The sequence below is a fragment of the Notamacropus eugenii genome, chromosome 1 (genome assembly GCF_028372415.1).
Source record: "Notamacropus eugenii isolate mMacEug1 chromosome 1, mMacEug1.pri_v2, whole genome shotgun sequence".
NCBI classification, from domain to species: domain Eukaryota; kingdom Metazoa; phylum Chordata; class Mammalia; order Diprotodontia; family Macropodidae; genus Notamacropus; species Notamacropus eugenii.
This window is the reverse complement of record NC_092872.1, coordinates 364,482,753-364,554,841: the sequence shown is the minus strand read 5'-3', so window position 1 is coordinate 364,554,841 and position 72,089 is coordinate 364,482,753. Positions and strand designations below refer to the sequence as shown.

Here is a 72,089-nt window from a genome sequence, read left to right as displayed (position 1 = left end):
TGTGTGCGCGCGCGCACGCGCGATGGAGTAATGGTGATGGAATGATGGTGGTGGTAGAGGGAAAGTGGAAAAAACAATGTGTATAGTACTTTTGATAATGGATGATAATGTAAAAGTTATCAGTTCAGTCTTCTTCTGCAAGAAATTCCTCAGCAAAGGTTTTCAAAAGGGTAGCAGATGAAGCAATGATCGATAAAACCAGAGGAAATCACTAGTAAGCTCCTCCATCCAGCCCAGCGATGAATAATAAGGTGTCTAGAAGCCTAGGCTGGGGGTCAGAGGGAAGGCGAAGCAGTTGCCAGTTGTTAATAGATCACAGCACAAGAAAATGGAGACAAGGCCTACATTTAAAACATCCTGGGACTCCCTGAGAGCCTTGAGGCTAGTATAGTCTCTACCTGGAGTGGGGAACCTATGGCTTCAAGGCCACATGTGGCCCTCCAGGTCCTCAAGTGTGGCACTTTGACTGAATCCAAACTTCACAGAACAAATCCTTTTATTAAGGGAATTTAGAGTCTCTCTCTACTATCCTGTGGGAGTCACAGATGACACAGCCAGCTCTGAATGGGACAGAGATGTGGCAAAGACACCCAGGTAGCCAGTGTGAGAAACTCCAATGCTTTCCAGAGGAAGGAGGAAATAACAGAAACCAAAATGATGATTCCTGAGGTCCCTGTGATTTCTATATAGCTGCAGCAGATAAGAAAGCCCAGTTGGTGACTGAAGACAAGAGCAAGAGCAGTGCCTATATTGGCCACTCAGAGACTGAGAGGCAGAACCCAGGGATGGATATACAAGGTAGGAACTGGTCCAAGGTTTGAGACTTTCTCAGGTCAGTGATCTGGAAGAGGTAAATTGAGATCAGAAACTTGACACCCCATTTGGAACTGAGACAAGGCAATAAGAAGATTGCAGAGGGGATAAGACCACCTCATCCAAGAATTTGAGAGAGAATAAGAATGTATGTGTAGAACCCATATAAGATTGCATGCCATCTCGAGGAGGGAGGTTGGAGGGAGGAGGAGAAAATCTAAGACTTATGGAAGTGATTGTAGAAAACTGAAAACAAATAAATTACATAAATAAATAAAAACTGAAAAAAAAAAAAGAATTTGAGAGCGAGTAGAATCTCTCCTTGGCATCAAATACTAATATAGAAACTAAGTCTGGAGATATAAACAAACACACTCAATTTACTCATTTCCATTACCTACTCCTCCACCTTACTTCAGTCACCCATAAAGATGATTAGACCCTTTGTCTTGTCATCATTCAGAAATGAACCAATTCACATTAAAAAACTCTTCAGTTCTCTCATCTGATCACAATTTTTTTTTTGTCATCCTGTGTCTTTCTTTGCCTTGCAGCCCCTAAATCATGTTCCTCTCCCTCACTGTGACCTTCAATTCTTTGACCCCTCAGTTCCCTCTCAGATAATCACCTTTGCACTAGCTACACTCTCCTCCTTTCTCCATTGTGGGCCCTTGTTGAACCATTTCAACTCTACACTGTACTCTTCTCTTAAGTCTCTTGCCCCCTTATCATACTACCAACCTTGCCCTGTTAAGCCTCAATCTTGGTTTACTCCCACCATCCACTGTCTTTTGTCCTACTCAAGTGATCCTGAACAAAGCTGAATAGGTCCACTATGAATTTATGTAACATAATCTCAAGTGGGTCCTTGTTGCTGCAAGGAAACCCCTTTACAACTCCCTGATCAACTCACTATCAGACTAACCATAACAGTGTTTCCAAAACTTTTCACCCCTGCTCAACCCCCACCCCCATCCCCACCCCCACCATGGATCCCTATCCCTAATCTTTCAACTGAGAACTTTGTTTCATATTTTATTGAAATAATTGAGACCATTCACTGAGAGCTCCCTCTTCACCTCAGCTCATACCACCCAAATATCTTCTGTCCCGATTTCATCAACCTCCATCTCACATAAGGAGGTGACCCTTCTCCTTGCCAAGACAAAACCCTCTACATGCACCAGTGATTTCTTTCCATCCCCTCTTCTCCAGCAGTATGCCTTCCTCTTTTGTTCCTACCCTCTCCCCTATCTTCATTCAATCTTTCACTATCTGAGCTATTCTGCTGTTGCCTGTATATGTGGCCTATTGTCCATGCCTCCTTCATTCTCAAAAAAACCTCACCGATCCATCTATCCCTGCTAGTTTTTGCCCTATAACTCTCTTGCCTTTTGTGTCTAATATTTTTTTTAAGAAGACAATCTATATAGGCACCTTTAATTCCTTTCCTCTCTTTTCTTAGCATTCTATATTATGGCTTCCAACCTCATCACTCAACGGAAAGTGTTCTTTCTAAAGTTAATAATGATCTGTTAATTGCCAAATCTAATGGTATTTCCTTAGTCTTTAAGCTTCTTGACCTCTCTGAATCCATTGATACTGTTATCATCCTGTCCTCCTTGATACTCTCATCTCTCTAGGTTTTCAAGATGTTACTCTCTCCTGGTTTTCTTCCTACTATCTTTCCATTCTTTTTCAGCCTCTTTTGCTGAAACTTCATTCCTATCCCCTAAACATGAGCATCCTCTCACTGGGAACCCTCTTCTCTTCTCTCCATATACTTTTTCTAGGTATACCTTACTAGGGGAAGAGGAGATCAAGAGAGGGAACTCATAAATAATAAAATAATTTCAAACTCACAAAATAAAAAAGCTCTCATAAGAAAAAAGTCAAGGAACATAGAACAATATACTTTAGCGGGAAAACGTTAACATCAAGTGTCACTAATAAATCTATAATATCCAAGATATATTGGAAATTTCAACAGATAAAAAGGACCAAGAGCTGTTATCCGGTGGATAAATGTTTAAAAGACATGAACAATCAGCTTCCTTTTTTTCTGAAAGCATTGTTATCTTCTTGTTTTTTGTTTTTGTTTTTTTTGTATCACCTCCTTCCCTCATAGCAGAAAGGAGATCTCTGTACTGATAGTTTTAAAATTGTTTTTGTTTATCACACAAGAGGGTTCAGTCTTGAGAGTGGTTTTGCGGGTAAGTGTAGAGAGTGAGTATTTTCAGAAATGATTGTTATGTACAAATAAAATAATATAATCAAACATTTTTTAAATTATTACTGAATCTTTTAAATATAGATCATCAATCATATGAATTGTCTGATGAGATGAACTTAGAGGTAAGCCTTTGTTTGGAATTTTGTATATTCTTATGAAGGCTATAGATATAGAAAGTTATAGATATAGATGAAATATAGCTATACATGTAGACATGTTCCTTAGGACTGGATGAGATCTGTAATAAGATCATAGATGTAGAGCTAGAAGGGACTTCAGAGATTAGCTAACCAATCTCCTCATCTTATTGATGAGGAAACTGAGTCCCAGAGAAGTTAAGTGGCTTGTCTCTGGGTAGGAAGTAACAGATGTAGGATTTTAATCTAGCTCCTCTTGCTCCAAATTCACACTCTTTCCACTGCACCATCTTGGCTCACTAATATGACTAGGTCAGTGGTGAGAGAAAGAAAAGAAGCTCTACTCATCGGTTATGTTTTGGGCCCTCTTGGCTTAGAGAGAATGTCAATGGTAATTGTTTCTCTTTTGAATGGCAACCCTGAGGGTCTTCCACTGCCAGCTTGATTTTTTTCCTTTTTGTCTAATTAAAGGGAATATCCCTTGACTCACTTGTTAAAAAGGCTTATTCACTCAATGGGTGTTAGTTACCTCACTCTAAGTGAGTACCTGAAAAAGCCTTAGCTTTAAAGGGCCAGGATCTCCCATTGCAAACTGGATTATCTCCAGTCATCCTGTTGAATATCTGATTACTGGATCCAGATGGCTCTGGAGGAGAAAGTGATGCTGGTGACCTCGCACAGCCCTCCCTCACTCAAATCAAAGTCAACTGCAAGTCATGGCCTCATTTACCTGATTTCATGGTCCTCTTCAAAAAGAAGAGCAAACACAAGTCAGGAGTAGGGAATCTGTGGCCTCAAGGGGACATGTGACTTTCTAGGTCCTTGGGTTCAACCTTTTGACTGTCTAAGTTTTATAGAACAAATCTTTTTATTAAGGGGATTTGTTCTGTGAAGTTTGGATTTGGTCAAGAGGTCCCACCTGAGGATTGAGAGGGCCACATGTGCCTTAAGGCCACAGATTTGCCACCCCTGATAAGTCAGATGAAATTGGTTTAGCCAATGGAGAGTCTCTCTTTCTCTCTCTCTACCTGCCTCTCTGTCTCATTTGAGTCAAGTAATGGATCAGCAGGAATACTTATTAACAGTTCAAATTGTCTGTTTTATTGGGCAAAGTAAATTTGTAAGAACCAAGTCCCTTTTCTTTCCAATTCAGTCACACCTGAAGTCTTAGCAGTCTTTACATCTGGGAAACACAGCAGCAGGGATAGGATTCAGTGTTTACCAACTGACAAATGCTTTCATTTACAGGCTACATTAATGTCACCAAGAAAAGTTATTGCTGATACTCAGTAAGCAGCCTGAGGCAGGACAAACACAATGCCCAAGTTGGGGATTAATTATCAAAGCCTCAATAGATTTGAAAGGGCAAGTTTTACCAGTCATAGAAAAGGAATTAGGTACTGCTTTGCTGGTATCATGTAAACAAAGGAACTACAGTGTAAATTTCAGTAATCCCAAATCTTAAAAATGGAAGCAATCACTTCTATTGAGACCTCCACACTCCCCTGAATCAGTGCAGATTCTTATAGAGGATCATGTGCACTCCCCTCATTTTATAGAAGATGAAATGGAAACCTAGAAGGAGTGGAACCAGGGCTCAAACCTACAGAGTTCATCTGGGTCAGTTGACTTAAATTCATCGGAGACAACTAGATGTTGTTTTATTATTTCCTTTTTTATTCTGGGTATCAACTCCATCAGTCACTTTTGTTTGGTCATTTCCAAGGTTATTTTTCATACCAGAGAAAATAAATCCAAAATAAGAGCTTTTTTTTTTTTCCCTATTGTCTGTGTTCATTATCCTATCTACGCCAACAAACAAAGTGGCCTAGTCCTTTTTTGGGGGGGTAGGGAAGATTCTGCTTTTTTTGGAACTACAGTTTTAAACTCACTTCCCGCCCCACCCATTTTTTTTGTCCTTCATTTCCCCCTCAGCCTCCACTCATTCTGAACTTTGACATTTGCTAACAATATTTTTACAGGATTGTGACATGCTCTTATATTAATTTCCTGATATATGGTCTTGCTTGTATCTTCTGTATACTTCTTTAAAAATCTAAGTCAGTTGATGAATTCCCTATGCAATCAGATCAATTTCTTCAGGCAATCCTACTTTTTCTTCCCATTGGACTAATTTCCCTTTGTGCCTTTGGAATTTCATTATTTCTCATACCTCCTGGGTTGACATCCCCTGAAATATTTTATTACATATGATCTTATTTATTCTTCTTCTGAACCTTTGGAAATCTTTCTCCCCCACCCAAATCTAGGATGCATGTCAGACTATCTCCAGTTGTCCTCTCCTTATCTGTCACAATATCTAGAAGAGAATAGTCACTTTTCCCCATCCTCACTGGTTCCTATAATTTGCAACCTAGCAAACAGGTCTTCCCCATTAATGAGAATCAGATTGAGAACAGAATTTCACCTTGTTGATTTGTCCATATTTTAAATTTTTACAAAGATAAGTCAAGAAGTTATTACCTGCTCTGCATTTGGCAGAAAGAAGAAGAGATCTTTAGAAGATGCCTGGATAACTGAAATTTCCTGACCATCAGTACTTTATTACTCCTCTGAGTTAAACTTGTAATATAGTTCTCCATTTCTTCATTTATTTCCTCTTTCTAAGTGGTCGGTAGTATGCTTAGATTATAGGACCATTTTTGTTTCTCTCTCCATTGACTTTCACCCAAATGCTCTCCATCATGCTTCCAACCTTCTTTCTTGTGGTTCCTGTATTTCTTCCAACTGCCTATCGGACATTTTAAACTAGATATCCTTAGGCATCTCAAATTTAATATGTAGAAAAAAAAATCATTATCTTTTCCCCCAGAACCCAATCCCCTTCAGCACTTCCTTATTGCTATTAAGGGCACCCTCAAGGTCACCCAAGTCTCCAACCCTGATGACACTTCAATTCACTCTGACTTACCCCATATATTCAAGTAGTTGCCAAATCTTATTTCTATCTCCACAAAATTTCTCACCTATGTATTCTTTTTTTCTACTCCTACAACTAATCCCCTGCTCCCTTCCCCTTGGTTCAGGCCCCCATCACCTCTCACTTAACCTATAACAGCAGTCTCCTCTTGGTCTCCCTGCTTTAAGTGTCTCCCCACTGCAATTCACCTTCCATACAGCAGTCAAAGTGATTTGTCTAAAATGCAAATCTAACCATGCCACTCCCCTACTTGAAACACTCCAGTGGCTCCTTATTATCTCATTGATCAAATGAAAACTCTTCTGTTTGGCATTTAAAATCCAGATTGTAGCAAGTTACCTGACTCTGCCTGCTCACTCATAGACTCTGTGAGTACTAAGAACTCATTGGCCTTATTGGTCACCCTGATAAAGTATTTATAGCAATGAAAGTGAATAGAATAAATTTAATTCATCAAGCATTTATTAAGTGCCTACTATATGCCACTGCTTTATATATTAAGGACTTCATGCTATCACATTCTATCAGAGACTGTCAAGGGATGTTAAGAGTTGTAGAAAGTGGCAGGAGAGCCATGTCTTCCATGGCAGCCAAGGGAGGTCATTTGGTACAGGTGGCTCTAATTTTTTTGATGTTCTCAAGAAACTGGTATTTACAATCTAGTCTGGGGACGTTTGAGGTTTTCACAGGATCTCTCAATACTAAACTTCAAAATTTAAACACCAGAAAGCCAGATCCCAGAACCAGAAAGCAAAATTCATCATGGTGACCAAGAAGTTAATAAACATGATCACACCACGGGACAAAGGCATTCTCAAACCTCGCCTCCCTCAGCCAGGGCCTTCTCACTATCAACTGTCACACTGTGTCAGTTGGCCTTTGTTCTATCCCCTCTGACCTGACCCCACTCACTCACTTCCTCCCAGTTCTGCTCCACCCTTCCTGTTCTGCCTCTTCAGCAAGCTCCTCCCATCACATGTGACTTTAAGCTTCCAGGTGATTTAATCAGATCATATGGGCCTATTAATTAATGAGAAAGATCTTTAAATTACTATTACATTCGACCACAAGATCTTTCATATTCATTACATAGGTTGGTGGGGCAACTAGTATTGCAAGCACCTCATCATTCCCCCTCAACAAATGGGGCCCAAAATCTTGGGGTAAGGGGTGAAGGTCTCTTCTTTCACAACTACTTCCTGTTCGGATTGGCTGTAGAGCTGTCCCTGCCCCAAGAGGTCCTATTTGAGAGATTAGTTCTTTAGCTGGCATCTGGAGTTTGGTCAGCTTCAGGTCCACAGATGACATATCACCGTCATGGATAGGAAGTGACATCCAGCTTAAGTGATCAGACATCTGCAGGTGGTGGGTACTAAACCTATAGGAAACAAATCTAAAAAACAAGTTTAACAGATGAAAAACCAAAAAGCAAGCAAACAAACAAACAAAAACAAGGAAATAATAACCAGAAGCAGGGTAGATAGAGGGTCAGCTGTGGTTCTGGAGTCCACAAACCCACTATCACAGCCTCATTCACTGTAGAATATATGAATTAAGGGTACAATTTGGTAATCATCCTCTCCTGAATAAGCAACAGTTAGAGTATTATCTTTCCCAAGTGAGATAATTTCTGCAGCCTTTGGAATGTCACCTGACTTCTGTTTCACCCATACTTTAGCTCCCAATTTTATTCTATCAATGGAACCCAATCCTTCAGTTCCTCTGTTAGTTATTTCAGAAGGAGGGTCAGTTTTCATAAGTGGTCTTGTTTCACAAGGAATAATAATCACCTGAATTATTCTATCATTTTTAAAAAACTGTATGGGTGCATCACTTGATAATTAGAATTTTTCACTCCAACCAGTACATGTGTACCTTGAGCTGCTAATCCTGATCTGAGCTGGGTTTTGGCCAACTTTCTATTCTCCCTGAAGGTGTGACAAATTTGGATACAAGGGTTTCTGCAGGATCTGCAGGGGCAGTTCTTATTTCTCTATTTTGCTTAGTATCAAGTCCCTTTTTTCAGTACATTCTGTGTACTGAGAAAGCCATCTACACTTCTAAAATCTACTGCTGATCTCAACAGAGCACTAACCAATTCTCTCCTTGTCAATTTATTTTGATTTTGAATCTGCTGGCTTCTTCTCTCTCTAGCAATGTTGTCTTTTCCCCAGTCTCCTAACCCACCTAACTGTGAAATCTTGTCCAGCACCTCTGAAAGAAAGTGCCCTGCTTCCCCAATTACTAGAGTCAAAATCAAGTACTTCTAAGTAAGAGGGACGATCTTCACTATTATGTTCGTATGGTAAACTGCAAAGAGAGTGTCATAGTATGCATCTGCTTATCCAGTCATTAGGGCAATCTTCATTACCTCTTCCTTTAACTTTCTTATACAGTTCCTAAGTGAATACCAGTCTGTCTCCATCTCCACTAGGCCACATAGAGTCAATAGGATACTGCCTACTGCAGCCTACTCCAGCCAAAGCTAACAGATTAGTTGTATTGTTACCTCCTTGGGTATTGTAAGCTCTAAAAGTCTGCTGTACAAAAGGATTCTGACTAATACCTATAAATTTCAGGTAGTCGATGGGATCTATAGTTATTCCTCCAGCTCCATCATCACTGATTCTCACCATCTAAGATATTAATGTTTCTCCCATCTTTTGGGTGAACAGACTCAAAATTTCTGTGACCTCCTGCTGAGTAAAATCCTCAATTATTTCCCTAAACAGAGTTACCTCCTTGGTTCTGCTGTTTCCACCTCACTGTTGGGTGTGCTTCTGACTGAGAAACTTCTCCCTCTAAAATTATTTCACTTCCTTTGTCACTGTGGCAACTAGGCTGGGTCTGTAAAAGGTCAGATGTGCATTTCTTTTGTCAGCCTTCAGCTTCTTCTGAGCTAAACGAACAGCTTTCCTTCTACCTGAGACCCCACCAGACTGCTCTTGTATTCTTTTTCCATCTGAATTTTTTCCTTAAGCAGCTCATCTCTGTTTCTACACATAATACAGTAAGCTGTTAGTAAAATCCAGCCTCTCCTACTTACTCCTGCCAATTCCATCCCTGGTCTTATTGGTATTCCTTGCAAACACCTTTCCAAATCTCCAGGTTCCCCCTCCTGTAATCTTGCTTCCCAGTTTTCACAGTCTAGTGCTTTTAGCCCACTCCCTTGCTAGTGAGGAATACAGTAAATCCTCCCATTCTGGGATAGTAATGTCTTCCTCTAAATCATTTCTGCCTCCAAACAGAGATTTTATACCTTGTGATCCTGTTCGTGATGCCAAATGTATTGCCAAGGCAATATTTGCAGCACTGGTGGTGACTATGAATATGCCAGTATAGTCCTCAATTGCAAAATATAAAAGACTCTCCATATAGAAGGCAAAAGAAAAACATTTATCTAGACACCAGAAAGCCAAATCCCAGAACCAGAAAGCAAAATCTGTCATGGTGACCAAGAAGTTAATAAGAATGATCACAGCAGGGGTCAAAGTCATTCTTAAACCTCCCCTTCCTCAGCCAGGGCCTTCTCACTGTCAACTGTCACACTGTGTCAGTTGATCTATACCAGTTGGCCTGTGCTCTTTCCCCTCTAACCTGATCCCACTCATTTATTTCCTCCCAATTCTGGTCCACCCTTCCTGTTCTGTCTCTTCAGCAAGCTCCTCCCACCACATGTGACTTAGGCTTCCAGGTGATTTAAGCAGATCATATGGGTCTATTAATTAGTGAGAAAGATTAATTAATGAGAAATATTTAAATTACTATTGCATGTGTATGTGCGTATGTATGTATGTATATATGTGTATACACATACACACATTTTATCTATGTCTATATCCATCTGCATATGTATATTTTATTTCTATATATATATATATATATATATATATATATATATATATATATATATAGAGAGAGAGAGAGAGAGAGAGAGAGAGAGAGAGAGAGAGAGAGAGAGAGAGAGATTTGATCCTTGTGAAATAAGACAATGCCTCAGTATCCCAGCCTTCTAGCTATTTTTTGAGCAAGGTACCCACCTTCCACAGGAAACCTTTCCCAATTCCCTTTTATTCCAACTCTTTTTTTCTTGTTTATTTTCAATTTATGCAGTATATATCTGGTTTATACTTAGTTGTTTGCGTGTTCTCTCTCTTATTCAGCTAGGAACTCACTTGAAAGCAGGGACTATCCTTTGTTTTTCTTTGGATCTGCAACATTTAGCAGATGCTTGGCACACAGTAGGTGCTCCATTGACTGTTTATCTGAATTTGACAGATAAAGAAACTGAGGTTCAGAGATAGTAGATGAGTTGCCATTATTAAATGGTTAATTAGAGACTCAGTCACTTTTAAATTATTTTCTAGTTTTATGCCTTTTCTTTTACATTATTCTGGATGTCTCTATAGGTCTTGGACCCATTGGTTCATAGAATTTAGAGTTGGAAGAAACTTTAGATATCATTTAATCTACTTCTCTCAGAGTACAAATAGAAAAGCTAAGGGGCAGAGAGGGAAAATAACATGCCCAGGGTCACACAGATCTGGGATTTGAATCAAAGTCTTTTCATAACCTAACTGTAAGGGCTTTCATTTTAGAAATGAACTTTATGATGGCCCCTGCTTAATGATGCTGGTGAATCCTACCTCCTGTTTTCTGTCTCTACTACTGATCATGCTCATAGAAAAGAGGAAGCAGAGACTGAAATGTCTGCAAAGACTCCTTCTTTGGAGTCCTCCATTAGCTTTGGCTCATGTTCTATTGACAACACAAATTTATTTCCATGAAGAAATGCCCCTCACCACAAAGAACCCGAACCAGTTACAATAAGCATTTCTGCATTTCCCTCCATTTTAGGTGACTGTTGATATGAAGGACACCACTGTTTAGTCTGGGTCATTGCTGAATATGGAACAGAGAGCACAGTCCAAGGAATGTTTGCAGAATTGAACTTGTTTTGCACAGTATTCTCTAGCAGGACAAACACCAACAGAAAGAGCTGTGTAATACTGTTGATGTCCAAAAGTTCTTTTGAAGCCACTATAAATAGTCATTTCTATTGCAAAAATGTTGATTTATGTTACCACTATGTTTCATTGGAATGAAACCAGTCATTCATAGTTAAGAGTCTAAATATGAAAAAAAAATAAACAAAAACCCGATTCTAACAGCAAATACTATGAAATAGTCATAATTTGCACAGAAATCTTTTGCAATGCTCCTAGATAAAGGATTGCATCTGCCCTGTGTTTTGTACAAATTCTGCTACAAAGTGGAGTCATAGAATTCCATAGCAATAAGACTCTATAACTAGGAGGCAGCTAGGTGGTATTACAGATAGAGTGCTAGAGCTTGGAGTCAGACTGAGTTCAAATTCAGTCTCAGACACTTGCTGTGTGTATGACCTTGGGCAAGCCACTTAACTGCTATCTGCCTCAATTTCCTCATCTGTAAAAAATAGGGGTAATAACAGTACATTTCTCCTATGGTTGTTGTGAGGATAAAGTGAGATAATATTGTTAAAGTGCTTTGCAAATGTTAAAGCGCTATATAAACATGATTATTGCTATTATTAACATAATGCTAGAACACAGAAGAGCCTGAAGAGAGCTTATGGATCACCTAATCAAATTCTCCAAACTATGGCCCAGAGAAGGGAAGGGACTAGAGTGTTGATACTCACTGATGTAGTAGTGATTTTCATCATGGTTTTAAATGATTCACCATAACCTGGAGTAGACATTCAGGGGTGGACTAGAGTAAAATGAGGCACCATGATCCAATGGAAAGATTACATTTAGATTGAGAAAAAACTTTTGATCTTCTTGTGGGAAAGTAAGTCACTTTCCCTCTCTGGGCTTCAGTTTCTTCATCTTTAAAAAGAAGAGCTTATATTGGCAATATGTAAGCTCTCTTTTTATCACAAACTGCTATAATATCATGAAAAATGTAATGGGAGGTGAGATTAGGAGACAGTAGAAAAAATCCTAGGATGGGAGAAGAAGTGGAAAAACAAGAAGTTGAAGGCGGGGGTTAATTCTTTAAAACTGTAAAATGTGATTCTTTCAGAAGGAAGGGGAAGGGAGGGCAGAAAAAAGAAAGGATCTAGTAAACAATGTAATCATAGAGCCAGAAGAAACCTTCAAGATAATTTCTGAACACGGAATCCTATACTGCTAGGCTTGCAAGTGACCTTAGAATATAGAATGTAGGTGTTATAAAGACCTTAAATATCACTTACCCCCAACTTCATTTTAAATGAAAAAATTCCATGGCAAGGGACATGAAACATAATTATTTTTTATTCTACATAGGACTTGGTCCCAACTAAGACCTTAGTAAACACTAGCTTTATTGACTTGAATCATGTTCCCTCTAGACTAGAGGTTTTCAATCTTTCACTCTTCTAATGGACCACTTTTGAAGAGATGACACAGTGGGAAAGGACTTGGCTGAATGACCAGTCCCAGGAATAATACCAGCTTTTGTGATATGCTTTCCAGTTTAGGTGATCATGTCTTTCCTGGAAAGAATACCTACATTGAGAAGCAGAGCATGTCCCTGGAACTATGATCTCAAAGTGACATTTATTTATGACATCGCAGTAGTTGGATTAGATTTGTCCTTTCCTTAATGGGCACAATGAAGAGTAGTGAGTAGAAATTACAGAGGTAGAATTTAGTTGAATGCAAAAGAAAAAAAAACAACAGAATACCTAATAAATAATGCTTTCTAAAGGGTAAATTTACAATAGGATGGGCATTTACATGTAACAATGGGCAAAGAAGACCAGTGTCACTGGACTTCAGAGTACATGAAGTGGAGTAAAATTTAGGAAGACTGGAAAGGTGGGAAGGGGTCAGATCCTCAAGGGCCAAACAATGGATTTTATATTTGAATCTGGAATAATGGGAAGTCACTGGAGTTTATTGAATGGAGTTGACGGTGGTCATACGAGATGACCCACTCATGGCCTCCCCCCTTAACGCAGTTCACACACCATGCAAAAGCAGGACCTTCTAGATTTCCTTTTCCAACTAAAGTGAGTAAACAAAATTACTTCCATACTGTAAACAAACTCTAAAGGGCCTTAGTAAAGTTATGCAGATATTTAAATGTGGCATTTAATTCCCACAGTGAGTTTTGGACTCATAAATTGTCATTAATGACTGTACTGCATGCTTAGTAATCACCTGGCTATTTTATCTCCTTTGTCTTTCCACCTAGACAATGATTGTCTCTTATAAAATACAATTCCTATTTCTTTTCTTTGTCTTTGTTTTAGTCTGAAGGATTTTCAGCCATTTTTTTTCTGTTTCAATTTTTTGTCCTCTTCTGAAACTGAAAGTACTAAAATCATATTTATTAAATAAAGCATTGTTTCTACACTGCTAACATTGCCTTATCTAACCCAAGTACATTTCTTTAGCTATCTATATTCTCCTGATAATTTAATGTTTGGGAACACTTTGAGGCATCAGAAGTAAAATATATACAAAATTCAATACAACACATTAACTTTACTGAAATGTATATTGACATTTCAAATTCATTAGTTTGACTGGGTACAGACTAGGTAGGGAGAGATGAGAAATGAGAGTAGGATACTGGATTAGAGCCAGATTTTGGACATGGATTTATGTGCTAAGCTGAGGAGTTTATATTTTATACTCATGGCAGGAGAGAGCTAGAGGTACTGAAGGTTTCTGAGCAGGTGAGTACTATGGATCCATTTTTTAAAGATTATTTTGGCAGCTATAGCTAGAATCAGGGCAACCAATGGATTGTAAGGAAGGGAACAAGTGTTTATTAAACCCCTACTACGTGCCAGACACTGTGCTCAGCACTTTACAAATGTTATCTCATTTGATCTTCACAATAACCCATATTGTTATGATCCCCATTTTACAGTTGAGGAAACTAAAGAAGACAGCGATTAAATGACTTTCACAGGATTGCACGGCTGGTGTCTGAGGTTAAATTTGAATTCAGGTCTTCTAGGCCCAGGGCCCTACCCACTTTGCCTCCTATTGACCACTGTGAGAAGAGATGAGGGACAAGAAAATGTGATGAGGGATGGTAATGAGGTTATAAGCATGGGGGTGGTGGTGGGGGACTATTGCCCTCTACAAGAGAGTTGTTTTAAAAGGGAAAGGTGGTGGTGGAGGAAGGAGTTTAATTTTTGACATGTAAAATTTGAGATTCCAAAAGAAAGCCCATCAAGCAGTTAGAGATTCAAGTTCAGCAGAGAGATTTAGGACTTTACATGCATAACTTTCCCCTCAGACACTTGACACTCAGTAGCTGTGTGACCTTGGGCAAGTCACTTAACCCCAATTGCCTCATCCTGGGACATCTCCAGTCATCCTGATGAATATCTGGTCACTGGATTCAGATGGGTCTGGAGGAGAAGTGAGGCTGGTGACCTGCACAGCCTTCCCTCACTCAGAACAAAGTCAAGGGCAAGTCATGTCGTTATTTCTCTGATGGCATGGTCTTCTTCAGCAATGAAGGACAAACACACACATGTATTTAAGGAAGACTGTTATGTTAACAGCTGAGTGGAGGATGAATTGGAGTGGGGGAGAGGCTTGGGTTAAGGAGAACAACAGGAGGCTATTACAGTTGTTCAGGGATAAGGTGATGATGGCTTGCACCCAACAACAGCCGAGTCAGAGAAGAGGAGATATATAGGAGGAATGTTGGGACTTGACCACAGACTGGCTATGTAAGGTGAGTGCTAGTGAGTAGCTGAGGGTGACATCAAGTTTGTGAACCCGCATAACTGAGAGTAGGATGGTGACCTTGACAGTGATAAGGAAATTGAAATAAATGAAGTGATTTGCGAAAGTTCACAGTTAATTAGTATTAGCATTCAAGTGTTCCAGGTTTAAATTCAGTGATCTTTTGGCTATACTCTGCCACTTCCTTATGTACACAAATGTATCTCCTAAATGTGTATATAAGCATGCAGTGTAATATATACACATCCACATATGTATACAAATACATATGTGCAGGATCCACAAAAAAAGATGGAGTGAAACACTTTTCCAGCCCAAGATAGCTTAGAAGGGTGGCAGGGTGAGAGAGGAGGACAATTCAGCACAGGTCACACCAGCACAGACTGGACCCCAGAAAACTAGGAGCAGGCCTCAGGGTGACTGAATCAGTGACAACAGCTGCTGCTTCCAGAGCTCTTGGCCCATAGAGGGTGAGAGAGTCGCAAAACTGGTCAGGAGATGGCAAGGCTCCCTCTGCTAGCACTGGAGGCTTTGCCCATACTTGGATCTGGATTGTAGTGTTGGGTCTCAGCCCCAGGGTGAGAAGGAGCTCTTGCACACCAGAGCTTGTGGCTGCAGGGGAGTGGGGACTCAGGTCATAGTTTCAGGGTGGAAAAAAGAGCTTGTAATCCCTAAAAGACCAGTGCGCAGTACAGGAGAGTAGTAAACACACCTTTCCGTAAGATCATGTTGCTTTTGAAAAACTGAAAACTTCCTGGTCCCCAGAATTGCCTCTAAGACAGCTGCACAAAATCCTGAAGCTTGGGAATGTGTCCCCTCCACCAGACGCAGAGCCCTACTTTAGCACAGAGTTAAAAGTCAACAAATAGGCTCGAAAATGAACAAACAGACTGGATTAAGAACTCTATCGATGCAATAGTCAACCATGTCTCTAATGGATTTATGATGAAATATGTTACCCATGTACTGACAAAGAGGTAATGGACACACAGTTCAGAAAGAGATAAACATTTTTTGACATGACTGCTTAATAGATTTAATTAACTTGTCTGTATTTACTTATTACAAGAGTTTTTTTTTTTCTTCTGTTTCCCAAAGATTTAAATCAGGGAGAGAGTGAGACAAAAAAGTATTAGCAATAGGAATGCTCTCTTACCCCCCTTCCCCCTTCCATCTGAAAATCATAATTGCATCTTTAAGGAAATTTTTAAGAAACTTAGTTCATAAGAAGGCACACATGAGCAGCATAGTTTGGAAAGTAATATGCAAAATTTATTATATATTTAATGTATTATATTTTTATATATTATGATATATGTATTGGTATATATAATATATAGATTAGAGCACATTATTGTTTTCTATTATTTAGTCATTTCAGTCATGTATGATTCTTCATGACCCCATTTGGAATTTTCTTGGTAAAGATACTGTAGTGGTTTGTCATTTCCTTCTCTAACTCATTTTACAGATAAGGAAACTGAGGTAAACAGGGTTAAGTGACTTGCCCAGGGTCACATGGCTAGTAAGTGTCTGAGACCAGATTCGAACTCAGGAAGATGTCTTCCTAACTTCAGGCACAGTACACTATCCACTGCACCACCTAGCTGTCCCTTACTTTTAATATGTGTAAGCGTATGTTGTACATTTTAGATATTATACACTTCATAGTAAAAAAAAAAAGTGGTATGAAGTAGAAATTTATGGTTTCATATAGAATCCTCTTGGGGTTTTCCTATGTGTATTTATTCATTAATCAAATTCAGAGTAAAAAATGTATAAAACTATCTTACTGCTAATCTGACTGACTGTTAATGGGAAACATATCATGTAGAGTTTTGAACTACAGTGCGTGGAGACGTAGACCCACAGAATTAATGTAAGTAGCAGCTGCCCTCTGTGGGACCCAACATGGAAGTGAGTACATGTTTTGGTCCAAAGGAAATACTGCATTTACATTTACTTGAAATCTACCTGTCAGTACCTTCCACCTATCTGTTCCAATTCTGCCTTCTGACATGAGAATAATTTTAAATTTCTCTCACAGAGCATCTCTTCCAATATTTGGAGACACAAATCATGTTCTAGGTTAAATATTCACAGTTCTTCCAGATGATCCACATTTGGCACTATCTTCACTCCCTTCCTTATCCTAGTTGTTGTCCTCTGGATATAACCCAATTGATCAAAGTTCTGACTGAATTCTGGTGCCTAGAAAGGGCTATTGTATTCTAGATATGATATGATCAGAGCGAAGGATAGTGGAGCTAATTCTACCTTTGTCTTGGATACTGTATCTGCTGTCAGTACGTGGGGTGTTAGACTTAGATTCAGGAGACCTGAGTTCAAGTTCTGCTTCAGACAGTTACTAGCTGTGTGGCCCTGGACAAATCACTTTCCCTGTGTCTGTCTCACTTGCTTCATCAATAAAATGTAAAAATAATAATAGTACCTACTTCCCAGGGTTGCTGGGAGGATCAAATGAGATGACATGTAAAGAAAGTACTCTGCATACTTTAAAACCTATATAATACCAGCTAGCATTTAAATAGTGATTGAAAATTTGCAAGAGTAACTCAGTGTAGTAGAGAGAGTCATGGATTTACCAGGGGACAGAGGGCCTGAGCTTGAATGCCATCTGTAACTCAGACAAGTCATTTCCCCTCTCTTGCTCTCAGTTTCTTCATCTGTAAAACAAAAGAACTGGAGAAGATGATTTCCCATGTTCCTTGTGAATCTGACTTTCTATGACTTTTTAGGATTTTAACTCTGTTATCTAATAAATTGTTAAGCTTGAAAAAAAATGTATTACCAACAAAACCCAGTACCTTTAAGAATCAAACAATTATCAGAAGCATAATTTACATAATTTTCCGTAGAGTTACCCTATTGAGGCTGAAACAGTCTCTAATTTATTAACAATCCTGAATTTGCAGCTAATCTGACCAAGATAACAAAGATAAATAAGTTTCTTCATTTTCTGATTTCCTATGAGGATTAGGTAACTAATAGATTTTTGCCTCCCTGTGTTCCCATTGCTCTCTTACTAAATTCTTCCTTCAAATGAGATCAAATGTGGGAAAATGTATTATGAAACACATGGTTTAAATACATGACCTTAATTTCTATGTGGGGAATAGGAAGATAAATGGGAAAATCAAGTTACTGGAAATTGTCACTTGGCCAATGTCAGCACAAAAGTAGTCCCTGTGTTGTTCCACTTTCAGCTTACGAAACTGGGGGAGGAGCTCTTTCTAGTGGCAAATAAGAGTGAAATTTAACAGTGAGCAAAGTGAGCAGCTCAGTTTACTTTGGGAGTGAGTGGTAAGTAATGTTTTTCTCTTCCAATGCTCTCTGCTCTGTTAATAAATCTCTTTGCTCTTTGATATTTGGGCTAATAGAATCAGAGAGTATAAAAGTTGAAAGTGACCTTAGTCCAACTCATGCATTTTACAGATGAAGAAACTGAGGTCAATAGTTGGAAAATGACTTGCTTAAATTTGCACAGATTTAAGGAGCAGAATCATGATTTAAATTCAAGGTCCTTTGATTGACTTTCTACACCTCAGGAATTCATTCAACGAGAAACCTCTCTTCCCATTTTAGCTCTGCTGGTAACTAGAAGGAAGCCACCATGGCAGAAGAATAGGTTAATTTTCTATCTGTGTGACTCCGTGCCTCAGTTTTCTCATCTATAAAATGTGCATATTAGTAGTTGTTTTGAGAAAAATGCTTTGTAAACCATACAGTGATATGGAAATAGGAGTAAGTATAATGATCTAAGGGCCTACCCAGCCCTAGTGATTTTGGTTCTGGCATTCTATACCCCAAGGTCTTGTCTAATTCTGACATTCTTTGGTTTACAATGCTTTCAAGTTCTGTCTGTATTTAGTTTTCTAACATTCTATATTCTAAAATTCCTTCCGATTCTGACTTCTTTGGTGTCTACGATTTACTGAGGGCTAAGCCTATAACAAGGTAACCTGATTTTGTAAGCACAGGATGGAAAAATGATTTTCAATAATTTGACCTTTTTTTTTCCTAAATTACACTGGTTCCCTACTGATGAGTTTTTTTGAAGGAGTGGGGAACTGAATCATCTTTGTGATTTAAATAGGACAATACATTTTAAAATATACAAGTTCCTTTAGAATTTTCATTGTCAATAGACTGGAGGTGAAGACAAGGTTTTCTCTCAGTTCCTTATTGCAGGTGCCTTACGTTAAAGATGACGTAAGGATAACTACTTTGCTGATATTTGAGAAACAAAACTGCTATACTTTTACTTTTTTGTCCCAAGAAACTAGCACAGTACCTAACACACAATAGGCCCTTAATCCAGGTATGCTATGAGTTTGGGAGAACCAATTGTTAAATTTTCAATATGAGCATTTACCTCCTGGAAATCTGCTCAAGCTACAAATCAGGGTTTGCTTTATTGTTTTGTCGATTGTCAAAAATAAAAGTGAGAGAGAAAATGGTAATAATGGAGATTAGATTTAAAAGTATGTCATGAGCACAAGTTTTGTTTTCTGGGAGAGCTGGCTGTTAAAAACATCAGCACACTCTTGTACTAAATTGATGTTTGATGATATATTACCTGATTGACTATAAAGCACTGAGTTCCTTATAGCAGGTGCTATTGTATTATCTGGATACTAGAACTTCTTGGTTCTCATTGGAAATGATCAGTTTCTTGGGAACAAATGAATCAAAGGCGTGTGCCCAGGAGGAGGGGTGTGTAAAAGAAACAACAAGGAATCAGAAGACCTGGGTTTTAATCCTTGTTTTTGCCTTAGCTCACTGTGTGACCTTGGGTAAATCCTTTCTCTCTATGCCTCTGTTTTCTCAACTGTTAAGTGAAAGGAAGGGTTTAGATCATATCTAAGAACTCTTTATCCCTTTCAGGAAACTAGATAATTCAGTAGATAGAGCACTGGGCCTAGAGTCAGGAAGACCTGAGTTAAAATTCAGTATCAGACATTTATGAGCTGTGTGACCTTGGGCAAGTCACTTAACTTCTGTTGTCTTAATCCACTGGAGAAGGGAATGCTCAAGTATTTTTGTCAAGAAAATTCAAAGAGTCAGACATGACTGAATAATAACAATAAGGTTCCTTTCAGCATTAAAGTAGAATTAAAGATTAAATTAGATTAAAGATCCTAGAAAGTCCTAGGTCTAAGTGATCTCAATCAAGTCATAACTTTCCTGACACCAGGTTCCTCCTTATCTGTAACTTAAGAAGATGAGATGACCTTAGTTCTAAGATCCCCCCTGGCTCTATCCAATCTTTCATGTATTTTTAGGAATAAGTCATGATTTGAAATGTCCCATCATTGTCCTAAGACAGCCTATCAATCCTAAGGAATAATTTATCAATTCCTTTGAGCCCGCCAAGGCTTTTGGTCTTTGAATAACCTTGATTTCAATGCAAATATCCCAGTGGGGAAAGGTCATGCACCAAGCCAACCTTCAGTTATCAATTAATATCTTAGTAGGTATTAGTACTAATGAGATACTATATAGGGAGGGAGTTTCAGGTGTATGGGGAAATGAGAGGATTGTAAGGAGAGCAAGGAAGGAGGAAAAGGAATTCATGGGGAAGGACCAAAGACAACTTCACAATTTTTTTTCTATAGCTATCTCTGACTCTGAGAGTAAATCAAGGACTGATAATAGCAAGAGTTCCTTCTCCAGCTCATTTTACAGATGAGGAAACTGAGGCAAACAGAGTTAAGCCCAGAGTCATAGAGCTAGTTAGTGTCTGAGGCCAGATTTGAACTCAGGAAGATGAGTCTTCCAGACTCCATGCTCAACAATCTATCCCAGGGGTGGGAAACCTGAAGCCTTGAGGCCACATGCAGCCCTCTAGGTCCTCAAGTGTGGTCCTTTGACTCCAAATTTGACAAACTAGAGGGCCACATGTGGCCTTGAGGCCGCAGGTTCCCCATTTCTGATCTATCCACTGCACCACATAGCTGCAAAAGTCCAGTTCTGCTTACCATTTAGCATGCAGTAACTTCAGTGTTCCTTCCTTTCCACAGATTAAAGGTTGGAAGAATGCAGCCTGCCTATATTCTAGGGCTGCTTCTGATTGTATTCTGTATTACTGGGCTGTGTTACCCCAACCCAGAGGAAGTTCAGACTCATGACCAGATCCTGGAGGGGCAACCTGGTAGTATGAATTCAAAATTTTCTGCAGTATACACTGACTTTGCATTAGTTCTATACAAGACATTTGTTTCAGAAAACAGTGAGGAGAATGTCCTTTTCTCTCCTGCAAGTGTATCAACTGCCCTTGCTTTCCTGTCTCTGGGAGCCAGAGGAACCAGCCAGACTCAGATTGTAGAGGGCCTGAGATTCAATTTAACAGAAACCCCAGAGGCTGAAATCCACAGAGGCTTTCAGCAGCTCATCCGCTCCCTCAATCTTCCAAACAACACGTTCCAACTAAGCACAGGCAATGCTTTGTTTGTTGACCAAAGTTTGGAATTGCTAGAGAAGTTCCAGAAAGACAGCAAGTTTCTATACTCAGCAGAAGTTTTCCCTGCTAACTTCCAGAACTCTGATTTGGCAACACAGCAGATCAACGATTATGTAAAGACGAAAACCCAAGGGAAAATCACGAATTTGTTTGACAAACTTGAAAAAGACACATTAATGATTCTTTTGAATTACATATACTTTAAAGGTAAGAATTGTGAGTTCATCTGGATGGTTTATTCTCAAGGGAAAAAAATGTATAAGACTGTTGGGCCCATGACCTCACATTTTTTCTCATAGACAAGCCTTCAAAGTTTGTTCCACTGGAGTCTCCTATTGGCTTTTTGCTTGTGCTACCTTTCCTCTTGTCCTAAGGGCCTCATGATCAAAACTACTAGATTTAGATGTATTGGACCTGGGTTTGAATCTCTCAGTGTCTCTAGACTAGTTACTTTCCCCATTGAACCTGGGTTTTTGTTTTTGTAAAGTAAGGAAGTCGAATTTCATAAGCTCTCAGATTTGTGATCAATTTGAAAAAAAAAATAAAGGGGATTTAGTCTTCTCTCCACTTTTGCTTTCTGCTTTGGCAATTAGCATACAGTGATTCTTGCAGATTCTTATTCTGTTTTTTTTGTTGTTATTGTAACCATGGAATCATAGAATATTAAAGCTGGAAAAGAGCTCAGAGATTGATCATCTACATAGGATCAGTAAGGTAAAGTGGCTTGTCCAAGGTGATACATTAAATAAGTGCCAGAGCTGAGACTCAAACCTTCTTCTAGTGCTTACTACTCCAGGGTATATGTAGGTCAGTTGGTCAGCAAGGGTTCATTAAATATTTATTTTGTGCCAGGCATTGTGTTAAGCAATGAAGATACAAAGGAAGTTCAAAACAGTCCTTGTCCTCAAGGAACTTAGTTTGGAATGGAGGAAATAGCATGAAAAAAATCACCTATGTGCATAAAAGATTTATACAGAATAAATGAAAAATGAGCTGAGAAATCCATTAGTAGCTGGGAGAACTGAAAAAGGCTTTCTGCAGAAGGTGGGATTTGAGCTGAGTCTTGGAAGAAGCTAGGGAAACTAAAAGAAAGAGGTGACGGGTGAGAGGATTCCATTCATGGGGGATGCCCAGTGCAAAGATGTAGAAATGGGCAATGAGATGTTAAAGAAGAGACAGCAAGAAGACCAGTAGAGATGCACTGTGGGATGCAGAAAGTAGAGTAAATTGTAAGACGACTGCAAAGGAAGGAAGGGACCAGATTGTGAGAAACTTTACACACCAAACATAGGGCTTTAGATTTGATCCTAGGTGTAACATTCTAGGGACGAAACACAGAAGGGTCATGAGAACAAAGAGGATGTTTGTAAAGTGTGTTAGCTCCGGTCTTTGATATGAACATAAGAGGAATTGGTCTTTCTTGGTTCCCTCTTCCTTGATGGACTGAATACCACTCCAGACTTCCAGGGACATGAGGCATACGCAAAATGTTTGAAGTCATCTTCCTCAACCTTAAGCCTCTGTGTCTGAGTCTACAGAAATCTTTATGTCCCTGCGCAGGAATTCCCTCACTATCCAGTTTTAAAAGTTTCCCCCTCTTTACTTTAGGCTTCCTATACACCCTGAAGCTATGCATGGCTGCAGTACCTTGAAATTCTCTCTTCTCAAAGACAACTTAGTTGCTTAGGACAACTAGTTCTGTCCCGTAGGTGAAATTTTGGCTTCTCTACCTATTACCATAGGATGAAATCAGAATAACCTTCTCTGTGGAGCCACATGGCCAAAACCCATGAAGCCTGGACCGCAATGGTCACCTTCAATTAGTCAATGGTGCTTCCAGCAAAAGACCCTGTAGACTTTCCAATTCAAAATCCCTGCCATTAAGTTCCTGTTCCTCTGGTTGGTAGCTCCCTGGAAACACTGAGATGATTGACCACTGATGCTTCAGTTTTACTTACTTTCCTGGAAATAGTTATAACTTGCAATTATGTTTAAGTATTCCATACATTTTCTCACTGTTGTCCTATATCATAAATCCCACGTATGGATTTGGGATCTAGGATGTGGCAATTCCTCCTTGGTATAGATCACAACCCACCCACACTTCTTGATTCTATGCAGTTCTTGTTCCTATCTTTCCACGGACTTTCCATAAGGGAAACAACTTATGGGCTAATGGTTTTTTCAATGGCTATGTCGTGGTTATTAGAGCAGTACTTGATTTTTCTCTCCAGTAATCCTCCCTCTTGCAACTTGGCAACCTCACTTCCTTTTCTGGTAGTGCATATACTCATTCATGTATTTATGCCTTCTTTCAGGTACAAATCCTGCTGCAGCTTACTGATGTCTACCATTTGGGTCATCTGAAATAGTGATTTTTTGGAATCATGATTGTTCATTATTTCCATATGTTATCATCCATAGGATATAAGTGGGACTTCAGAGATGGGTGTTTAGGCCAAAGAATGGCTTTGGATCATTGGAAATATGGAAAAATTTCCTGAATGTGATCCAATAATATCTCCTATTCAATCCTGTTTCCACCTTTTTGTCCATCTATAGAATCTGCTCAAGGTGTATGTATAGATCTATGAATAGTATTATCCCCATTTTCTCTTGCAGCCAAAGATTTAAGTGACCCATTTATTATCACATTCATACTCAGATCTCCTTACACGAAATCCAACAGTCTTTCTTTATAACATACCTCTGATCTTTAATGATTCCTCGTCGAGGTTTTCTAGAATCTGGATTCATAAAAGATAAATATTTTAACATTCAGTAAATACGGCCAATTCCTCACCAATAAAGGGTAGGGTCCAGCACCACAGGCTATTTGTGTATTGGCTTAGCCAAATATATGATTATGCAAACCACTTGTAAGGCCAGTGTGCTTTCTTCAGTTAGTTGTTAGAATCTGGGGATGGAAAAAATGGACCACACCCAGATAGGAAGAATTGTTTTCTTTTTCTCAATTTAACAAATTATAGCTTGAGTTTCCTAGTTTAGTTGAATCCCAAGATTGCTCATGGTATAGCTAGAACAGCATCCATCAGCATTTCTTAAGCATCTGCTCTGTCCTAGGAACTGTAGGTGCTAGTGTAAAAAGAGAAATAGTTCCTGTACTCAAAGAACTTATAGTCAGTTGAAGAAGATAGCATGGACACATATCTTGTTGGACATGAGAATCTGGAAAACAGCTCATTTTCATCAGTCGAGACCCACAGAATGTTAGAGTTATCAAGGGCTTCAGAGTCATAGAACTGTAACATATCCAAGCTAGAAGGAGCGTTAGAATCATAGGATGTTGAATGTTAGAATTTAGAGCCTATTTTTACAGCAGGAAAGAATATTGCAATCTTTCCATTCCATTATATTCTTATAATCATAGAAAATGAAATGTTAGTAATAGAAGAGATCAATCTATCCAAAAGCATTTATCAATGTCATTTATTGTACGAAACCCAAGGAGATTAAATTCTTTCAGGAAATAAAATGAATTCAGAGAAATGAATGAATAGATTAATATGTGTATATATGTATATATATGCAAAATAAATACAAGATAATTTAGAAGGTAATGCTGGCAACTAGAGGGATCAGAAAATTCCCCATGCAGAAGGCAATACTTGAATTGAGTTTTTAGAAGAAATTAGAGATCTCTCTTGACTTCAAATTGTGCCTACATTTTCAGGTTAGTTTTACACTACCCTAGCTTTTCTCTTCTCTTCCTCTTTTCTCAGAGAGTACTTGCCCCGACTCTCCTTCTTTTCATCCAAATTTCCTTCCCTGCTTGGCCCAGCTGCCAGCTTTCATTGTTCTGTCATTATTTCTCCTTTAACCTCGCTGTGGAGGTCTATGTGTTTATTTCATAAACTTTCTGCTGCCACCAATCTGCTACTTTAACGGTTTGGGCTGCACAGTATGGACTGGTTGGAAAAGGCCTTCCCAAAAGAGACAAGACAGGATGTAGGATTTAGGAGACTTATGTCAGCATCCCTGATTCACCGTGTGGTTCTAAGCCTTTCATTTGTCTTTTCCCTGTCTTAATTTCCTCATCTGTAAAATGAGGATAATAACTGTCCATGAAAGGTGATCATTCTTTTATAGTTTTGAATTGTGCATCTTCTCCATTGTGTATCATGTATCCCTAGGATTGCTAATGCATCACAAGTGAAAGAGTATGCTTTCTGACTCCCTTGATATGACCAGTCCAGTTCAACATTTATCTCTACTCTAATTATTAATCTCTAGACGATTCCCCAATGTTGTTATGGGATTCACGTATAAAGTCTTAGGTGTAAAAACTAAATGCCATTTCCATAGTATTTGTTGGGTCCCCACAGCCAGACAGTCAGCCTCCAAACACACTTGTGCATTCCCTGCTTTCCCCATGACAACTATAACACTATTTCCCCCGATGTGCTGAAGTTCTAGGAATTATGGGTGAAAGAACTGCAGAAGTAGTATCTATTTTTTGTTGATCTGATTCATTATGTAGGTATGTAATGTAGATAGGGAAATGTGTTTCTTGGCTCAGTTCCAATGCTTAAAACTTATATCAACCCAGACAGTAAAGGCAGCTTGAGAATGAGGGAGAGATTATACACAGAGAGACTCATATTACTACTAACTATTGTTGTATGTTATATATTACACATAATATTAAATATTAGACTAATACTCCATATAACATTTAAAGTCCTTCACAATCTGTTCCTTTTCACCTTTCCAGTCTTTTTACATTTGACTTCCCTCCATGCACTCTAAAATTCTGCTAATCTGACCTGGTTAGTGTTCCTTACCCAGGATATGCCCTTGGCTTGTTCCCCATGCCTGTAATACTCTCCTTTCTGGCCTCTTACCTCCTGGCTTCTCTGATTCTTCAAATCCTATCTTCTCCAAGAGACCTCTCCCAGCTGCTTGTGACTTCCCTTCTGAAGTTACCATCCATCTACTTACATAGTCAGGCACATTGTACTTTGTCACTGACTGTGATGTCATTTTGTCCTTTTCAAGTAAAAGGATAATGAGTGACCAGCTTGTATGTACTTAGCTATTCCCATGTTGTTCCCCATGTTAGAATGTGGTCTTTGAGGACAGGGACTGTTCTTGCCTTTCCTTTTAACTCCAATACTTGACACAATACTTGGCAGGAAGAGCTTAAATGATTCTTGACTGATTAGTGATAATAATAGTTTCCACATTACAGTAAACTTTATGGATTTAAAAGGAACTTAAAGCACATTATTTTATGTGATCCTTACAACAGTCTTGTGAGATAAGTGGTGGCTGACATTGAATGTGTAAAGAAGATAGGAATTATTCTCATTTTATAGATAAGGGAATTGGGACATTGGAAAGGTCTAATTCGTGGTCAAGAATGACATCACAAGTCTCATAACTCTCAGTTCATAGTTTTTCTCTTTTGGGAAGGTATCTACCAATCAGCCTATACCAAACCATTAAAGTACCAGATTGGTGACAGCAGAAAGTAGAGCATATAGAAAGAGAAAGAGACTGATGGTGGCACTAGGCTTCCAAAATCATTTCAAATTTCTCAGGGCTTGATCACAAATTTTTTGGGTTGACTTAGTCAGGAGTAACTAATCTCTGTGATTGTTGACTCATGCTACCCAAGCTCATATGAGAAAGAATGAGTTAGATGGGAAGACCAAGACATTAATTTACTGTGGGAGGTAGAATTGGCCTATGAACCAGAGTAATCTGGTTCTCATTATCTACCCAGGCTACTCCCTTCTTTCTGGGAAGATCCCAACTAGAAACCAAAATTACAGTTTGCAGTTGCTTCTATAGGTTAGCCTCCTTGATGAGGCCCACCAATGGTGTCTCTAGTCCTTCTAAAAGTAGAGTGACCAATGAACCCTGAACTCACCCCCTGAACCTGTCGATCTATCTCTGTCTCAATAGACAAGGCAGGCTCACTTTCTTGCTGATCTATTACATTTTGTATGCTATAATGATTATGGAAAAAATTAAAAATCTCTTAAAAATGTGTTATTGATCTTCTTTTTAAAAAATTACTGATTCTTCCCAATGACTCTCTTGCCATCAATAGAATCTTCTTTGTAAAAAGAAGTTAAGCAAAGAAAATGAATACATTGTCCGTGACTAGTAGAATATGCCTTGTACCATGTCTACATGCTGCCAGGCCCTTGAAGAGAGCAGGGAAGCCTGCTTTGCTGTCAGTGTTCTGATGCCATGATTGGTTATGCATTGACCAGATTTCAAAATATCAGTCCACTAAGGTCATCCTGCATCCCTTGGATGATCTCCTTCTTTCGGTAGTATTGTTGCTGTGGGGTCTGGCTACATGGCCAGCAGTTGTTCTGACATGAAGAAGGTTGCTTTGGCAGAATTGCCCCAGCCACCAAGCCAGCCTATCCTAGCAGGCTGCTTCAGATTAGCCCATCATAAAGGATCCTGCAAACACTGTGTCCACAGAATTGCCAAAGACTCTAGTTGTGGTTAAACCTTGTTTTGGCTATAAGGTGATGTCAGGGACAGTGTTGGTGGTAGACAAGACATTTTCAAGGACTGAGGGAGGAAAGTAGCTAACATTTATAGAGTAGTATGAATCTATTAGCTTTACTGATACTACCAAATGACTGTCCTAAAGAGGAAGAATAGGGGCGGTGAGGTAGTGCAGTGAATAGAGCACCAGCCTTGAAGTCAGAAGGACCTGAGTTCAAATATGGCCTCAGACACTTGACACTTACTAACTGTCTGACCTTGGGCAAGTCACTTAACCCCAATTGCCTTGTTTTCTCCTCTCCAAAAACAAAAAAGAGGCAGGATGTGGATGATCATTCCTGCATTACAGAAGAAACTGAAGCCTACTAAGGAGAAATGACTTGCTCCGTCACATGGTTACGAAGTGGTGGTTTATGGACTGAGATCCAGGTCCTCTTACTAATGATCTTCCATTTTACCTCACTGCTCTCCAAAACTATACTACACCAAGATGGAGGTGGTGATAAATAGAGATCCACACTGAACTTGGGAGCACCAGGCCAATTGGAGAATTGAAAAATTGGAAGGAGGCTTAGATTTCTTTGAGTTCATGAAGTATGGCTTTTCTATGCAACATTCAGAACAAGTAATCAACAAGTATCTGCTTAAATATTGCTTATGATAGTGAACTTAATACCTACCAAAGTAGCTCATTCCACTATTCTATGTCTGATCATAGACATAGAAAGATTTTATTTTTGTTGTTACTTCAAACTAAAATCAAGTTTTATAACTTCTATCCAGTGCCTTCTATCTAGCTCTGGTCTCTGGTTACTTAACTTCTTTCTTCCTCAATTTCCTCAATTATAAAATGAGGATAATATTAGCTCCTACCTCACATAGTTTTTGTAAGAATTAAATGACTGAATATTTGTAAAGTACCTAGTACAGTTTCATAGTAGGTGCTTAATAAATGCTTGTTCTCTTATTCTCCTTATCTTAGATCCACTTATTTTTCCAGGTTCAATTCCAGTTCTGACTCTCATGTTCTTCCTATAGTCTCACTCCCTGTTCCTTTCTCTGCACTTGTCAGTTTCATTCATTTGACTGACCTGTAATTGAACTGATCTCTGACAAAATGGACCAAGTTTTGTAAAATGAGGTGGTTGGGCTAGATGGCTTCTGAGCTCCAAATCTATGCTCATTTGCTTCAGTGTTTCCACATTCTACAGAAGGGCAAAATGGCCAAAGGGAAAGAGCATAGGGTTTCTCAACAGAGAATTGAAGTTTAAACCCTAGATCTGCATTTGAATGCCTTGTTGAGCTTGGAAAAGTCATTTAGCCTCTTTGAGACTCATCTTCCTCATCAATAAAAGGATGGTGCTATTCTAGAGTAATTCTGGGCTCCTTTGCTCACTAAATCTGTGATCCCGTGATCCTTTGGTTCAGGATTTTTTCTTTGTCTTTTTTTTCTTTTTCTTTGGCTAAATTTCCTCTGTCTCATGCCAACAAGAACTGTGGGAACAGGAAAATGATTCAATGAGGAAAAGGGTGGGAGTGGTTTAAGTGCTTTTTTGTTCAGGATCTTAGTATTTTTTTTTTTAAAAAGAGGTTGTGAGTGTACAATTTAGAGCAAGGATTCTTAACCTAGAGTCAAAGGGTTCTTGGAGAGATTTCAGGGATTTCATAAAATTGGATGAAAAAATACACATCATTTTCATTAACTTCAAACAGAATTTTAGCATTTTCTTAAATTATAAATATAGACAACAAAACATTATTCGGGCTTCACGGGGCTTTTGCCAAAAGGATCCATCTCTCTCTCTCTCTCTCTCACACACACACACACACACACACACACACACACACACACACACACACAAGAGGTTAAGAGCCCTTGGTTTAGAAGTATCCAGTTCAGCTTGCCCTATCTGTAGATACTACTATAAAATGCCTCTTATGTATAATATTTTCCTATGTCTTTTCTTCCCTCTATTAAGCTAAGTGGCAAACACCATTTAAATCACATGACACTTCAAATGATCAGTTTTTTGTGAGTAAAGACAAGGTTGTTGAAGTTCCCATGATGAACCAAGATACATTTTACACCCGTGTTTTCCAAGACAAGGAGCTTTTCTGCACAGTTGTAGAACTGAAGTATATTGGCAATGCTACAGCACTTTTCATTCTTCCTGATGAAAAGAAAATGAAGAAAGTTGAAGATGCTCTTAGCCCAGAAGTACTAAAAAAGTGGGAAAATTCACTTCAAGAAAGGTAATTATCCACTGTTGATAATCTCTAGGGTAGCAGCATTCAGTTTTAGCATTACTCGTTCTATATTTTAACCTGTGTTCTAATGTTCTTTCCATCCCTAACGACTCTATTATTTTCTGACATCATCCATTACTGTAAATACTACAACAGCTCTTAGTAAAATCTTAAGAATAAATAAATCTACGTGCTTTTTCTGTTTGTTTGCTTTTGTGCCTCTTCTATTCCCAGGGTCTAATTATTTGCTAATGACCCCAGTTAAGGCATTAATCAAAAACTGACATATAACTTCCCAATTCTTTTTTTTTAATAAGTAAGATTACAATATAGACTTTTGAACTGGAAACAACCTTAGAGGTCATCAAATATATTCATTTTACAGATGTGGAAACTGAGGCTCAAAAACCAAAATGACTTGACCAAGGTTACAACCAGCAGAAATTCCAACTGATTCCAAATTCAGGAGTCTTACTGATGTACCACACACTCACACCCTCTGAAATTTTAAGCACCAATTTGTTCCTTATTCCACTTAATTTCCCATCCAAGGCAACATCTATGGAGAGGTTAAAATGTCAGTTTCCCTATCTTTTTTGAAACCTACCTTAAATACTCCAAATAATTCTTTCCTCTGAAACTTATTAACATATAGGTTGGTATCACTCTTTGAGTTCTTTTCAAATATAGTCTTCTAGTAGTCATCAAAATTTTTATACTTTGTTGTTTTTTCCCCCAAATATTACCTCAGGGACAGTAATAATAATGACAGCCATTTTTTTATATATTACCTTCTATGTGCCAGAGGCTCTGCTAAGCTTTACAAATATTATCTGATTTGATCCTCACAACAACCCTAGGAGGTTGTTTCTACTATAATCTTCATTTTATAGTTGAGGAAACTGAGGCAGGCAAGGATTAAGTGACTTGCCATGGGTCACACAGCTAGGTAGTATCTGAGGTCAGATTAGAACTCCAGTCCAAATCTCCATCCACTGTGTCACCTAGCTATCTGTCCAAAACTATGTCCTATGCGTCTTCTGTACAATGCTTGGTGCTCTAATGTATGACCTCGGTCAAATAATAGTCTCTTCATCCCATTTTTCCCATTTTTTAAATGAAGGGATTGAGCAAAGGAATTGCTAAGAACTTTTTCAATTCTAAATTCTCTGTTCTAAATGCTCCATATTCTAAAGTACTTTATAACTTCAGTGTTTTGTGTTATGTGGTCTAACATTCAATTTCTATAAGGCACTTTTCAATTCTGATATTCTTGTGGTCTAAATTTTTTTTTAATTTTTATCCATTTTAAACTTAAATACAAAGTGAGGAAAGAAAAAAAGAACATTTCCATGTATACAGAAGAATAAGAGAGGATTCAATAAAAATATGTCATCCAACATTCCGTGATATGAAGATACTAGTTACATAACTCTAACTTGCAACATGCTAACCAACTAGGATTTGAAGGCCCTTTTAGTTTTGACAAGTTCATTTCTAACTCTAAGAGTCTCTCTCTAGGGTCCTAATGTGTTCAATAAATATTGAACTGAAAGTTAAATTGAATGTTAAACTGAATATTAAGATGGTTTCATGGGTTTCCTCAATGCAAAGGTGCTAGAGAATAAAATGGTCACAGTGCTCTTTTCTCACTATTTTTTTTTTGCAGAGAGATCAATCTCTTCTTGCCAAAATTTTCCATCTCTAGTAAATATGAACTAAAGAAGATGCTTTCAACAATGGGTATTCGGGACATCTTTACCAATCAAGCTAATCTTTCTGGAATAACTGAACAACACAAACTCGCAGTTTCCAAAGTAGGTTCAACAAATGTATATGATTACTTCTCACGTTTTCAGGTACAGAGGTTGAGGTGGGCAGGATACTGAATGCTGCTTTGGTAAGGTAGGTGAACCTGATCATGTTGGTAGCATTACAGTGATATAAATAATGACAAAAATATGCCTGTGGATCCCATGGCCTCCTACAATTCTTACAGATTCCATAGAATCCAGAATAAGATAGCTTATTATGATAACCCATGTTTTCAAATACAATCTAGCTCCCTAGAAATATAGTAATAATCCATATACCTATAAGGAATCAAGGTTAACAAAGTATCTTCATCACAATAACCTAGTAAAAGAATTGTTACTGTAAAAATAAGGAAAACTTGCCATAGGTCACTCAGCTGGGAAGTATCTGAGATTAGATTTGAACTAACTTCTTCCTGACCTAAGTCAGGAAGACTGCAAGGGGAGGCACTTTGAGGGGAAGTGATTTGCTGAAGGAACAAAACCAAGGAATGGCAGAGCCATTTGAGCTACTGGTCCCAAACCTAATAAATAATAATCTTAGCTAGAAGAAAAACCCAAATGAGGTTACAAAGAGTTGGACATGGTGGCAAAGAATTAGAAATTAAGGAAAGGCCCTTCTGTTGCGGAACAGCTAGACAAGTTGTGGCATATGATTGGGATAGAATATTATTATACTATTATCAATTGCAAAGGGAATGACTTCAGAAAAGCCTGGCAAGACTTTCATGACCTGATGCAACATCAAATGGGTAGAACTAGGAGAACATTGTACATGGTAACAGCAATATTGTTATTATAAACAATTAGGAAAGATTTAGCTACTTTGATCAATACAGTGACCCATGATCCGTGAAGCCAAAGGGATCATGATGAACAATACTATCAACCTTCAGAGAACTGATGAATGCTGAGAACAATTTGAAGAATATTTTTTCACTTTATTTTTCTTGTGTGTGCGTGTGTTTTTTTTTTACAATATGGCTAATGTAGAAATATGTTTTGCGTGACTTCATATGTACAATGGGTATTACTTACTGCCTTCTCCATGGGTCTGGGAGGAGATGGAGGGAGGGAGAGAATCTGGCACTGAAAATAAAAGTGAAAAAAAAATTACTTGACCTAAGTGGGATCACAGATTTAGTGCTAGAAAGATCCTCAGAGACCCTCTAGTAGAAACTCTATCATTTGACAGATGAGTAAACTGAGGCCTAAGGAGGTTCAGTGATTCCTTCAATTGCCACAACAACCCTGTGAGATATTTGCTATCACTTTAATAGCATTTACCTTTCAGCTAAGTGGTGCAATGGATAGAGCACAGGACTTGGAGTTGGAAAGAAATGAGTTTGATTCTTGTTTCAGACATTCTCTGGCTGGGTGAGCCTGGACAAATCACTTAACCTGCTGGTGCCTCATTTTCTTTATCTATAAAATTGGGAATAATAATGGCACCTGTGTCCTAAGGTTGCTGTAAGGCTCAAATGACTTAATGCAAGTAAAGCACAATGCAAGCCTTAGAAGACTATGTAAATGTGCACTGTTATTCTTTTCAAGATGAGGAAATTGAGTCTAAAGGAGGTTAATAACTTGCCAGAGGTTTCAGAGCAATTAACCTTTCAGATTAACATTTAACAATTAACAATTAACATTTCAGAGCAACGAATTCAAATGTCAGTTTTCCTGACTCTAAATCTAGTCTGTTTACTCTATAACAAGCTTTTTATTTCCTAGATATGTGATTGTGGGCAAACCAGTTCTCTTTTCTTGTCTTCATTTTCATCAGCATTGGATTTACAAGGTGGTTGTGAGAAACATACTTTTCAAATGTGAAAAAAAGAGATAGATTAATTGTTCTTCAAAGTGTGAAGATAATTCTGAAAATTCAGAGTGATATCTGATTGTAGAGGGCCTTGAATGCCAAGCTAAGGATTTTGTTTGTTACTCAGGGAAATCATCTTCCCTGACAGTTATGTTATAAAGAAGTCCCATGGTTCCTTGAGTCATGCCTAATTAATTTCAAATTAATTTGAACACTGGGCATCATGAACTGATGCAAAATCAAATGCCTAGAACTAGGAGAATATTATACACAGTAATAGCAATATTGAAATGAAAATCAGCTATGAAAGATTTAGCTATTTTGATCAACACAATGATTCATGAAGCCAAGTGTTGCTTCAGGACCACTCCAAATAAGCTTATTCTGACCAATGGATTTTCAGAATAACACTATTAACACACAGTATGGGTAGCTAGGTGGTGCAGTTTATAGAGCACCAGTGCAGGAGTCAGAGGAACCTGAGTTCAAATCTCACCTCAGACACTTGACACTCACTAGCTGTGTGATCTTGGGCAAGTCACTTAACCCCAATTGTCTCATCCTGGGTCATCTCCAGTCATCCTGATGAATATCTGGTGAGTAGATTCAGATGGCTGTGGAGGAGAAGTGAGGCTGGTGACCTGCACAGCCCTCCCTCACTCAAAAGAAAGTCAAGTGCAAGTCATGTCATTATTTCTTTGATGGCATGGTCTTCTTTGGTAACAAAGGACAAACACACACACATCAACACACAGCAATATAATTTCTGGATATGCTGCTGCAGTGGGTGATTGCCTTTTATAATCAAATGCATCTTTTGGTTAGTGCTGCATTTTTGTACCACTGAAGATCTTGTTCCCTCCAAGCCCCATAGTTTCCTTAGAGATCAGGAAAGTGAGATCACCTGCTGAATTTTTCAGCATCATCAGTCCACAAAAATGGGCTTCTTGCCCTTTAAAATAGATGTGTATTACCTTCCCCCCCTCAAACAATCCAAAAAGTTTGATTTCTAAGCTCTGTGAAGACTCATGTTGGCATGTACAATCCTAATAATCCAAACATGTATTAAGTGTGTCCTATGTGCCAGACATTCCCATGCTAATGACATAGCCCAGTAAATACACTGACTTTCAGTCTTCTAAGCATCCTTAATTGTAGCATATTATTAACAAGGGTGGGGTTCTGGGGCCTTAGAGTTTTCTATTTCCTGTTGGAATCAACAAAATTCCCAGACTTTTAAAACTATCTCTGAATGAGCCAGTGTAGTAGAGTGATAGAGCCCTAGGAAGACAGTCAGAAGGTATGGATTTCATGTCATGGGAAAGTCACTTCATTTCTTTATGAGTTCATTTCCTTTTCTTTAAAGTGATTATTGGGAGCGCCCAGAAAATCTGTGATTCCTTCCAGTTCTAACATCCTTTCTCTATGCTCCTTTCTTTCAAACACAATACACCTGGCATCATCCTATGAAATTTACATGTGTAATTTTTTCCTTTCCATTGCTAATTTAAGTGACTATTGGATAGCTGAGGCAGTTAGATGACTCTTTGAAGGGACTGCCGGTTCCAAAGTCAGGAAGATCCATCTTCATGAATTCAAATCCAGCCTCAGATACTTATTAATGTGCGACCCTGGGTAAGTCACCTGACCCTGTTTGCCTCACCTATAAAATAAGCTGAAGAAGGAAATGGCAAATCACTCCAGTATCTCTGCCAAGAAAACCTCAAATGGGGTAATAAAGAGTCAGACATAAATGAAAAAATGACCGAACAGAAAAATACAGTTGAACAGTACAGCATTTTTTCTGTTGGTATATTTTCCAAAGTGAATTTAATTTATTTTACATCAACTGGGGCCAGTCTTTCCCCAGCACTCCTGAATCTGGAAGTCTACCTTGGCATCAGTGTATATATACTGGAAAGTGAACTTGGCATACACAAGAGAAGTCCAGATGGGTTAAACTACAACAGTGGGGGAAAATATTTAAAAAGTTAAGGAATGGAGAAAGGCATCTGCTCAAGAAGCTTCAGTGGTTCTCTATTACCATCAGATAAAATAGAAAGTCTACTTAAAGCCTATCACAATCTTGTTCCAACCCAGCTGCCAGACAGATTTCACATTATTCTGCCTCATTGTTACTATGAAACTGACCTCCTTATGGTTCCATACATGACATTCTGTCTCCCCCTTCCATGCCTTTTCTTAGGCTGTCTCCCATGCCTGAAACGTTTTCCTTCCTTCCTTTCGCCTCCTGGAATCCCTCTTCCCTTTAAGAATCATCTCAGATTTCACCTTCCATATGCAGTCTTCTCTGCTAAGGCCAGTTATTACCACTTTCCTAATTCTGAAAAGACGTTGCATTTACTTTGTATATAATTTATATTTACTTGTTTCCATACTTGTTGCTCTACCCATTCTCCAATCTGCATACAGTATCTCATTTCATCCTGAAATGAATGTTTGGGGAAGGAAGTGTAATTATGGAAGTGCCTATACACTTGTAACTTAGTCATGGGAGTACCATAAGGTGAATTCATTTCAAATTCCTCTCCTACTAAATCTGCTGTCCAAATTGTTCCTTTTTAAAAAAATTCTCCACATTCTCTATGGTATACACAGCAAGTTAGCATAGAAAAGGAGATAAAATGTAAAGTGACCTTGAACTCTAAAAAACCTGAAAATTAACTCCTTAATAATAGAGTTGTCAGGGTAGGTAACATAGAAGAGTAGGGAGAGTTTTAGTTTTGTGTCTGAATTTGAATACCTGCTGTGACATTATATGCCAGTTACTTTTTTTAAAATGTGTTGATTTCCCCATTAGAACGTAAAGCCTTTGGAGACAGGGCTGTCTTTCTGTTTGTGCCTGACAGATTATAAGCACTTAGTAATACTTGCTGACTTGACTGTGTGATATTGGGAAAGTCATCTAACCTCTCTGAAGCTCATCTCTGAAATGAGGTTAGGCTACATGACCTCTATGGACCCTCCCATCTCTTCATACAACACTGTGAGACAAGTACAATCATCTGTGCTTCATGTACAAGGAATATTGGGCTCAGAAAAACTACATGATTTGCCCATGGTTATATATGAGAATAAAAGGTGGACAGTCTAACAAATAACTAGTAAGTGTCAAAGGTAGGATTTAAAATCCAGCCTTCCTAATTATATGGCCAGAACTCTTTCTATTGTATCATGTTAAGTGGAGAATGAGGAGGTGGGAGAAAGAGTTGAATGTGTAAAGTAAGAAATTAAAGAAATCAGGGAAATGAATAGTTAGATGAGGAAGGATTGTTTCATTCATTGGCACACTTCAGTAGTTTTTCAGTCATGTCCAACTCTTCATGATCCCATTTGGAGTTTCTTGGCAAAATACTGGAGTAGTATGCCATTTCCTTTTCTAGCTCATTTTGCAGATGAGGAAACCAAGGCAAAAAGAGTTAAGTGATTTGCCCAGGGTCAGACAGTTAGTAAGTATCTGAGGGCAGATTTGAACTCAGGAAGATGAGTATTTCTGTCTCCAGGTTCAACATTCTATCCTCTTTGCTGCCCTTTTTGGGCATACTAGTAGATGGTTAATAAATGTTTGTTGATTGATTGAGGAGAAGAATAGGAAAGAAAAGGTGAGGAGTATAGGATTGAAGGATCAGGAGGTAGAGACTGAAGATTAGGTTGGGAAAAGGAGTAAGTAGGAGGGAAAGATAAAGAGGATGTGATGAGCATGGAAGTTATGGGATGGTGGGATGAGCAGTGTTGGTTGTTCAACCACTCTTATTGGCTCCAACTGCTGACTCACTGCCCAGATGGATTTCTTCCCATAACAGGGGAAAAATATCAAATTATCTGTAATTCTCTCCATCTTTTATAGCTCATAGCCTGCAGCCTGGCAAAGTAACTCAGTGTGAGATCTGAATCTTCCTCTTTTCTGAAGATTCTCCCATTGCAACTACCTTCTTGTTCCCAATGAGCAGAGCCAGCCAAGCAAAGGACTGTGGTTGACTTAGTTTATAAAGACAAAAATAACATTCTAAACAAAGAAAGGAAACAGACTTTCCCATGCCTTAGAAAGAAAGGCTTCAGGCTTGCATGATGGAGTCTAAGAGGGAAGAAGAGGTATTGTATTATAGCCTTGGGCTCTGTAATCTGAGAGAATAAAGATATTGCTCATGCATGATGTACCTCAGCAGCCTCACTCTCAGAGTACTGGCTTCTTTCTTTGAGGCAGTTATCTCTGCCTTTATTTCTTTTCTCCAACATTCCTTGACTTGTTCCCATTCCCTCTCTCAATCTCCTAATGTGTGTATGTTTGTCCTTTGTTGCCGAAGAAGACCATGCCAACAGAGAGATAATGACATGACTAGCACTTGACTTTGTTTTGAGTGAGGGAGGGCTGTGCAGGCCACCAGCTTCACTTGTCTTCCAGAGCCATCTGAATCCAGTGACCAGATACTCATCAGGATGACTGGAGATGACCCAGGATGAGGCAATTGGGGTTAAGTGAGTTGCCCAAGGTCACACAGCTAGTGAGTGTCAAGTGTCTGAGGTGAGCTTTGAACTCAGGTCCTTCTGACTCCTGCACTAGTGCTCTATCCACTGCACCACCTAGCTGGCCAGTCTCCTAGTATGCCTCCAATCAGAAGCTAGGGTCCTCTTTGAGTCTTCTGGATTCACCAAACCATTTTTAAAAGACATGGTGGTATGGAGTATCATTTTTATCCTATGGAGTGGTTTCTTTTCAGATTTGTAGAATAGTACCTTAGAGATCATTCAGTCCAATCTTCTTACTTTACAGAGGAGAAAATAGAGGCACAGTGAGTTTAAGAGACTTATAGAATCATGCCTCTAATAAGCATCTGAGGCAGGATTTGAATTCATGTCTTCCTGGCTCTCAGTGCAACTTTCTTTGTAGTATGCCACATATATACTTCATAAAGGGATCACCTGGAATGGCAAAACAAAGTTACTCTAACATGAAGACCTATCTAACATATCACAGTTCTTGTCACAGGTTTGTGCGTGGCAAATTAATACTGCACACCAGCGTAAACTGTGAACAAGGCCATAAAGGGAGGTAGTGTTATAACAAAAGACCAAGCAGCTGTTAGGAGGACTTTCTTTAGACACCTGAACCTGTGATCTGGCCCATTTCATCTTCAATAGGAGATTGTAATTTCCACTTTTGGTAGGAGGAGGAAGAGAAGGAAGAGGAGAAGGAGGAAGGCCCCATCTCTTTTATTCTCCTCTTTCTGATAAGGGTAGGCTAGAATTATAGTTATCTACCGTACATCACAGGGCAGCTAAGTAGCACAGTGGAGAGAGTGTCAGACCTGCAGTCAGGAAGATATGAATTCAGATCCAGCCTCAGATGCTAGCTGTGTGACAAATCACTGAGCAAATCCCATAACCTCTCTGTTCCTCATGTTCCTCAACTGTAAAATGAAAATAATAATAGTGCTTAGTATGGTGCCTAGCACAGAGCAGATGCTATACAAATGGGTATTCCTTTCCCCTTCCTTTCTGGAAGCGGGTACTGGGAACTAAAGGGTTTGGATTTCCTCACATGGCTGCAATTCCAGATCTCCTGTCTGCCATTCAGACACCGCCCTTGCCTCTTAACTCTGATCATCTCAGCCGTCTCTCCACCAAGTTGAAGTCAGGTGTCCCACCACATGTGCAGCAGGCAGTGTCAGAGGGCCAGCCTTCAGACAACTGACCCATGCTCACCTGGGCTGGAATGAGGCTACTTCACAGTCCACGTACACAACATTATGAAGTCCCTTTTCTGTGATCAGGTCTGTGAAGCGCAAACTCCCTTATAAAAGCCTGAAGGAATACAGGTGAAGAAGATTCTGGAGGACAGGAGGGTGGGATAGGGAATTAGGGATGAGAAATTTAAAAGGATAAGGAGGCCAAGAAAGAAAGAAAGTGGTTAGAGAGAAAAGATGAGAAAGTAAAAAATAAGAAGAGGGTAGGAGGGAGAGGATAAGGAAGAGAGCATGAGGAGGTTGGAAGGAGGAACAATGCAGTGTATGAGGAGAGTGGAAGGATATTAAAAGGGGTATAATGAGGATGGAAGAAGCTGTGGTGGCAACTGTCCAGAGCAACTACCAACTGTCTGCAGCGATCTAATTTTCTCAAAAATAGAGAAGAAATATTAAAATTCTTACCTCTCCCCTCTATATTTCCCAGCACTGATTTCAGCATGGTAGTGATCTTAGAATCTCTTTTATTTGTCAATGGCCAACACTGATTCGGCCATAAGATCCTCCAAGAGCTCCTGAGGCCCAGCACCCAAGGCCCATGCAAAATTCTCTCAGCATCCTTCATGATATGGTTCCTGTATCTCCACCTCCAGGTTCAGTAATATTGTTTTTCCCCCTTACAGGTGGTTCACAAGGCTGTGCTAGATGTAGATGAGGCTGGTACGGAAGCTGCGGCTGTCACGGCCATCGAGTTTGTCTTTACTTCAGCAATGTGGCCTTCACCTCCAGTCATTAAGTTTAACAGACCATTCATAGTCATTTTGTGTAATGAAGGAACCATTCTTTTTATGGCGAAAGTCAACAACCCCCAAAATGCATAGTCTTCTTGAAGAAGAAGGTCTGATCCGTGAGACTTGGAAGAAAAGGGAACAGAAGATCTACTCCCAGGTCAGCCTGTCATATACTAGGTGACCCTGGGCTAGTTCCTCACTCTCTGTAAACATGACTGTCTACATTTACTTTTTAAAAAAGGGTCATCCTGATGTGCCTTAAGGGGTCTATTGATTATGTAATAACATTTCTAAATAGTAGGGGAATATTTGACAAACTTTAGGCACCATTGCCTTAACAATAAAAGGTTACAGTTTCTTTTATTATAATAAATCAATCATTGAGAAACAATATTCTTTGAGCACATTTTTTTCTTCTTCATTCACTCATTCATTCTTTGTTTGGATACTCTGAGCTTTAGTTTCCTCATCTCTGAAATGGGGATAATGATAGTTGGATAGGGTTGTTGTGAAGAAAGCACTTAGTGGACTTGAAAGTGTTACAGATGTGTGAATTATTATGCATTCAATGTTTATTAGGCATCTACTAAATGCTTGGCTTTGATCACTGTGTTGCAAGAGATAAGAAGATAAACCATGAACTCTTCCTTCAATGAGGTTATAGTCTGGTAAAAGATATGACAGGGACATATTCAACTAGAATGTAAATTAGAATGTTATAGGTAGAAATATAGATGCAAAGTGCTATAATAAATAGGAGGGGGAAAAAGATACTTTCACCTTGGATGGTGATTGTTGTTGGTTTTTTTTTATGTTCTTGTATGATTTTTTATTCAGTATTTTTACATCAGTATCGATGAAAGTTATTACTCAGAGATTTTTCTTCTTTATTATTTCAGCTATTTGTCTCGTAAAAGGACTTTGAAAGGATACCTAATATATTTTTGTAAGCAATTTATATAATATTAGAGTTAAGTTTTCCTTGAATATTTGGAAGAACTCTCTTGCCTAGAATTTTTATTTTTGGAATTTCTTTTGTGAACTTAATTTAATTTTTTAAAAATTTTATTAAAAATTTTAATTTTTTTGCTTTAATTTTTTTCCTAAAATTATGCCATTTAAATTATTTCTTATACAGAGAATCTAGGTATTTTCTTTAGAACTATGATCTATGACTTTCCTTTTTTTCCTTCATACAGTGTAAATTCTTTTTCTATTTTAATTTGCATTATTTGGATTTTTTCACTTAATTTACTCTTTTCTCCAGAATTCTAGCTTCCGGTTTTATGTAACAACTCAGTGTTGCCTTTCTGTTTAATCTCTTCTTTTCATAATTTCCCCTTTTGCTGTGTTTAGGGTTTCTTCAGGGTTTTTTTGGTATTTTTAACTTGAACAAAACAGCAAACAACATGAACAGTTGCATATGAAAAGGAGGACAAAAAGAGATGATTATACGCAAAGCTCTGAATCCGTATTGCATATGGTTTATTTTTCTTTTTAAGTTTATGTTTAATTTCACATGTTATTTTCTTTCTTTTTTTTTCAAATTTAAATTTATTTATTTATTTAACTTTTAACATTCATTTTAACAAAATTTTGGGTTCCAAATTTTCTCCCCTACCCCTACCCCAAAACACCGAGCATTCTAATTGCCCCTATCACCAATCTGCTCTCTCTTCTATCATCCCTCTCTGCCCTTGTCACCATCTTCTCTTTAGTCCTGTAGGGCCAAATAACTTTCTATACCCCTTTACCTGTATTTCTTATTTCCTAGTGGCAAGAACAGTACTCGACAGCTATTCCTAAAACTTTGAGTTCCAACTTCTTTTCCTCCCTCCCTCCCCACCCCTTCCCTTTGGAAGGCAAGCAATTCAATATAGGCCAAATCTGTGCAGTTTTGCAAATGACTTCCATAATGGTCGTGTTGTATAAGACTAACTATATTTCCCTCCATCCTATCTTGCTCCCCATTACTTCTATTCTCTCTTTTGATCCTGTCCCTCCCCTGAGTGTTGACCTCAAATTGCTCCCTACTCCCCTTGCCCTCCCTTCCATCATCCCCCCCCACCCTTCTTATCCCCTTATCCCCCACTTTCCTGTATTGTAAGATAGGTTTTCATACCAAAATGAGTGTGCATTTTATTCCTTCCTTTAGTGGAATGTGATGAGAGTAAACTTCATGTTTTCCCCTCACTTCCCCTCTTTTTCCCTCCACTAAGTCTTTTGCTTGCCTCTTTTATGAGAGATAATTTGCCCCATTCCATTTCTCCCTTTCTCCTCCCAATATATTTCTCTCTCACTGCTTGATTTCATTTTTTTAAGATATGATTCCATCCTCTTCAATTCACTCTGTGCACTCTGTCTCTATGTGTGTGTGTGTGTGTAATCCCACCCAGTACCCAGATACTGAATAGTTTCAAGAGTTACAAATATTGTCTTTCCATGTAGGAATGTAAACAGTTCAACTTTAAAGTCCCTTATGACTTCTCTTTGCTGTTTACCTTTTCATGCTTCTCTTCATTCTTGTGTTTGAAAGTCAAATTTTCTTTTCAGCTCTGGTCTTTTCATCAAGAATGCTTGAAAGTCCTCTATTTCATTGAAAGACCAATTTTTCCCCTGAAGTCTTATACTCAGTTTTGCTGGGTAAGTGATTCTTGGTTTTAGTCCTAGTTCCTTTGACTTCTGGAATATCCTATTCCATGCCCTTCGATCCCTTAATGTAGAAGCTGCTAGGTCTTGTGTTGTCCTGATTGTATTTCCACAATACTTGAATTGTTTCTTTCTAGCTGCTTGCAATATTTTCTCCTTGACCTGGGAACTCTGGAATTTGGCCACAATGTTCCTAGGAGTTTCTCTTTTTGGATCTCTTTCAGGCGGTGTTCTGTGGATTCCTTGAAGACTTATTTTGCCCTCTGGTTCTAGAATCTCAGGGCAGTTTTCCTTGATAATTTCATGAAAGATGATGTCTAGGCTCTTTTTTAGATCATGGCTTTCAGGTAGGCCCATAATTTTTAAATTGTCTCTCCTGGATCTATTCTCCATGTCAGTTGTTTTTCCAATGAGATATTTCACATAATCTTCCATTTTTTCATTCTTTTGGTTTTGTTTTGTGATTTCTTGGTTTCTCATAAAGTCATTGGCCTCCATTTGTTCCATTCTAATTTTGAAAGAACTATTTTCTTCAGTGAGCTTTTGAACCTCCTTTTCCATTTGGCTAATTCTGCTTTTGAAAGCATTCTTCTCCTCATTGGCTTTTTGAATCTCTTTTGCCAATTGAGTTAGCCTATTTTTCAGGGTGTTATTTTCTTCAGCATTTTTTGGGTCTCCTTTAGCAGGGTGTTTGCTTGTTTTTCATACTTCGCTTGCATGTCTCTCATTATTCTTCCCAGTTTTTCCCCCACCTCTCTTATTTGATTTTCAAAATCCTTTTTGAGCTCTTCTATGGCCTGAGCCCATTGAGTGGGCTGGGATACAGAAGCCTTGACTTGTGTGTTTTTCCCTGATGATAAGCATTGTTCTTCCTCATCAGAAAGGAAGGGAGGAAATACCTGTTCCCCAAGAAAGTAACCTTCTATAGTGTTATTTTTTTTCCCTTTTCTGGGCATTTTCCCAGCCAGTGACTTGACTTCTGAATATTCTCTTCATACCCACTTAGCCTCCAGATCCTCCCAGCCAGTGCTTGGGGTCTGAGACTCAAATGCTGTTTCCCAGCCTCAGGGCTTTTGGCGGGGGCAGGGCTGCTATTCAGTGTGAGATCAAGTTTAGGGGCTCAGGTGGGGGCAGGGCCACCTCGTGGGCTCAATTCCCTCAGGGGGTTTATGCAGAGACCTTCAACAATGGATCCTGGCTCCTGCCTCCTTGGGGAGGCCCGGTCCGCTGTGGCCTCCACTGCTGCCTTCCAAGGATGCCTGAGTTATGGGGACACCCCACTCCCCTCTCGACCTGCCAAAGAGACCCTCTCACCCACCCTTGTCACCTTTGGGTGGAGGGATCCGCTTGGCTGCTGGAGATTCCGTCCCTGAAGCCTGCTCGGATCTGCTCCTCTTGGTACCATATGGCCAACGCAGGGCTGGGCTCTGCTCCGTGTCCGCAGCTCGAAGGACCTTTTGCGAGAGGTTTTCAGGTCTCTCTGGAACAGAAATCTCCTCAGCTCTGTTGTTCTATGGCTTCTGCTTCTCCAGAATTTGTTGGTAGTTCTTTTTTACAGATATTTTATGGGCTGTGCGTTCGGAGCTAGTGTATGTGTTTGTTTCTACTCCGCCACCTTGGCTCCTCCGTTATTGTTGTTTTTCAGTCATTTCAGTTGGGTCTGACTCCTCATGACCCCATTTGGGGTTTTCTTAGCAAAGATACTCAAGTGGTTTGCCATTTCCTTCTCTAGTTCACTTTTTAAAAGGTGGTTAATTAATTAATTAATTTTTACTTTTCAACATTCACTTTCACAAGATTTTGAATTCCAAATTTTCTCCCCATCTCTTCTCTCCTCCCATCCCAAGATGGCATGTACTCCGATTACCCCTTCTTCCAATCTGCCCTCTCTTCTATCACAACCCCCCAAATGTCTTGTCCCCTTCCCCTCTGTTTTCTCGTAGGGCAAGATAGATATCTATACCCTATTGCCTGTGTATCTCACTTCCCAATTGCATATAACAAAAATTCTTATCATTTGTTCTTAAAACTTTGAGTTCCAACTTATCTCCCTTCTTCCCTCCCCACCCACCCCATTAAGAAGGCAAGCAATTCAATATAAGTTATACCTGTGTAGTCATGCAAAACACTTCTATAAAAGTCATGTTGTGAAAAAATTAACTATATTTCCCTCCATTCCATTTATGCTATACTGTCCTTTGATCCTGTCCCTCCTCAGAAGTATTTGCTTCTGATTACCCCCTCTTCCCATTTACCCTCCCTTCTATCATCTCATCCCTCCCTCTAATCCCTTCCCTTCTTTTGCTGTAGGGTAAGACAGATTTTCGTACCCAATTGAATGTATGTGTTATTCCCTTTTTGAGCCAAATCTGCTGAGAGTAAGGATCATTTATTCTCTCTCACCTCCCTGTCTTCTCCTCCATTGTAAAAGCTTTTTCTTGCCTCTTTTATGTGAGAGATAATTTACCGCATTCTATTTCTCTCCCTTTCCTTCTCCTAATATGTTCCTCTCTCACCCCTTAATTTTATTTTTATATTTTTTAGAAATCATCCCTCCATATTCAATTCACCCTGTGCTCTCTCTCTGTATGTGTATTTGTGTATATATACACATACATAAACACACACAAATATATATGTATGTTATGTATGTATGCATTTTCCCTCCAACTGCCCTAATACTGAGAAAAGTCTCAAGAGTTACAAATACTATCTTTCTATGTAGGAATGTAAACAGTTCAACTTTAGTAAGTCCCTTATGATTTCTCTTTCCTGTTTACCCTTTCATGCTTCTCTTGATTCTTGTATTTGAAAGTAAAAATTTTCTATTCATCTCTGATCTGATCAAGAATGCTTGAAAGGCCTCTGTTTCACTGAATATCCATTTTTCACCTTGAATATTATATTCAGTTTTACTGGGTAGGTGATTCTTGGTTTTAATCCTAGCACCTTTGACCTCTGGAATATCATATTCCAAGCCCTCTAATCCCTTAATGTAGAAGCTGCTGGATCTCATGTTATCCCAATTGCATTTTCACAATACTTGAATTGTTTCTTTCTGATTGCTTGCAATTTTTTCTCCTTGACCTGGATCTCTGGAATTTATTACAATATTCCTAGGAGTTTTTCTTTTGAGATTTCTTTCAGGAGGTGATTGGTGGATTCTTTCAATATCTATTTCACCCTCTGGTTCTAGAATATTAGGGCAGTTTTCCTTGACAGTTTCTTGAAAGATGATGTCTAGGCTCTTTTTATGATCATGGTTTTCAGGTAGAACAATAAATTTTATATCATCTCTTCTGGATCTTTTTTCTAGGTCAGTTGTTTTTCTGATGAGATATTTCATATTGTTGTCTATTTTTCATTGTAACAAATCAATCATTGAAAAACAATATTCTTTGAGAACATTTTTTCTCTTCATTCACTCATTCATTTCTTGTTCTGACACTCTGAGCTTTATTTTCTTCATCTGTATAATGGGGATACTGATACTTGCATAGGGTTGTTGTGAAGAAAGTACTTAGTGAACATGAAAGTGATGAAATTTTGATAAAGCTTCCCCCAGCCCCAACATTCTAACTACCTTATGGGTCCCACTGAACAGCAGGCATGCCCTGATTTAACCACACAGTCTGACTGTAACCACTCCTTAGGACCCCAGAATCAATAGAGCCACTGCCCCTAGCTAGCCCCAGATCTAGTTCGCATATTTGAATCAGTGTGTTCTTATACTTAACCACAACCACATCATCCATTTAGTCCAAGACAGGACCACAAAACCTAACTATCCATCTTGACTGGACAGGATCACAATAGCTAGCCAATCAGAAAGAAGAACCACCAGGGTGTTCGATCACTGAACCATATAAGACACCCCTCCTCTATTACCTAAGTTCTTGACAAATTCCTCCTGCATTTTAATATTCATAACTTCTGTTATATAACTGCATCTTTATCATCTTGCTTTCTCTGAAGTTGTAGTTTCTTTGTGGAATCTAGTCCATTTTGGAGGGGTGTCAATCCTTATTATATGCCTGTACTTGGATGAAAAGTGGTCTGACTGAATTCTTTGATATGGTGCTGCCACAACACACCAAGAAACTTGATCAAAAGTGTTATAGATGTGAATGATTATTCACTAAATATTTATTAGGTACCTATTAGTACTACATATCCTTTCTCCTCAACCTCTCTTCATCATTGTGTTGCAAGAGATTAGAAGATAAACCATGACCTCTTCCCTCAGTGAGGTTATAGTGTAGTAAAAGTGATGACAGGGACATATTCAACTAGAATGAAAAATAGAATGTTATAGTTAGGCATATACATTCAAAGTGGTATAATAAATTGGAGGAGAAAGAAGCTACTTCCACCTGGGAGGGTTATTGTTGTTCAGTCACTTCAATCGTGTCTGACTCTCCATGATTCCATTTGGGGTTTTCTTGGAAAATATACTAGAACAGTTTGTCATCTCCCTCTCCAACTCATTTGTACAAATGAGGAAACTGAGGCAAACAAGATTAAGTGACTTGCCCAGGGTCAATACAACTAGTAAGTACTGAGGCTAGATCTAAACTCAGGAAGATGCATCTTCCTGACTACTGGCCTAATTCTCTACCCAATGTGTCACCTAGCTGCCCCAAGGGGATGATAAAAATTAGTTTTGTGGGAATTGTGTGATGATCAGGATTGCAGAATAAAGTTTTTCTGCAAACTTCTTCAACCCCAAATATCAGAGAAAGGAATTATTCCCCAAATATAGAGTAATTTTAATTTTAATTTTAAAATAGGATAGGAAAAACCTCTGTACAATGTTAACAAATACTCAAGAATTATTATTAAAAACTGTAATACTTAAAGCTCTCATTCAGAACTTCCCAGAAGACTGGCCTATTGCTAAGCCTTAGCTAATGGAAGTACCTTCATGTCTCAACATTGATTGATTCTCCGAAGTACTAGGAATCTCCTATGTACCCAATAATGACTTAGTCAGCTACATTTTAGCAAAGAATTCAAAGTTCTACCGATCATAATCAGTTGAGCAAACTTGATCTAACCCAGCTATTCAGAGTTAGTAAATATATTTTTTAGAGACAGCTAGGTGGTACAGTGGATAGAGCACTGAGATTAGAATCAGGAAGATTTGAGTTTAAATACCATCTTAGACACTTTCTACCTGTGTGAATCACTTAACATTTCACTTGCCTCAGTTGCTTATCTGCAAAATGGGGATACACTGGAGAAGGGAATGGCAACCACTCCAGTATCTCTGCTAAGAAAACTGCATGGACAAAGATCAAATGGTCACAAACACAAGTGAACAACAACAATAAAGCTTTCTTAATCACAATACCCTTGTGGTCAACAAGTGCAGCCACTCACTCACTGACTGCCCTTAAGATCCTCCTCCTACTCAGTCCCTGTGGATGTGCCCCCCAACAAAATTCAGATATAAGGTCAGAGTCCCTGACTTCTGGGCTCTTGGTTAGGGTAAGCATCTCTCTGTACACTTGAGCTATCTCAATAATAAACCTCCAGACTTGTGATTTTTTGCACACTCATGCTCCTTGGGACCTTCTTTGTGATCTCACTACTTCTCCCAGAAAAGACTTCCTTTACCCTCTGGCAGACAACTCAAGTGGCCTCTAAGTCTAACCAGACTTTGGGACATAGGGTTGGCACAGAGCTTCAATGATTCTATCAAGACAGTCTTCAATCTTTCATTCCTCAAGAAGTGACAGGTGCTTAATCTGCTTATCCATGGGAATGAAAGAAAATGAAAAGAAGGAGCAATCTGATGAGCTCAGACAGTACCACCACTATGCCATGTTCGGAGTCACAGGACAGAGGAAATCAGGCTATAAGATTTGACAGAAAGGAATCTAGGAACAGTTCTGTCTTCCTTGAGGTTACTCAGGATAAGAATGTCACCAATTCTTATATTCTATAAGACAAAGAGGATGAGGCTATAAGCAGCCCAACCTCAGGGGTCTATGCATCAGTGGAAGGGCAAAGGTTAGTGACAGTGAGGGGAAATACAAGGGAAAAAGTGAAAACATCAAAAATATTAGATTAAAAATCTCCATAAAAGCCAAGTGTGCATGCAAATAAACCAACAGAGAATATTCTCCCTTTTCCAAGTTCCTTCTTGCTGCTCAGGGCAATGTACTGTACTGGCCTGTGAAACCCAATTCTGTAATGACAGGATTCTGAGAGAGGATCTACTCTCTTCCCACCATGAGTTATTGAAGGTTCCTTGGCTACAAACCCTATTTCTGGAAATATGAGCTGCTAGGCAGTCTTCTGGACCTTTCCAGTTCCAAAGGTCCCTTCAGTAAATGACCTCTCAAAAGTGCTGAGGCAAAGATGAGAGACACCACCTTAGCATCTTGCTCATTGAGACTTTGCCCAAGGTACTCTAGCTATGCATCAGACCATTATCATATGTAAAAGAAAAAAATAGGAATTAATTTAATTTAGAAATTAGACCTTTCAATATAGAAGAAACCAGAAGTTTCAAAATATGTTAGTCATTGAGTCAGTCAACAAGTTGCAGTGGAGGAATACTGGCAGAGGAGAGACAAAAGCCAGAAACATTAAAAGAAGACATGAATTCTACAAAAAAACAAGTCAAGTGACTTTGAAGATATGATGCACAAAAATAATGTAAAGATTATAGTCTCCTAGAAGATGACAACTTAAAAAAACCCCTATGCTGTCTCTGTATTTCTTGGTCTCTGTCTCTCTATCTGCCTGTTTCTAGGAAAAAGAAAAAATAAAAACAACACCTATACTTTTAATTCTAAGCCATGAAATGGTTAAATTGAACATTTCCAATGACAACAAATTGTGGAAATAGCCAGGAGAAATATTTTCAAAAAACACACAAAGTTGATTTGAATAAAAATGGATTATTCCAGGGTTGCATGAAATTGAAGAATTGCATGAAATGGAATAATGGAGGACTGGGGATCTGCAGCCTCAAGGCCTAGGAGATGTGTTCTGTGAGGTTGGGATTGAGTCAAAGGACTGCACTTGAGGACTTTAGAGGGTCATACATGGCCTCAATGCCACAGGTTCCCCACCCCTGGAACAATGCATTTCAAAAATCAATAGATCTCAAGCTGCAAACCTAAATGAGGTAGCCTGCAAACCTAAACCTAATTATAAGTGAAAAAGATCAACATTCAGTAAAAAAGAGAAACATTTGAAGTATCTTGTAAAAAAAAAAAAAAAGGTAAGCAGATTACTTGACTTGAAAACATCACCAATTAAGAAATAACCATAGTAAACAATTACATTGATGAATTTAATATCTTCAGATAAGGATACTTCCCTAATTCTCACTTGCATTAGGCTCTGGGCCTCCAGAAAGGTGATGCCTGAAAGACTAGGTTTTTAATACTGTCACTCACAAACACTTACCATTTCATATCTCCTTATTAATTAATCAGTAGGACTTAATTCACTTTGACAAAATATATTTTGCTGAGGTCATGTAGAAAGAATGATTGATTAAACAAAACAGCTGAAAACTAAAAGTCTAGGGCACTTGAGAGAGGGTACAACCTCCAAAGCTAGTAAATCATAAATGTTGAGAACACAGGTGACAAAGGGGCAATATGAAATTCCTGGTTACTGAATATCTTTTAATCTCTTCATAGAGTCCTCAGGAAGTTCCCCTTAGGAGTAGCATTCTGTTGGGTGATATGCACTGATTATCTTTGTAGAGTTCATGGTTAGCATATGCCTCTCCAATAAGGAGTCATGTTCCCCAAATACTGTTTCCTCTTTCAAGCTTTCTCTATCTGTGTTTATTCAGATTTGTCCCCGTGGTGTCTACAATATGTTTCGCTTTACTCCTGACTGGATGTGTTATCACTTACAGGTTCCATATCTCCAATAATATGTACAAAATTGGGAGAGGGGAGAAAGAAGGGAAGGAGAAGAGAGAGACACTTTCTCTTCTCATCCTTAGCCAATAAAAGCAAGTTTTTGGACAGGAGTTTTTCCATCATTAGACTGACTGTCCCCTTGACTAAACACTTGCTGAACCTTCTCCCATGATTGAAAGCCCTGTGAAGTGTGATAAGCTTGTTGGATTAGTCAATCGTGCTCTTTTCTCCTTTACCCGATTAAAGAGGTATTTGTACACTGGGGACACAGGGTGTACACAACCTTGCTTACACATTTTAAGAACCTAATCATGTCTGTTGAACGACTGAAATAGAGATGTAAATAATGAAATCAATAAGCATATATTTGTATGTTATTGTTTTATTTTTTAAAAATGAGAAAGAATGATCTATGGAGTAAAAGAAAAAAAGAACCATCAGGAGAATAAAAAGGACCAAATGAAATGATGTTTTCAAGGGAAGCTATAAAACAAGGGAGAATCAAAAGTCAGTGAGCTGAGTTGATATGTCATTAACTGAATCCCTTGACTGTCGCACAGGTGAATCAATATCTTTTGTGAGAAAAAAATAGTGAAGTCAGAGACAAGATGTACTACACACTTTTTTCAGAGTTTAATCTGAATTACTAAAACTTTCTCCATTATTTTCTTAAATACAGACAATCAATAAAACAATAAATGAGTCCCTGATTGGTAGCATTTGCTGAATTATGAGGTATAATTGCTCTCACTGAAAATTTAACCATTAGCTACAATATGAGCTGACTCCAGCTATGACTCCAATAGTTATTACTCTTATGTATTAATATTTTAAAAAAAACATAAAAATAACCAAAGATATCTAGTTTATCTCTAGCCATGTGAGTACCATCCTTCACTTCCTCTTCTTGCTAACTAGCATCCCATTAAAATGTAAGTTCTTCCATGTCAGGGACAGTTTTGCTTCCATGTGTCTCAGTACTTAGCACAGAACCTGGTACATGGTAAACCTTTAATAAATTCTCTGTCTGTCTATCTATCTATCTATTTATCTATCTATCTATCTATCTATCTATCTATCTATCTATCTATCTATCTATGTCTATATCTATCTATCTCTGTCTCTCTAACAAATAGCAAGTAAAATATTGATTATATTATTTACTAATTACAGTAGTATAATAAATAATTTATTTTTCCTGTGACAAATGTCACTGGGTAAATCATCTTAAGACCTCAAAATTTTCATTTGACAAAGGGACCCACATATATAAAAATATACTACTTTTGTCACTTTTTGAGTGGAAAAAATTGAAAATTGGGGGAAATTAGAGAATGGCTAAACAAGTCATGGTATATGAATGTAATGGAATACTATTATTTCATAAGAAATGATGAGCAGGCAGGGCAGGGCCAAGATGACAGTGTAGAAGCAAGAACTAGCTAGAGCTCTTCCTGAAACCCCTCAAAAAACCTGTAAAAATGACTCTAAACAAATTCTAGAGCAGTAAAAACCACAAAAAGACAGACTAAAACAAATTTCCAGCCCAAGACAATCTGGAATGTTGACAGGAAAAGTCTATCACCCTAGGCTGGGAGCAGAGCCCAGCTGGTGGGGACAGGGTTGGAGCAGGCCTTAGGGGAGTGAATTGCAGCTGCTGTGGTTTGCAGACTTCTCAACCCACAAACACCAAAGACAACTTCAAAGGTCAGTGGGAAGCATTTCTCACCTGGCTGAGAGGGGAGCATATTCCAGCCCCAGCCTCACCCCAGCCCCAAGGCAATGGCAGTTACTGCTGAAGCAGAGGTTGCTTCAGGAGGCCTCCACTTAACAAACAGCCCAAAAGTCAAGTAATGGGCTGGGAAAATGAGCAAACAGGGGAAAAAGAAGCAGACTATAGACTGTTACTTTCTCAGTAAAATGGTATTTTCTTATGTCATTGGTGACAAGGAAGAACAACCAGAGGAAGACAAGAAAGGCAAAGCTCCTGCATCCAAAACCTCCAAGAAAAATATGAATTGGTCTCAGGCCATGGAAAAGCTCAAAAAGGATTTTGAAAATCAAGTAAGAGAAGTAGAAGAAAAATTGGGAAGAGAAATGGGAATGATGTAAGAAAATCATGGAAAAAAAGTCAACAGCTTGCTAAAAGAGACCCCCTCTCCCCAAACGCTGAAGAAAATAACACTTTTAAAATTAGACTAACTCAAATGCCAAAAGAAGTTCAAAAAGCCAATGAGGAGAAGAATGTCTTAAAAATCAGAATTGGTCAAATGGAAAAGGAGGTCCAAAAGCTCTCTGAAGAAAATAATTCCTTAAAAATTAGAATGGAGCAAATGGAAGTTAATGACTTCTTGAGAAATCAAAAAATTAAAATGCAGAACCAAAAGAATGAAAAAATTGTAATATGAAGTATCTTATTGGAAAAACAATTGACCTGGAAAATAGATCCAGGAGAGATAATTTAAAAATTATTGGACTATCTGAAAACCACAATCAAAAAAAGAACCTAGACATTATCTTTCAAGAAATTATCAAGGAAAACTGCCCTGATATTCTAAAACCAAAGGGTAAAATAGAAATGGAAAGAATCTACCAATCACTTCCTGAAAGAGATACCCAAAGGAAAACTTCTAGGAATATTGTAGCCAAATTCCAGAATTACCAGGTCAAGGAGAAAATATCGCAAGCATCCAGAAAGAAACAATTCAAGTATTGTGGAAACACAATCAGGATAACACAGGATTTAGCAACTTCTACTCTAAGGGATTGGAGGGCTTAGAATATGATATTTCAGAGGTCAAAGGAGATAGAATTAAAACCAAGGATCCCCTACCCAGTAAAACTGAATATAGTACTTTAGGGAGGGAAACTTCAATGAAATAGAGGACTTTGAAGCATTCTTGTTGAAAAGACAAGAGCTGAATAGAAAATCTGACTTTCAAATACAAGAATCAAAAGAAACATGAGAAGGTAAATAGGAAAGAGTAACAATAAGGGACTTGTTAAAGTTGAACTGTTTACATTCCTACATGAAAAGATAATATTTGTAACTCATGAGACCTTTCTCCATATTAGGATAGTTGGAGGGAATATATATGTATGTATATATGTATATTATATATATGTATATATAATACATATATATATGGAGAGAGAGAGAGAGAGAGAGAGAGAGAGAGAGAGAGAGACTACATAGGGTCAGCTGAATATGAAGGTATGATATCTAAAAAAGAAAATTAAGTGTTGAGAGGAGTGTACTAGGAGAAAGAGAAAGGGAGATGTAGAATGTAGTAAATTACCTCACATAAAAGAAGGAAGAAAGAGCTTTTACAATGGAGGGGAAGAAGGAGCAGATGAGAGGGAATAAGTAAGCTTTCCTTTCTTTGTATTTGGCTTCAATTGAATATCAAAGTTAATTTTTCCCTACAGGAAAGTAGGGGGAAAGGGATAAGAAAGGGAGGATAATAGAAGGGATGGCAGACTAGGGAAAAGGGTAATCAGAAGCAATCACTTTGGTAGAGGGACAGGTCAAAGGAGAGAAGAGAATAAATGGAGGGCAGGACAGTAAAGAGGAAAATATAATCTTTCACAATATGACTTATGGAAGTGTTTTACATGACCACACATGTATAACCTATGTTGAATTGCTTGCCTTCTCACTGAGGGTGGATGGTAATGGAGGAAAGGAGAGAATGTGGAACTCAAAGCTTTAAAAATGAATGCTAAAAATTGTTTTTACATGTAACTAGGAAAAAAGATACATAGGCCATGGCACATGGAAATCTATCTTGCCCTACAGGAAAATAGAAGGGAAGGAGATAAGGGAGGTGGTGGTGGTGATGGGAGGGCAGATTGGAGGAAAGGGTAATCAGAATTCATGCTATCTTGGGGTGGGGGTGGGGAGGAATGGGGAGAAAATTTGAAATTCAAAATTCAATTTCAGTTGAAAACTGAAAATAAATACATGTATTTTAAAAAATTCCATTATAAGAAAAAAAACATGACGAGTAGGCAGACTTCAGAAACACCTGGAAAGACTTAACATGAACCGACACTGAATGAAATGAGCAGAACCACAACATTTTACATAGTAACTGCAACATTTTGCAATGACCAACTTTGAAATACTTAGCTCTTCTCAGCAATACAATGATCTAAGACAATTCAAAATACTCAAAATGGAAAATGCTATCCACATCCAGAGAAAGAATTATAGTCTGAATGTAGATCAAAGCATACTATTTTCTCTTTTAATTTGTTTTTGTTTTTTCTTTCTTATGGTTTTTCTCTTTTTTTTTCTGATTCTTCTTTTGCAACATGACTATCCTATTTTTGTGTAGTCCAACTTTCACAGTCATACATTCTACTGGAGACAATATAGCTGTGATAATCTGGACTTTTGTCAGCAAGGTGATGTCTCTGCTTTTTAGTATGCTGTCCAGATTTGCCATAGCTTTCCTTCCAAGGAGCAAGTGTCTTTTAATTTCATGGTTGCAGTTGCCATCTACAGTGATCTTGGAGCCAACAGTATAAACATCTGATATTGCTTCCATTTCTTCTATTTGCCAGGAAGTGATGGAACCAGTTACAAAGATCTTAGTTTTTTGATGTTAAGTTTCAAGTGAGCTTTTATACTCTCCTCTTTCACCCTCCAGAGGCTTCTTAATTCTTCTTCCCTTTCTGCTATCAAAGTGGTATTGTCTGCATATTAGGGATTGTTGATATTTCTCCTGGTGACCTTAATTTTAGCTTTTGATTCATATAGCCTGGAATTTTGTATGATGTACTCTGAGCATGTTAAATAAATAAGGTGAAAATCCCTGTATGAGTATGACATCCTTGTCATACTCCTCCAATCTTAAACCAAGTAGGTGTTCCATGTTTGACTCTAAGTTGACAACAAATTATTCAACTTATTTCATATCATTTTAAAATTTCTTTAAAATCTTAATTTCTCTTTAAAACGAGGCCTTTTTTGTCTTCTTCAGAAATCACAAAACAAACAAACAAAAAAGCTCACAGCTTCTACTAAGTTGATTAATATAATTTTTGTATCAACTTCTCATAGAATTTTGTCATAGATTCACACCACAGCTCTCACTAAAAAGTCTGTCCTTAAATCCTCTGTCTCTCTGTCTCTGTCTCTCTGTCTGTCTGCCTCTGGATCCATAGACTATTTTGAATCTCAAGTAACAATTCTTGGTGCTCTACTTCTGAGACAGTATGCCCCAGGTGTTCCATACAAAAGTCAGAGAGGCTATTCTTATTTCAAATTTTCCCAGATATGGGTGCAATGAAAGGTCCCATGAATATTGACTTTTCCATACAATATATATGCCTCTTTTTTCCTTTTGAAAATTCCTTCTCAGCAACCAAACACTTCAAGAAAAGGTGATGATGTACATACCTGTTGCAGTGAAGAACAATTAGCAAATTAAGAGTTATGAGTTCATATTATAATTTATTCTGACAGAGCTTATTTGGAATTGACAAATATATTGTTTGAAACCAGACTTTTTATCCTGAATCTGACACTAATTAGAAGGGCACTCTTTAAACCAGTACCCTTTTCCACAATGCACTGAGAGTGGAATTGGATATGAAAATAATTTGAAACTTAAAATCCAACAATGCATAGCAGGGTGGGAAGGGAAGGAGAAAAGAGTGGAGGGGAGAGAGGAAAAGGAAAGTTAGAGTGCTGTGAAAAGGCAAAATAGAAAAAAAAAGTTCATATGAGAAAAAAGTCAGAAAGAATTACTTTCAGAGGAACATTGAGATGCAACATCAGCAGTAGCTGGACAATGTAACAAATATAGAGGATATTGCAGTATTGTCAAGTTGGTAATGGAAAAAGAAGGTCTGGTATATATGGCAATAGTCTATTGAGAAAAAAATCTATCAAATGAGTATGCTGGTTTCTCACTGCAATCCAGTGAGGAAGAGAAGGCATGACGTGATACACAGCCTCTTCTATGTTGGTAATTCAATTGTCGTATGTAGTAATTCCAAAAACGTTGAAGAAATTGCTGTCTAAATTCTGTCTTTTTTTCCCAATACCAGGGCTCCATCTATTCATTTTGGGGATGGTAAAAAAAATAAGGAAAGAAGCATTAAGAGGAAGTCAGGAAGAATATACTGTTAGGTGTCATGATGCCCCTAACTTCTTGTCACTTGGGAAATACAATCACTGAATTTCACTGTTTCAAATGACTTTAGAGTTCATCCAGTTCAACCTCCTACTTAATGCATGAACAATATTGTCACCAAGTGACTATCTGGAATACTTCTAGTAATGAGGTACTCACTACCTATTGTTAAGATGATTTTCCTTATATTTTGGTATATGTTGTATTGTTCTCTAATTCCTCGAGAGCAGGGATTATGTAATTTTTCATTTTTGTAGTCTCAGTACTTTTAGAAAGTATGGTAGCTAGTAGAGAATGTAACCAATAATTCCATATATGGGCAGCTAGGTGGCACAGTGAACAGACTGCTTGCCTTCCAATCAGGAAAACTCATCTTCATGAGTTCAAATCTGGCCACAGACACTCCAGTATCTGGAACGAATGAACAACAAAACAGTCCATAGACAACCAACACATCAGCTGAATTAAATGGAATTATATTCCAGCCATTGTCTACTCCCCATAACCTTTTCTCACTGATCCTAGTTCTATCTCCAACAACTAAGCAGTATAACGAGTATAATCACTTTCCCACATGACTGCCCTTCAAGTATTTGAAAATAGTTATCGTGGCCTACTGCTTATTCTCTTCTACTTTCCAGACTGAATATAGACAGTCCTTGCAACTAATCCTTCCATGACACGTTTCCAAGTTTACTCAATATTTTTCTGGATTTTATTATGATTCCATTAAGATCTTCATGTCTTAGCTATTAAGTGAATAAGGAAGAACTTACACAACTGTTAATAGTGGTTAACATATGATTAGTGGCAGGTAATACGTGATTTTAAGAGGCCCAGACGCAACCCATTCCTGCATTTCTCATTAAGGGGGATCATAAAAGTGAAAGCATCAGCAGGGAGTCAGGATCTGGGATGGTTAGACAATGGGCAAACAATGTTAGAGAGAGGTGGAACAGCTGAATGCTAGATGTCAGGGAAGATTTCTAACAAATGGAATTTTATTCGAAAGTGGAATGAGTAGCCTAGGGATCTAGTAGAAGGTTGTTAAGCAAGTACTGGATGGTCTTTCTGTAGGGATGCTGTTTAAGTACTTCTTGGACCCAGTGGTTCCCGAGATCCAGTCGAGTTCCGAGATGTTTCTGAGATTATAGTGTACAGGCTTCGTAGGTGCTGAATCACACACTCAAAACAGCTAGAACTGATTCTAAACAATTTCAAACAATCTCTTCTTGACGTTGACTTGATTTTGGTTTCTGACCATTTAGATCCATCTCTACCTATAACTTCACAAATATAAAAAGGGAAGAGAGAAGAAAAAGTTCTCTAAATATAGCTAAATATTTCTAGCTAAATAGCAAAAATCCCCAATACAACCCATACTTCTCTGATCACCTGTCTCAATAATGTCACCAGAATACAGCAAATAATTAGATAGCTTGACACATTCTCAGATCAAACTTTCTAAAATTTAGAGAGATTTTTATCTGCTTTGTACCTTAGCCATTTCACAATTGAAGAATCTTTCTCAGATTTACAAAATCTCAGTTCTTGCAGTATTACAGGTGGAAAATATTTCATTATTGTAGCTCACATTTTTTTTTATTTAACTTTTAACATTCATTTTCACAAAATTTTGGGTTCCAAATATTCTCCCCTTTTGTCCCCTCCCCCACCCCAAAACTCTGAGCGTTCTAATTGCCCCTGTCTGCCAATCTGCACTCTCTTCTATCATCCCTCTCTGCCCTTGTCTCCATCCTATACCCCTTTACCTTTATTTCTTATTTCCTAGTGGCAAGAACAGTACTCGACAGTTGTTCCTAAAACTTTGAGTTCCAACTTCTCTTCCTCCCTCCCTCCCCACCCCTTCCCTTTGGATGGCAAGCAATTCAATATAGGCCAAATCTGTGTAGTTTTGCAAATGACTTCCATAATAGTAGTGTTGTGTAAGAACTAATTATATTTCCCTCCATCTTATCCTGTCCCCCATTACTTCTGTTCTCTCTTTTGATCCTGTCCCTCCCCATGAGTGTTGACCTCAAATTGCCCCCTCCTCCCCATGCCCTTCCATCATCCCCCCCACCCTGCTTATCCCCTTATCCCCCACTTTCCTGTATTGTAAGATAGGTTTTCATACCAAAACGACTGTGATTTTATTCCTTCCTTTAGTGGAATGTGATGGGAGTAAGCTTCATGTTTTCCTCTCACCTCCCCTCTTTATCCCTCCACTAATAAGTCGTTTGCTTGCCTCTTTTATGAGAGATAATTTGCCCCATTCCATTTCTCCCTTTCTCCTCCCAATATATTTCTCTCTCAATGCTTGATTTCATTTTTTTAAGATATGATCCCATCCTCTTCAATTCACTCTGTGCACTCTGTCTCTATATGTGTGTGCATGTGTACATGTGTGTGTGTGTGTTATCCCACCCAGTACCCAGATACTGAAAAGTTTCAAGAGTTACAAATATTGTCTTTCCATGTAGGAATGTAAACAGTTCAACTTTAGTAAGTCCCTTATGACTTCTCTTTGCTATTTACTTTTTCATGCTTCTCTTCATTCTTGTGTTTGAAAGTCAAATTTTCTTTTCAGCTCTGGTCTTTTCATCAAGAATGCTTGAAAGTCCTCTATTTCATTGAAAGACCAATTTTTCCCCTGAAGTCTTATACTCAGTTTTGCTGGGTAGGTGATTCTTGGTTTTAGTCCTAGTTCCTTTGACTTCTGGAATATCCTATTCCATGCCCTTCGATCCCTTAATGTAGAAGCTGCTAGGTCTTGTGTTGTCCTGATTGTATTTCCACAATACTTGAATTGTTTCTTTCTAGCTGCTTGCAATATTTTCTCCTTGACCTGGGAACTCTGGAATTTGGCCACAATGTTCCTAGGAGTTTCTCTTTTTGGATCTCTTTCAGGCGGTGTTCTGTGGATTCCTTGAAGACTTATTTTGCCCTCTGGTTCTAGAATCTCAGGGCAGTTTTCCTTGATAATTTCATGAAAGATGATGTCTAGGCTCTTTTTTTGATCCTGGCTTTCAGGTAGGCCCATAATTTTTAAATTGTCTCTCCTGGATCTATTCTCCATGTCAGTTGTTTTTCCAATGAGATATTTCACATTATCTTCCATTTTTTCATTCTTTTGGTTTTGTTTTGTGATTTCTTGGTTTCTCATAAAGTCATTGGCCTCCATCTGTTCCATTCTAATTTTGAAAGAACTATTTTCTTCAGTGAGCTTTTGAATCTCCTTTTCCATCTGGCTAATTCTGCTTTTGAAAGCATTCTTCTCCTCATTGGCTTCTTGAACCTCTTTTGCCAATTGAGTTAGCCTATTTTTCAAGGTGTTATTTTCTTCAGCATTTTTTTGGGGTCTCCTTTAGCAGGGTGTTTACTTGTTTTTCATGCTTTGCTTGCATGTCACTCAATGCTCTTCCGTTTTTCCTCCACCTCTCTAACTTGATTTTCAAAATCCTTTTTGAGCTCTTCCATGGCCTGAGCCCATTGAGTGGGCTGGGATACAGAAGCCTTGACTTCTCTGTTTTTCCCTGATGGTAAGCATTGTTCTTCCTCTCAGAAAGGAAGGGAGGAAATGCCTGTTCACCAAGAAAGTAACCTTCTATAGTCTTATTTTTTTTCCCTTTTCTGGGCATTTTCCCAGCCAGTGACTTGACTTCTGAGTGTCCTCTTCACCCCCACCTCGCCTCCAGATCTGCCCAGCCAGCACTTGGGGTCTGAGATTCAAATGCTGCTCCCCAGACTCAGGGCTTTGGGTGGGGGCAGGACAGCTGTTCAGTGTGAGATTAAGTTCAGGTGCTCAAGTCAGGGCAGGGCCACCTCATGGGCTCTGTTCCCTCAGGGAGTTTATGCAGAGACCTTTAACAATGGATCCAGGCTCCTGCCTGCTTGAGGAGCCCTGGTCTGCTCCCACCTCCGCTGCTGCCTCCTGAGGGGTCCTGAGTTATGGGGGCACCCCACTCCCCTCTCGACCCGCCAAAGAGACCCTCTCACCGACCCTTGTCACCTGTGGGTGGAGGGACCCGCGCGGCTGCTGGAGATTCCATCCCTGAAGCCTGGTCAGATCTGCTCCTTTCAGCACTGCGCCGCCAAGGCAGGGTTGGGCTCTGCTCTGGGTCTGGGGCACAAGGGACCTTTTGCGAGAGGTTTTCAGGCTCTCTGGAGCAGAAATCTCCTCCGCTCCGTTCTGTGGCTTCTGCTGCTCCAGAATTCACCCGTGGTTCTTTTTGTTACAGGTATTTTATGGGCAGTGGGTTCAGAGGTAGCGTATGTGCGTCTTTCTATTCCGCCATCTTGGCTCCGCCCCCTGTAGCTCACATTTTGTAACTCCTCCAAAAGGTTTGGACCTGGAGGAAAGAGAGATGAGGCAGAGCTGCCTGTGGGAAGGTATTACCCTTTTCCAAGGCTCTCTAAGCTCTGAAAGTTTGAGACTTTACCTAAGAGCCAACTAATTGAATTGCTTTCTCCACCTTTGAACCCTGACCTTGAAGGGGGCATGAAGATAGGGAAAGAGGAAAGCAAAGTAAAGAAAGAAAACCAAAGAGAGATAGGAAGAAGCTAGCTTAGAGTATCAAACACTTTAAACTAGAGAAGTGATAGAAGATGAAGGCAGTTGAAGCCAGAGTTTCATCCCACCTCCAGTCTATATTCTGAACTCTGCCCTTGCTGGTTCAACTGAGGTAAGTCAGGTATCACCATTTCCCTGCAACAAAGTCAGGCTTTTAGGAACAGAATCTTAGAACTGGCCAGTGACCATCCAAGATGCAGGAATGAGGCTGTGATGACATTACTTGGCACTTTGAACCTCCTCCCTTTCCTGGGAGTGTAGACCCTCTGACCTGCTGCTATCCATCCTACTTCCATGCTTTATCCTTTATCTAATGGAGACCCAGTAGAAGAGAAGCTTGTCTCCTGATCATACTCATCCTACACTCAGCAATAATCCATGACCTCTTTTAAAACAGCTATTTCTGGATATGGCATTATTTTAAGTATTTTCTCAGTATGTATGTGGTTATATATTAAAGTCTGGATGGCATTCCAATTTGTGTCAGTTCTGTTTACTCAAATACTAGCAATGAGATTGAGAACTGATGAAGGATGAATCCCTGGAAGGGAAGTAGATGAAAATATTGGAGTTTATCCTTATATAATCCAAGTTAATTCTGATAGAATTAGATTTCTGCTTGGGGTCTCAAAGAGAAAAACATTGAGAAAAATGGAAAATAGTAGAGGCGGGGATTATCAATGGCTTTCTCAAGGAATTTAGCCACAAAAGGAAGGAGAGATTATAGGACAATGGCGAGTAGGGATAAATAGGTTGAGGCTTGGTTTTTTGAGAATTAGAGAAATATGAGCATATTTGTAGGCAATCGGGAAGCAGCCAGTAGCCAGGGAAAGACTGAAGATAACTGAGAGTGGGGAGGGTAGAAGCGGTAATTTCCTGCAGAAGAGGTAATTTCCTGCAGAAGAAAAGATGGAATAAGAACATTTTTGCATATAAAAGCAGAGTTTTGGCAAGGTGTCATCTCTTCATGGGAAATAAGAGTGAAGGAGGAGATAGCTGTAGAAGGCATCAGAGTGATGTGAGATGAAGAAGAGAGGAGAGTAGAGAACTCCCAGAGAATGGCTTTAATATTTTCAGTGAAATATGTGTCAGGATTCTCAGCTGAGAGGATGGGAGAAGAGGGAACTATGGAATGTGTAAGGAGGGAATGAAAAGGTTTGAAAAAGTTACTTTAGTGGATGGGATAGCAAATCAGTTTGGGAGCTAGATAAAGACTGCCTTGTGGCAGTGAGAGTCCAGTGAATATGAACAAAAGTAGCTAACATTTTGATGTAGCTTGTCTCGGTAATAATACAATGATCCAAAATAATTCAGAAGGATTTATGATGAAAAATGTTACCTCCAGAGAAAGAACTGATGAAGTCTGGATGAAGACAGAAGTATATATATTTTTTTAAAAAAACTTTGTTACTTTTTCTTTTTTTTTCTGTTTTTTGTCATTACCTAGATAATACAAAGATATGTTTTACATGGTTACATGCGTACATAATCTATATCAAATTGCTTGCCTTCTCAAGGAGGGAAGGAGAGAATTTGAAACTCAAAATTTGAAAAAACAAATATTAAAATTGTTCTCACATGTAATTGGAAAATATATATAATTTTTAAAAAAATATTCATTAATAAACTATCAGACAATTACTTTCTAGAGGTGGATAAAATAATATCAAAATTCATTTGGAAAAACAAAAGGTCCAGAATATCAAAGGGACTAATGAAAAGAAATGCTTGGGAAGGTGGCCTAGCACTACCAGACCTCAAACTGTACTATAAAGCAGCAATTATCAAAACCAGTTGGTATTGGCTAAGAAACAGAGAGGTAGACAAGTGGAATATACTTGGCACTCAAGATGCAGTAGGCAAGGAATATAGCAACCTTCTGTTTGATAAACTCAAGGACCCCAGCTTCTGGGATAAGAACTCATTGTTTGACAAAAATTGCTAGGAAAACTGGATAACAGTGTGGCGGAAATTAGGCATAGACCCATACCTGACACCGTACACAAGAATAAAGTCCAAATGGGTACATGATTTAGGTATAAAGATTGATACCATGAATAAACTGGAGAAGCAAGGAATAGTGTATTTATCAGATCTATGGAGAAGGGAAGAATTCTTTACTAAAGGAGAGATAGAAAGCATTATGAAATGCAAAATGGATAACTTTGATTATATTAAACTGAGAAGTTTTTGCACAACCAAACCCAATGCAACCAAAATCCAGAGGGATGTAGTAAATTGGGAAAGAATTTTTACAGCTAAGCTCGGGGATAAAGGCCTCATTTCTAGAATATATAGAGAACTGACCCAAATGTATAATCATACAAGTCATTCCCCAATTGATAAATGGTCAAAGGATATGAACAGGCAATTTTCAGAGGAAGAAATTAAAGCTATCTATAATCATATGAAAAAATGCTCTAAATCACTATTGATTAGAGAGATGCAAATCAAAACAACTCTGAGGTACCACATCACACCTATAAGATTGGCAAACATGACAGAACAAGAAAATGATAAATGCTGGAGAGGATGTGGGAGAGTTGGAACACTAATTCATTGTTGGTGGAGCTGCGAGCGCATCCAACCATTCTGGAGAGCAATTTGGAACTATGCCCAAAGGGTTACAAAAATGTGCATACCCTTTGACCCAGCAATATCGCTACTAAGACTATATCCCCAAGAGATCATAAAAATGGGAAAGGGTCCCACATGTACAAAAATATTTATAGCAGCACTCTATGTAGTTGCCAAAAACTGGAAGTCAAGGGGATGTCCATCAATTGGGGAATGGCTGAATAAATTATGGTATATGAATGTAATGGAGTACTATTGTGCCATAAGAAATGATGAACAAGAAGACTTCAGAGAGGCCTGGAAGGACTTATATGACCTGATGCTGAGTGAAAGGAGCAGAACCAGGAGAACTCTGTGCACAGCAACGACCACAGTGTGTGAGAGTTTTTTCTGGTAGACTTGGATTTTTTTAATAACTCAAAAACTTCTTATAAAAAAAAAAAAAATCCCAAAGGTGGTTCTCAAGGCAAAATGCCTTCCACACTCAGAGAAAGAAATATGGAAGTCACTCACAAAATGTAGCAGATCATGTTTGTGTGTGAGTATGTGTTTGTGTATCATGCTCTGATTTGTTATACGATTTCTTTCATTTATTTTAGTCTGACTACATAGCATGACTATAGTGAAAATATACTCAATAGGAAAGTATATGTAGAATCTATACAGAATTGTATGCAGTCGTGGGGAGGGAGGGGGGTAGTAGGGGGTAGGTGGGGGGGGGATAAAATCTCAATTGTGTGGCAGTGATTGTTAAACATTAAAAAATAAAAAAAATAAAATAAAAAATAAAATTGAAAAAAAAATATTCATTAACTTAACATTTAACTTAATATTAAGCTTAATATTTCTGCACCACTTACTATGTGCCAGGGTCTGTGAGTATTTTACAAATACTATCTCATTTGATCCTTACAACAACTCTGGGAGGTAGTTGTTATAATTATCCCCATTTTAGAGATGAGGAAGCCAAGGCAAGCATACATTAAGTGATTTGCCCAAGGTCACACAGCTTGTAAGTATGTGCAGCAGGATTTGAATTCAAGTCTTCTTGACTTTAGATCCAAGCACTCTATTCACTGTGCCCAGCTTTTATATAATCTAACTGAGATTATGTAACAAAAATTTGTAGTAAATTAGTCAGTTAGTTCAGGTTCATGATTTTCCCCCAGTTTATTCAGCAGCAGGTAAATAGGAGCAAAGAGAGCAGACATTAAGAGTGAGGCTTAGCACATGACAGAAGAAAAAGACAAAGGGGAGTATAGAATTGAACTGGTTCAGCAAAGGGTCTGGATGGTGAAAGGAGAGTGTGGTTAACACAGTGGTAATGCTCTAGGGAAGAACCAAGGGGTCAAAGGATTGGAGGTCATGGTGAGGATGCTTCAAGACAAAAGGAAGGGTAGAGTGACAACACGTTGTGAACAGAGAAGGGAATTTTAGAGTTCATGAATATGGAAATAGTATATTTGTGCATGGTGGTAAGATCAAATGTATAACCCTCTCTATGTATAGCTTAAGTTGGGTAGAAGAATAAATCATGGAAATGAGTAAGTAACAATGGTATTGTGTAAGTCCCTAGTATTGAGATTATGACCCAGGAACTGAATTCGTTGAGGAAAGAAAAGGAGTATACTATGGTTCAGAAGACAACAGCTACTAGAATTTTTGATCATATGGTAGATTTGGACTGAGTGAATCTCAATGTAGGAGAGGTAACTGAGTGATAGTGTTTGAGGGAAACCTTGGAAATGGCAGTGGAGAACAAGGAGTTTTCTTACTCTATTACCTTTACCAGTGAATTGGACTGGAAAGTGTGGCCACGGAGGTTGTGCTGTCAGGATAGAATCAAGTCAAGTATGAGCCAGAAGATGGAAGAAGAGGGACAATAAATGATTTAGGATGAAAGCAATTTCATTGTCTATAGAATAAGCATTTCAGGGAGCACAGTGGAAGGGATGCATAGCTTTAGAGTGGGGCATTGGGGAGGGGGAGGGTCAGAGAGATGAAAATAAGGCCCTCTACCCCAGTCACCCCCCTACCTAGTAAGCTCCAGTGGTTCCCCATAGCAGCCAGGTCAAATACAAAATCCTGTGTTTGACATTCAAAGCCCTTTTTTAACCTAGGCCTTTCCACATTGTTCTAGTCTTTTAACAAACTATGTCTCCTCCCCCTTCTTGTACTCTTAGACCCAGTGACATTGACTTTGGTGTTACACAAAGGACATTTTTCTCAGCTCCAGGCATTTTCTCTGGCTGTTCCTCATCTAGAATACTCTTCCTCCTGATTTAGCCTTCAATTACCAGTTAAAATCCCACCTTCTAAAGGAAATCTTTTCCAATCTCTCTTTATTCTAGTTATCTTTCCTCCATCGGTCTTTTCCTATTTATCCTATATATAGTTGATTTGTACATATTTGTCCGTTTGTTGCATCTCCCATTGGATTGTGAACTCTTCGAAGGCAAGGACTGTCATTGCTTTTTTTTTTGAAGCCTCAGCACTTAGCACAGTGCTTGGCACATAGTAGGTGTTAAATAAATTTTTATTGACTGCATAGAAACACTGGGACTCATTTTCTTTATGTGAAAAATTGTAGTAATAATACTTGGATTATGTATGTCATATGGTTCTGGGGAAAGAATTTCTTAAACTTAGATAGTAATAATAATGATAACATTTGTAAAATGCTTCATGGCTTATAAAGTATACTAGAAATACTATGTTATTTTGTTCTAATAACAACCCTGGGAGGTAGATGCTATTTTTATCCTGATTTTACAGATGAAGAAATTGTGGCAGAGATTATGTAATTTATCCAAGCCACAAGTTAAGTTTTCATACAATAAATGAGAGTAGATTTAGATAAGAAATGTCTATCAGAAGAAGGATTAGATTTTTTTTTTTGCCTGCATAGTCAGAAATATGTAGAAAGTATATGGGTGTGAATTTTAAGTCAACATAAGGAAAAACTTCCTAACAATTAGAGCTGTCAAAAAATTATTCCATTCCATTGACTGCTTCCATCATTGGAGTTATTCCACTAGACTCTGAATGACCACTTGCAGAGTGTGTTGTAAAGACAATCTATAATTTAGGTGGGAGGGTAAACTAGATGACCTCTGAGATCCCTCTGAGGATCTGTAATCATTGTATCATAAATAGTGTTTAATTTCAGTTGTCATTGTGCAAAAAACCCCACCATGTGCTATATTGACAATCTCTGTACCAGGACACAGGAGACTAGCCAAGGTATGTTTCAGTTCTGGTCATTCAGCAAGTAAAGAAGCTGATAGTAATCAACCCTGAATTCAGAATCAGAGTACCAGGGAGGCAATAGGGACAAATAAATGATAAATAGGATCAAAAGTTCAGATCTAAATGTAAAGAGGTAACAAGTCCAAGGACTAGACTAGACATCATGTTCAGACATCATAAATCTGGGATCCAGAGTTGAGAGGAACAAGATTAGAATAGGGACAGGAAAATTAGAAAAGGACCATAGGAAATTGCTTTGATCCCCAGGTGGGTCAGATGATGACTTGCTTCACTCAGGGTAAGTTCAAAGTTCAAAGCATTGGCCAACTGCCACCATACTAATCGCTAACCTTGCACTAACCTTTGACCCAGTTGAAGACCCGGCTCCAATATTATCAGAACCACAAAAATAATATAACATCAGAATTCAAAGGAAACAACAGCCATCCAGTACCCATACTCCAAAGAAATCTCCACAATAACACACCCAATCACTTCCAATAAGAAACAATTTACTGCATCCCAGGTAGCCCAGTCTATTTTGAGATAGCTCTAATTGTTAGGAAGTTTTCTCCTGTTTTATTTCCCTAATATCAGGCCCAACTTTTACCCATTACTCCTAGTTCTACCCCCAGGGTCAAGCAGAATAAATCTAATCCTTCCACGTGAAAGCTTTTCAAGCGATGGAAGACAGTATTCCCTTACTCAGAACGGTAAGAAGATACACACCTAGAAAAGATTTTGCATGGCAAATGGGAAGGAGAATAATTATGGAAAGTACAGGAGGTAGAATTGAACTGCATAATTTAGGACAAAGGATAATTTTTACCAAGTGGCATTGCTTCAGTCCTCATTACTTCCTGCATGAATTGATACTTGTAAGAGTGAGAAATAATGGGAAAAATGGACATTGGAACAAAATAATACAAGTCAATCACATAGAAATTCATCAGAAGGAGGTTATACTTGGTACTTCAGAAACTTTAATTCTATGAGAAATAAAAAAAGACTAAAGAAAGAATAAACAAGTAGATTGATGATGAAACAAAGAACAAAAATTTAGAATAGAAAGGGAAGAGAATTACTGGAGATAGAAAAGATGTACTTCTCTTTAAAATGGGAAGAAACAGAGACAGAAGAAGAAAACAATGCCTAATGAATAAAACAAAGAAATTGGAGGGGAAGGGGGGAGGGGGAATTTTGAAGCAGCCACTTTACTGAGAAGTGAAAAAGAAGAAAACAAAGAGGAGAAGAAGAATTTAACTAAATAAATAATAAATTAAAAAGTCAATAGACTAAGTAAAACACTAAAATTAGGGAAAGAAACAAATGAGAACCTGGGGAAATAGTGTTCAATTAAATTAGATCAAATAAAACTAAGAGTAAGGCAACAAAGGACTTACTTAAAAAAAGAAGTGATAGTAAAAAATTTTAATTAAAAAATACTGAGGAAAGCTTTATTTTTAATTATGAATACATTAACCAATTCAATAAAATGAGTGACAGATTAGATAAGAAGAAAAACTCTACAATATAATGTTAACAAGAAATGTATAAAAATTAAGACAGACCCAATAAAAATCGGAGACCCTACCAAAATTTATTATGGATCAAGTGAAACAAAGAAGCAGGAGTTGCATTTGTGCTATCTGACAAAACAAAACTCAAAACTCAAAACATAAATGGAGATAAAGAAGTTATATTAAGAAAATTAATAAACCTTTAGACACTGATTCAAAATAAGATGGCAGAAAACTACATCAACAAAATTTAAAATAAACAGAAATTATAACAAAATCAGAAGATTTTTTTAATTGTATGAATATACTGTGCAATAGGGTAGCTAGGTGACATAGTGGATAGAGTTCTGGGCCTGAAGTCAAAAAGACCTGAGGAAAATATGACCTCAGATACTTGCTAACGGTGTGACACCGGGCAAGTCATTTAACCCTCTTTGCCTTAATTTCCTCTTCTGTAGAATGAGCTGCAGAAATGGTAAACCACTCCAGTGTTTTTACTAAGAAAATTTCAAAAGAGGTCACGATAACTCAACTGAAAATGATTTAAAAACTATGTATAGTTTTATGCCAACATAACAGAATGTAATGGTAGGGGAAATTGAATGGTAAGGGAAATCCTGCCCCTTAATAAACTTATGTGACCTGCTTTGAGCTTTGGCCCAGCCCACAACTTGAGTCACATGGAGTTGATGGTAGGAGGAGCTCGCTGAATGTGTGGAGCAGGAAGGGTGCAGCAGGAAGAAAGAGTGAGATGGAGCTGAGAGAGAGAGCAGACAGAGCAGAACAGAGCAGCTAGAATAAGTGAGAGAGGGAGTGATTTTGCCTAAAGGAGCTTGTTTGTGGGGAAACCTGATGGAGGGAAGGCTTGGGGATGGCCTTGCTCCCTGCATTGATAATGTGTATAGATTTCTTTGTTACTCTGATGAATTTAGCTTTCTGGTGTTTGAATAAATGTCTTTGTTTTTTTCTTTGAAAAGGGAGCTTATATTTTGCGAATTTACCTGGGAAATATGCATGCATGTCCATAGTGGCTGTTGTGGGTATTGCACTGGTGTTACACAAATCCCAAAAGAAATGGAAGATTGCTTTCAAAAATATAAAATACTTGTGTTAACTGAAGAGAAATTAGAGAGTGTGAATAATCCAACCTCAGAAAAGGGAATAGCCAAAATGTATCTACAAATGGAGAAAGGGAAGAATAAAAAACTGTTGAATCCACAGGAGAATTTTATCAAGAATTCTATCAAGACTATCTATCTTTGCCCAAGGAGGGGCAAACCAGCCCAGATAAATAAAATAGGTCAAAACTCCCATGTTGACCAGGCCCATGAATAGCCCTTGCATTTCTAGCCTGGGTGAGATGGGATAACCAAGTCTTTAAATATTATTCATAAAAACTGAGAATATATTTTATCAAACTCCTGCTATGAGTTAAATATAGTCATAATTCCTAAATCATTTAAGGATAAAGAAAAGAAGAAGTATAGACCAATATATTTTGTTGTTCAGTCATCCCATCATGTTTGATGGGATGTCTCTTTGTGATCTCATGGATTATAGCATGCTAGGCCCTTTTATCCTCCACTCTCTCCTAAAGCCTGTCCTTTCTTCCTTTTTCTTTTCCTTTTTCTTTTGCCTTCAATCTTTTCTCAAATCAAGGTCTTTTCTGATGAATTTGTCCTCCTCATTATGTGACCAAAATATTTTTAAACTTCAGCTTCAGTATTTGACTGTCCAATGAATAACCTGAGTTAATTTCTTAAAAGTATTTACTGATTTGATCTCCTTGCTGTCTGAGGAACTCTCAAAAGTCTTCTCCAGTGCCACAATTCAAAAATGCCACAGCACACAGCTTTCCTTATAGTCCAACTCTCACAGTCATATGCTGCTACTAGGGGAAAAAATCTGTTGATTATATGGACCTTTGTCAGCAAGGTAATGTCTCTGCTTTTTAGTGTGTTGTCCAGATTTGGCATAGCTTTCCTTTCAAGGAGCAAGTGTTTTTTAATTTCATGGTGACCATTGACATCTGCAGTGATCTTTGAACCCAGCAATATAAAATCTGACATTACTTCCATTTCTTCTCTATTTGCCAGGAAGTGATGTGACAAGTTGCCATGATTGTAGTTTTCTGTAATGTCAAGCTTCAAGCCAGCTTTTACACTCTCCCCTTTCACCCTTATCAAGAGGCTTTTTAATTCTTCTTCAGTTTCTGCCATTATCATATTCTGCATATCTGAGATAGTTAATATTTCTCTCAGCAACCCTGATTCTGTCCTTTGATTTATCCAGTCTAGCATTTCACATGATATACTCTACAAATAAGTAAATAAGGTAACAGTATATAGCCTTGTTGTGCTTCTTTTCCAACCTTAAATCAATCAGTTTTTCCATGTTTGGTTCTAACTGTTCCTTCTTAGCTTGCATATTGGTTCCTCAGTAGACAGATAAGATGATTGAGTACTTATCTCTTTGAGGACTTCCCATATGTTGATGTTATTCACACAGTTAAAGGCTTCTAGTAGTTAATGAAACAGAAGTTTATTTTTCCCCTGAAACTTCCTTGCTTTCTTCATAATCCAGGGAATGCTGGCAATTTGGTTTCTAGTTCTTCTGCTTCTTCAAAAATCAGCCCAATCTTCTGAAAATTCTCAGTTCAAATATTGCTGAAACCTAGATTGCAGCACCTTAAACATAACCTTGCTCTCATGTGAAATGAACAGAATTGTTCAATAATTTGAAGATTTTTTTTTGTTTTTGTCCTTCCTTAGAATTGGAATGTAACCTGACCTTTTCTAATTCCGTGGTCACTGTTGTGCTTTCTAAATTTGCTGGCATATTGAGTGTAACACTTTAATAGCATCATCAGCGTTTTAAATAGCTCAGCTAGAATTCTGTCACCTCCACTAGCCTTATTATTAGCAATACATTCTAAGACCCACTTGACTTCATTCTCCAGGATGTCTAGCTCTAGATCAGTAACCACACCATCATGGTTATCAGTGATAGTGAGATGTTTCTTGCATACCTCTGCTTTTCATTCTATTTTTTTCTATTTCTTTGCATTGCTCATTTAAGAAAACCTTTTTATCTCTTCTTGCTATTCTGCATTCAGTTCAGTATATCTTTTCCTTTATCCTTTAATTTTCCCTCTTCCTTAGTTACTTGTAAAGCCTCATCAGAAAGCCATTTTGATTTATTACTTTTCTTTTTTCTTAGAATTTCTTTGTGGCTGCTTCCTGTACAAAACTCTGTCCATA

At 38.3% G+C, this 72,089-nt stretch overlaps 1 protein-coding gene across 1 annotated transcript; it reads left to right on the top strand.

Moving 5' to 3' along the window:
* Positions 1-18,061: 18,061 nt before the first annotated feature.
* LOC140518308 (alpha-1-antichymotrypsin-like) lies at positions 18,062-40,611 on the top strand. The gene is made up of 5 exons (XM_072630326.1): positions 18,062-18,192; positions 20,913-21,559; positions 29,827-30,100; positions 31,764-31,911; positions 40,113-40,611. Exons 2-5 carry the CDS (start codon positions 20,929-20,931, stop codon positions 40,308-40,310), a joined length of 1,251 nt encoding a protein of 416 aa, XP_072486427.1. The 5' UTR covers positions 18,062-18,192; positions 20,913-20,928; the 3' UTR covers positions 40,311-40,611.
* Positions 40,612-72,089: the final 31,478 nt, after the last annotated feature.

Coding starts and splice junctions, on each gene's coding strand:
- LOC140518308 (XM_072630326.1), top strand. CDS start 20,929: ATGCAGCCTGCCTATATTCTAGGGCTGCTTCTGATTGTATTCTGTATT. Junction 30,101..31,763: donor GAAAATTCACTTCAAGAAAG/GTAATTATCCAC, acceptor TTTTTTTTGCAG/AGAGATCAATCTCTTCTTGC. Junction 31,912..40,112: donor ACAAACTCGCAGTTTCCAAA/GTAGGTTCAACA, acceptor TCCCCCTTACAG/GTGGTTCACAAGGCTGTGCT.